Source organism: Dromaius novaehollandiae, unplaced genomic scaffold (genome assembly GCF_036370855.1).
Source record: "Dromaius novaehollandiae isolate bDroNov1 unplaced genomic scaffold, bDroNov1.hap1 HAP1_SCAFFOLD_45, whole genome shotgun sequence".
Taxonomy (NCBI): Eukaryota; Metazoa; Chordata; class Aves; order Casuariiformes; family Dromaiidae; genus Dromaius; species Dromaius novaehollandiae.
Genome location: NW_026991505.1, coordinates 1,160,795 through 1,230,567, shown reverse-complemented (window position 1 = coordinate 1,230,567; position 69,773 = coordinate 1,160,795). Strand labels below are relative to the sequence as shown.

General features: G+C 52.6%; 4 protein-coding genes across 4 annotated transcripts; 2 read left to right on the top strand and 2 right to left on the bottom strand.

Moving 5' to 3' along the window:
* Positions 1-17,657: 17,657 nt before the first annotated feature.
* LOC135327043 (olfactory receptor 12D1-like) lies at positions 17,658-18,626 on the bottom strand. Its single transcript, XM_064504662.1, has one exon. It carries the CDS (start codon positions 18,624-18,626, stop codon positions 17,658-17,660), a length of 969 nt encoding a protein of 322 aa, XP_064360732.1.
* Positions 18,627-27,913: 9,287 nt separating this feature from the next.
* On the bottom strand, positions 27,914-28,846 carry LOC135327042 (olfactory receptor 14J1-like). Its single transcript, XM_064504661.1, has 2 exons — positions 28,625-28,846; positions 27,914-28,468 (listed from the first exon to the last, which is right to left on the bottom strand). Exons 1-2 carry the CDS (start codon positions 28,844-28,846, stop codon positions 27,914-27,916), a joined length of 777 nt encoding a protein of 258 aa, XP_064360731.1.
* A 12,787-nt stretch (positions 28,847-41,633) lies between these two features.
* LOC135327041 (olfactory receptor 14A16-like) lies at positions 41,634-42,569 on the top strand. The gene has a single exon (XM_064504660.1). It carries the CDS (start codon positions 41,634-41,636, stop codon positions 42,567-42,569), a length of 936 nt encoding a protein of 311 aa, XP_064360730.1.
* An 8,421-nt stretch (positions 42,570-50,990) lies between these two features.
* On the top strand, positions 50,991-51,959 carry LOC135327040 (olfactory receptor 12D1-like). Its single transcript, XM_064504659.1, has one exon. The coding sequence runs from the start codon at positions 50,991-50,993 to the stop codon at positions 51,957-51,959; it is 969 nt and encodes a 322-aa protein (XP_064360729.1).
* Positions 51,960-69,773: the final 17,814 nt, after the last annotated feature.

Here is a 69,773-nt window from a genome sequence, read left to right as displayed (position 1 = left end):
AGTCCTTCCCAGTGCCTGGGGACTCCCAGCGTCGTGACGGTGAGCATATAATAGAGACCGGTAATTGGCAGTTACATTCGTATTGTGACTGAACTGTCTAAGTGTACACTTGTATTGTGATTTCAGTACATTGTTGAATCAGTCTGCTACATCAAAACTCTTGTGTAACATCAAATACCTTCAAAATAAACTTTTATATTAAACATTGCACTCTCTGCATGTGCGCAATATCTAAAAGAACCTGGTCAGAGAGTACTGGACTCTGACACAGCCGCCACAGCTAGGACAGCCCAAGGCCCCTTCCAGGATGAGGGGGAAGCGGTGCAGCAACTGCAATTTGCCACCACGGAGGTGAAGGACAGCCAGGGGCCCTCCAACACACACGCGCGGCAGCACGGTACCACCATGGTACCCACCCACAGCCAGCCACGCAGGGCCGGGGACAAGGTCCCTGCCTCCGCTGGGGCCAGCTCCTGAATGTTCGCTCGTTCATGCACTCGCGCAGCCCTCTGCCAGCAGCGACTGGCTCCTTGTCCCAGTTGCTGCCACTCTCACCATGGCACAGGACAGCATGGCACACTTCCCTCCTTTCCCCTCTCGCCACCGATTGATGCCTACGCTGCCCACTGCAGCAACACCTGCACCGTCACTGCCGGCCTCAACACAACACCACAGCTGACGCCAGCTGGTGGGTGGAAGTGGCTCGACACACACTACGGAAGCGGGTGTGCCATGGGGAGGGGGCTCAGTGGGCACCGAAACGACACTGCTCGAGGAAGGGGGAGGGAAAGGGAGCCGGTCAGCCAGGGGAAAATGGAGGGCAGACCCAAATGAGAAGGATGGGGAGCCCTCGCTCCCAACCTGGGACAACCCCTTTCTCACTTTGAGTCCGGCCCAGGTGCCTGGCTTGGCCCAGCCCAGCAGGGAGCAGTGCACCAGCTGCACAGCCTGCCTCAGGGAGGGGGCTCTCTGCAGACCCCTGGCGTTGGAGCCTGGCGTCACTGGGCACTGCCCACTGCCCACGCACCCATGACCCACCAGACCCATGCTTCTGAGCTCTGAGCTTGCCTTTCCAGCCTCCAGCTCCACCGTCCCAGAGATGGTGCCCACACCCACCCATGCACACACAGCCTCCCAGGCGACAGCACGCACTCTCCCATCCCTTCTGCGGGCAGACGCCTTCGTCTCCCTACCTCCTCAAACAACCACCAAAGGTCCAGCAATAGCAACATTCAATGCTTTTAGATGACTGAGGTAACTCGTGCAGTCTCTGTGCCTCTGTGAAGAATTTTGCTGTTGCCTTCTGAGAAGGACTTTCTCAAAAGGCACATGCAGTCCTGCATGCCACATTAAAAGCTAGCCTTACCTAAGCTGGCAGAGGTGAGGAGTACGTCACCAGAGGAGAGGAGAGCCCCCTCTAATGAAGAGCCTCACAATCTGCTTTTGTCACTTCTCAGACAGCCCAAGGTCAGTTAAGAAGCCAAAATTACCTGCAAACCACTTCCCTCTAGCACCAACTGGGAATCCCAGGAATTCCATGTCGTCAGCATTCAGGAGTTCTCTCACCTGCTCCTCCAGGTGCTGCTACTTCTGCACTTTTTTCTGCTGCTGTGTCCCCTAAAGATGACAAAGAACTTTCAAACCAGACTGTTATGTCCACCCCCTTTGCCTGAGATCCATTTAACACAATCAAATCTGGCTTAAAGAGCTTGTTGGTCTTATCCCTCAAATGGCGTTCTACCAACACAACCCAATCTGTCCTCCTTGCCTCTTGTGCCAGCATTTTGTACAAGATGTTATGCCTTTTAATCCAGGCATCCTGGACTGCAGGGCAGTATCCAACAATGTGGGAGCAGGTTTCCCACTCAGCAGGACAGTGCCTGCAACCTCTCGCATCTCCTTCCCCCTGGCCTTCTCTCCACCCAGATGTTCACTTCTGTGGTGAATGCAGCCTGCTGCTCTGGGAGCAAAGGGCAGACTTAGAGCCATCATAGGGTCTACCTCACCGTTCTATTGGGTTTCTTTGGCATAATCGGTTGCATGGGCATTCACATGCCTCATGGCAAGTCAACGTTGAGTGCTGGCTTCCCAGATGCTAGACCATAGGGGCTTTCCCCATATGGCTTGCAGGAATAGCCCATCCCATATACCCAATATACCATATGTAAGGCCCTTCTATAATGGCCAACTGTCAGTGTATATAAGTAGGGGCCCTTCAGTTTTGCTGAGCACTACAGTCTTCCTGAAGGCTGGCCCACTGGCTTGAGAGGCCCAAGCCAGTCTCATACAAAAGCTCTTTGATGGTTGGAATAAAGGCCACGCCTTAACACCAGCTCTCTGCCCCTTTGCATGAGGCTGAGCCAGCAGTGAACCATGCACATTCTTGCTGCTCAGCTCTTAGCTGATTGCACAGCAGTGACTTCTCTACATGGAGATTCTGGGGCCACGGCTGGAGGGCTACACTGCCAACTGTCCTCAGGGGGTAATTTCTCAAAAGCGGCAGCCTCCAAGAGACAACTATGAGCATCAGAGATGCCCAGTTTAGAGGCTTTCATGCCTAGTTGCAGCTAATGCTTCCACTTCCACAAGCTTCCGACCTGTGCAGTACCCTTCCTAGCTACTGGTCCTTCACCTCGGATCCATCCCATTGTGGGCAAAGGAGTCTGTACTACCCCTGGATCTGGGCCTGTGAGAGCTTGTGTTTGCTGAAGAGCCCAGCCTGCAGGTAGGATTTGCTGTTCCAGCACAGTGTATCGTTCAGCTGAACCCCATCCCCTTTTGGACCAGTACCTAATTGCCACAGACCCCGTGAGACGACGTCACCTGCTGTGGTGCCTTCCAGCTCCAAAGGGATTCCTTGTCTTCTGGGCTCAGAAGTGCAGGCGGACTAAAGGCACCTTTAGTTTGAGCAAAGGCTGCCTTGCAGTTAGGCCACCCACCCAAAGGGGGCCATCTTCCTCACTACAGTCTGTATGGGCTGGAATATGTACCCTAGATGAGGGATAAAAGTCCCCCCAGAAACCCCAGGAAGGATTGGGTCTGAGCTAGGGATGTTGGCTCCGCAAAGTGGGTAATGCTCTCCATGGCTTTTTGTGGTGTTTTCCTCTGGGCACCCCACCAGAGTATGCCAGGAAAGATGACTTCATTGCTGGCACCCTGTATCTTCTTTGGGGTCACTACCCACTCTCCATCACTTCATATGTCCAGAATTCGTGCCTTTGCTTCAACAAGGCAAGTTTTGGTGGGACCGCTTAGCAAAATGTCCTCAAGGTAGTGTCCTATTATTACCTATCAGGCAGAGGCACCCAGTCGAGGTCTCTGCTTACCAGCTGGTGGCAGCTGGTGGGGCTATGTTTGTAACTTTGCATCAGTGGCAGCAATGGAGAAAAAGGCATTTGCCAGCTCTAATACCACATGCCAGCGTCCTAGTCTGGTGGCCAATCATTCCATGGTGGATACCATACTGGGCACAGGAAGTACACGTTAAGACTGCGGTAATCCACTGTCATTCCCCAGGAACCAGCCTTCTTTTTCACTGGCCAAACAGGAGCATTGACGGCGCTGGCTGCCGAGCCAATGACGCTGCGCTGGGCTGGTGGCTGCCATTGCGTGCATTCTGCAGGCGCGACAGTAGGTGTCGCTGGTTCCTCTCTTTTCTCCTTCGGCTGCTCGCCGAGCTTCGCGCCCCCGGGCACTTAGTGCGCTGCTGCGGCTTAAGCTGCAGCCATCGCCTGAGCAGCTCTGCTTTTGGGTCTCCCTCCCGCCCGCTCGCAGCAGGTCTGGAAACATAGTGCCGCGACTCACCCTTTCTTTCTGTTTCACGTTTTCCCACCTCTTTCCTGTCTTCCTGTCTCTGCTAACAGAGGACACCTCTGCTACCTGGGAGAGCAGTGCTGCAACTCCCCCCACCATACCTGTTCCCTCTCCAATCATCTGCAGAACCATAACTATAAGATGGGGGCTGGAGGGGAGTAGGGGGATGAGGATCAGTTTGTAGCATCGCAGTTTGAATGGTTTTGCGTTTTGGGCTCTAATCTGTTCCAGTAAATTGGGGGGGGGGGGGGAATAAATTCCAGACAATGTTCCTAATTGCTGCAGCTGGCTTATTTCTGCTGCACTAGGAGTCCTCTGAGTGAGCCCATCACCAATGTCTGCACAGCCAGGCAAGTGAAGCGTGCCACACCCATCAGCCAGTCCATCAGGGAGGGGAACAGGTTTTTGTTTTGCTGCTGCCTGTTACTGAGAGTGCTTCGCAGCATGGACTCTTGGGGGAGAGGCCCCTTCCATCAAGTTCCTCTCTGGTAAAGCAAACCGCATCTGCCCCATCATGCTACAACCTGAACAGCAATTCTAATAACCCTTCTTTGGGCTTTTGCTGATAGTGTCCCTGCATATCCTGCAGCTCGGATGCTTTAAAATCACAAAGACTGATAGTCCCTTGCCTATTGGCTGCATTCAGTCCAGTAAGCCCCTGCTCTACCACCGGCCAGGCAGCTACCGCCTCATGCTCTATGTCTGACTCCAACCCAGGGGGTTCATGAGAGTCCCAGATATTGCCATCCCAAATCTCCAGACCCCAAGCCTCTTTTCACACCAGTGCTGGAACCACCAGGGGATGGACATCTTGCCTCCCCTCTTGTCCTGACCGCAATTTGCAATGTGGGTGATTTGCAATGCAGACAGCCATAACAACGCACATCCATGCCACAGATTTTCCCCTCGATCCACAGTGGTGGTTCCCACCTCTTGGGTCAGTTGGCAAGCCTCCTTAGTGGCTTGGAGATCACTTTCCAGCTGCCCAATTTGTGGGTGCTGCACTAACAATGCCTCATCCAGAGCGCAGTCAGTAAGATCCCCTGCTGCCTTTCCTTCCAGCAGCCCAGCTTTCTCCAGTCCGAGCTTGGAGAACAATTCCTCTAGCCTGTCTGGGGTTACCCCCAGCTCACTTTCAAGCTCCAGCCATGCTGCAAGCAGACCCACCCCACTAGCTTGTGAGCTATGGGTGCCCACTGACCCACAGCAAGCCATCCAGGGATGCGGCTCCCCACCTCCCCCTTGTCCTTTTGTCCCCACAGAGGCATCTCCACACCGGTACCTGCCAACTCGGCCAAAATAGGACCGCAAGGTGGGAAAAAGGAAGGTTGGGTACAGGTGTAGAGAGACACTCAAGGCATGTGAGGGGTTAAACAAAGTAGATTTAAGAAGGACTTACCCCTCCAAACTGCACGCGGAGCCCCAGGAAACACGCTGAGGGGTCACTGCCCAGGAATGGATGGGTCGGATGCCCAGGCTGGAGTCATTCTAGTGTATGCTAGGGGCCCCTTTTATCTCCTAGAGCTCTTTCCTTATCTGTGAAGCAGCTAGACATTGTTGACTAAACAGAATATGCATGTCTGGCCCTAACTGGTTTTGATCAGTGTGCAGAGCAACACTCCTGGGCTCAAATTAAGTGCTTTTTGCAAGCCCAGCCTTAAATAGGTGGGCATTATTCAGGACTAAAAAAAAAAATTAAATAACCCTTCCTCTGGATTTCAACCTGCCTTTTTTTTTTCTTTTTCTGTTGTTTTTTTCCCCCTTTCCACATTGCTTTCAGCCTTCCTTCTCAGCTGTAACAATCTGCAGATCAGTCTTCCTTGTCAAACTAGACATTCCCTCCTTCACAAGCCAGGGAGGCTTTTCACCCCAAAGTGCATGGCTAGGGTAGAGTGAGCTGGCAGTTTTGTGGAAGGCCTGCTCCACAGAAAAGAACACGCAAATGTGATGTTACATTTTGGAAAGGATATGCAAGCAGAGCAGCAGAGTAAGGCCAAAATCAGGTGCTTCTGGAAAGCCCAGCCTTAGATAAGCAGGTTAAAAGTAAGTGGGGGCTGGGTGGGAATGAGAGAGAAAATGAACTCAGTTGTGACAGAGATGGGAGCTTTCACAACTGAACAGAGTGGAACAAACTAAAAAGACTCTCATAAATGGCAGTGTTCTCTTCCAAAACAGCCAATATACAAATACTAGAGATAAAGCAAAGAAGGTAGTAGCAAAACTGATCAAGTAGTCAGAGGAAGCCCCAGGAACCGTGTGCTCTTTAAAAGGAGCCCAGGCTGAGTGTTTCCTTTCCAGAGGCAATTAGTAAAATAGTTGCAGATGATGGAAAAAGTCTCATTCCTGTTGTCACAATCACAAGAGAGGGAAAGGACCAACGTCCCTAGTAGATTCCAATTGGCATAACCTATCAAGATGCAGCCCCTCTGCCTGCAGAGTCCTCAGGGAAGCTTCACTGCTAGCTCTGAGGAACCTGGTGTGTGCTGTGTGGCCAAGGGCAGGAAAGGGAACCTGATAGATTTTATGATTTTTCTGTTGCTGTTTTCGGTATCTCCACAACTGTACTCCTGCAGTGTTTGATCTCCACGCTGCACGACAGGACACAGATTGAAAAGGCCACAGTGCTGGGCAAGGAAGGCCTGGGGAAACTGTCTCTGAAAGCAGCCCTTCTCCTAGGCAGATGTTCAGGTAGTGGCTTTCAAAGCACAGAACCAACCCCCACCCCAGTAAATATTATTATTCCCCCTCTGTGTGTGAGGTGCCAGGAAGAAATGACTAAGCTGGCTCATCAGCAGAAGGAGAAGCAATGGGAGCAATGACCTCAGGGTTAGGACGCTGGACTAGGACTCCTGAAACACAGAAGCCAACTCCTAGTTCCAGTGGCAGCTCCTTGAGAGGTGGTGGAAAACAACAGCAGCAGCAGCAGCAGCAGCAGCAACAAAACCACCCTTCCTCTCTGTCTGGTTTCCTAAATCTTCCTGGTGCCATCATTTCCAAAGAGCAGGCTTTAACCCAGAAGCTCACCTGAGAAGCAACACAGAGGCCTATGCTGGAGGAAAGGCAACTTGCAACACCATGCACAGCCCAGTGCCAGGTGTTCTGAGCCTTCAAAGCTGCAGTCTTGCCTCCAATTTTTTGTAGAAGCAAAAGTCAGCCCTCACCCCCAGCCCCCACATTTCCCCAGGCAAGTGGCATGTAGGCTTCCCTCTCCCCTTGGGCATTGCAGGGGGGGGGGGTCTTGCAGCAAAGCAGGTAGATGACGAGGGACGCATCAGCACAAGCAGGTGGATAAGCCAGAGCTAACACAGAGCAGCACATGGGATAGGAAGGGCATCAGTTAACTCCCCCAACACCAGGTCTCTGCTGAAGTTACTCAGGCAAGCCCCCAGAAACGACTGCAGGCTGTCTGACAATTTAAGCAGCCCATCTCAGTTCCACTTGGGCCAAGTTTTCAAGTCCTCGGTGACCTTACAAGATCTGACAATGTTTAAAGCTGAAGCTGGGATTCTACAGCAGTCCTCAGCTTGATCCCAGGGCAGGTCATTGTCTTTGTGGTTTCTCCAAAGCCCTTCCTTTGCTGACTAGCTGATTGATTCATCTCATCTGCAGCACACACACATCAAGGACTCCTTTGTACCTCTAGGCAGATGGACCCACATGGCCAGAGCTCCCTGCTCTCCACAGATGGGAAAGCAGCACCATGCCCCTGCAATTTCCCTGCAAAACAGAGCTTGGATCTCTAGTCCTCCAGAAGAATCACAAGTTCAGCAGCTCCTTGGGGCAAAATTATAGGCCTCTAGAGCCAGAGCCTGGAGGCCTTGGGAACCATGGGATGAGAGCAGCCCTTTGGGCTAGCAAGTGCAGCCATGCTCAGAGGAGCTTCCAGGAGAAGAGCCCAGAAGGCAGGTTTCCCGGGCCCTGGGGAATTGATCTTGCTACCTAAGGTCACAAACACTTCACCTGGAACTTGTCCACCAGCTCTGACATTTACACTCTTCCTCTGGCATGCAGGTTCCCTGGCAGCACATGGGATCACGCAACATGTCCCTCGGGGAAAGGGCCAAAGAGTGTCTCTAGGCAGCATCATTTTTCAAAGAGAATTTGGGGAGGACTGTGGTTCTTGCACACTTTCAAGTAACAGAACATCTGCCCTGCCACAAACACACAGCAACATAGCCATCCCCTCACAAACTCACACAGAGTTTTCCTTCCTGCAGAGGGGCATTATGATGCCCGGCTCTGAACCTTTCCCCTGTCCCTTGGCTCACAAAACATCAGCCCCTCGGACCAGATGTTCTCCTGGCAGAAATGCTGCCTGCAAGTGCTCCTCTGAAGCTGCATTGGCAGGGCCCAGCAAGGCTACAGAGTTTAAAACCTTGCATGTTGTGCTTAACAGGAGCAAGGACTCCTGGGGCTGCAGGATAATCTAGGGGCACAGCGCTGCTTCCACCACCAGCAGCGTGCCAGGGCCCTGAGGGGCAAACCTGTTACTGGTGGCCTGTGGGTTTGCTGCATTGTCCTCACCAGAGTTCACCTCCCTCAGGACTCACAGCAGCCCCCACTGCATTGCCTGGCAAGCTCCTCTGCTTCCCACATGTTTGAGCAGAGTAAGGGCAAAGGAGAAAAAAACAAGCCCACAGACTTGTTTTGTCTAAGGACAGTTGTTTAATTAATATTTTGCACTCAACTCTAATTATAGTTCACACAATCATTGCCTATAGATGTAATGGTGAGCTTTATATGTTCTCTATAGGCAAAACTGAACTCAGGCTGTTGAACTAGGACTGTAAATCTTTCTTTTCATAACTTTAGAAGCATTTCAGATACTGAAAAGAAAATCCTTAACTGTTTTGCTTCTCTGTTCATTGGAATTGTCTTCTCACAACAGCATGATAGCTTTTCTAGTTGATGCTTAGCTATTATCTGGAAATGCAAAATACTTTTTTTCCTCCTCCCAGCTTTAGACTGCCTCCTCAGTTCTTGCCAGCAAATTCTGGGAGACAAAAAAATTCCAAGAATTTAAAACAGAGAATGAAAAGGGAGCAGAAAAGTCTTTAGTGACTTGCCTCCTCTAAAAACAAGCATATGCAGGGTAGCAAAGAAGAACAAAGAGGCAACATCTAAACTGTATTAGTCCAGTCTCAGATTCGGGACTGAAGTTTGCTCTTGTTTGGCTGCCCTGCTCTGTTGTTATCTCTGTTAACATGTCTGCAGTGTGGGAAGTGTCCTGCCAAGACACCATAGTCCCTTGTGGAGATTTCATACAGCTGAGCTCTCTCTTTTACATAGTTTACTGTCTTGTGGAATTGTGTAGGGACACAACACTTGCACCTGCTTTGATTTTTCTCACACTGCTCTCACACTCTTACTGCTGTCTGAGATTGAAAGTGTTTTGGTTAGGAGGGAAGGGTTGCTGTTTTGAGGATGGGGGCACTTCTCCATGCTTTTGCCCTATGGATCTCTCTCTCTCTTTCTCTCTTTTTTTTTTTAATTACAGAGTCTGTCTATTGTATGGTCCATCGGGGTGGTTGCTCGAGCACTTGCTAACAAATGTGGCCAGGGTGACAGGAGAAGAGCCTTCGTTAAGAGAAAAGGTGCTGATTGCCTAAGTGAATGGTGAGAGAATCTGACTGACAGCTTCGTTTCCCATTTGAGCAGGTAAGGTGGACATAAGGTGAGGTGCCTGGGTGCATCTTGGTAGCCCGGCACTGGACTTCTTATACTGGTGGCAGCCAAAACTGGATGCAGTACTCCAGGTATTCTCTAATGCATGCCTAGTAAAGGCGAAGCATCTCTTCCCTTGCTCTACCAGCTCCATTGCTGTTGATGCAGCCCTGTGTGCTGCTAGCCTCCATCCCTGCTAGGTCACGCTGCTAGTACATGCTCCCGCCTGTCTACCAGGCCCCCAGGGTCTGGTCAGCAGAGCTGTCACCCAGGCAGTCAGTCCCCAGGCTGCACTGCCACAGGGCTTAGGCCATACCAGGCGCAGGACTTTGCATCTGTCCCTTGCTCCATTTCAGGAGGTTCATGGCTACAAGGATGCTGCGGAAGACCATGTCGGAAGTGCTGCTAAAGGCGGGAGATGATAGCTACCGGAAGCTACTGCTTCTAGCTATGACTGCTGAGGTTTGATGCTTCCCTGTAGATCAGAGACTTGAGACCTAACTGATGCAAACCAGCATCACTACTATCTGTAGGCATTTACACATCTACTGCCAGAAGAGCCACCATCCTCCATTCTGAACCCCTTTTTTTGCATTATGCTCCATTCTTTCTGAGTTTGGGACCAACTTTTCAGCGCCTTTGCACCTCCTTTTGTCCACCCCAATTCCACCCTGCAAAGCCTGGCAGGGTGCCCCAGAGGAGGTGGGTCCCTGCAGTGCCTCTGTGATATGAACTGGAGTCACAGTGGGACACCCTGTGTCCTAACAACAGCTCCCCTCTCCCCACAGCATGTCCCCATGGAGCCCCAGCACACAGGCCTGGAGGGTGCTGGGAGCAGGTCACCTGGTGCCTGTCATCCCGGGCTGCTGGGCTCCAAGCACGCCCCCAGCACAGCTCTCACAACAGCAGGACTGCTCCAGATCTCTCCCTGATTATAGCCACTGCCTTGCGTGACCTGACACAAGGAATGATATGGCTGGGTATATTCTGCATGCCCTGATGTCAAACTGGGAATCATGCCACGAAACTGTAGGGTTGTTATTTCCTGGAGCCCTACCTGTATACCTGCACTTTTTGGTCTGGTGTGGTGTTCAGGTGATTCTCAGGAGAAGGCAGCAAAAGAGCTGCTGCAGCTGTTGACAGATCAAGGAGGATTTGGAATGAGAATCAAGGAGTGAGGGACTGCAGATGATTCTGAGAGAAGAGAAAGTAAGGCAGGGATATTTAGAAACTGTCTTTTCAGACTGCAGGGGCCAGAGAAGACAGTGATCACTAATGCAAATCCTGAGAGCGTATGAAAGAGATGCCACGTGTGCCTGTGAACACAAAGGTCCCCCTTAGATCTGAGCACATCTGGGAATGTTGCAGGGCCTGGAGTGGGAAAGGCAGACAGTTTGGTGGCAGTGGTTGGAGAGGATTTTTCTGGTCCAAAGGGGAGGGCAGAAAGGTACAGCTAAGGAAATGCCACAGTGTCACCACAGTGCCATTTGACTTCTGTACATCTTTTCCTTTCTTTTCTTTTCTTCTTTTTTTTTCTTTCTTTTTCTTTTTTTTTTTTTTGGTACCTGGATTCAACAAGAGATGAGCTCCCAACACGGAGACATACCAGTAAATGCATTCAAGCTTGAGGTGGCCATTTCTGCCTTAGACAGAAAAGAGTGTAGGTAAGCTGTATGCAAGATGCTTGACAGAGTCAGGCATTATTCATGCACAGTATTGGGGGGGTTTCAAGTCTGACCTCAGTTAATCAAGGCTCCTAAGACTTAGCTTATGTCCAGCTATCAGCTTCCGAGTTGTTCTAGTTTCTCAGTAGAGTCAGAGGAGAACAGTCATGTTTCTGAAGAAACACCACCCAAGGATATATTTATACTCTCTGTATCAAATGAACATAAGTTTTTTTAAGAGGAGACAGGGCCATAAGTCCTCCTGGTGCATTTGTGCATGTTCCATCCATAGCTAATTTTACTCTGCAGTAACATTGCATCTTGAATTACCCATCTACCAGCTAAGCCTTTTTCTCTAGGCAAAAGAAACCTTGTGGCCATTTCCTCTTCCCTCTTTTTCTGAAACATTGTAGAAACAAATATGGATGGAGGAAAAAAAATAGCATATCATGTAAAAAAAAGTCAAGATCTTATTTCCCAAAGTGCAGAATGTAAAGCCCGAGGCACTTGTAATGCAGGTGTTATGTGGAACTAGCTCTTGCTCCTGTCCTCTCTCTCCAGGTCAGCAGATATGACTGCTCTCATTTCCAAAGTGTCAGCCTCTTGGGGGTCTCAAGGAAGAGATGTCCGGAAGGATGGGGTGAGTCGAAGGGCATCTGGGGCTGCTGCTCTGCGTATCGATTTCTGAGACATTGTGTGGGCAGGGGCAGACCAAAGACCAGACCATATTGCTTTCCTGGGGCTTCTTACCCCATGTTTGGGGAACTTGCTCATGCCATGGGCACGTGACATTTGGGCACCACAACAGCTCAGGTAAGCTGAAAGCCTGTATTTCACAGAGCTGCATGAGAGTAACACCAAATAATCCCTGCACCAAATAATCCCTACACAGCAATGGTGATAGCGCCAGGCATGTTTGCTGCAGGCTGTGAAACACGTCCCTAACAGCTGCTCTGTGCAGTGCTGAGGCTGTCACACAGAGCCAATCAGGCAGAAGTGCTGTGGCTCAGCTGCCCGTGAAGCCTCAGCGAAGCACGCAGGAGCTGGAGGCAGGCGTGGGAGGACAGGAAGGGCTGCCAGGTGGCAGCCAGGAGAGAGGACCTGTTTTGGGCAGGTAAGGGGCCTTCCTGCACTCTTGCTGCAGCTGGGACAGGGTCCGGGAGAGCCCGGGTGGGAGGCCCCCACCCCATGCCTAAGCACTACCCTGAAGCCCTACCCTTCTGCCTTGCCTCCTTGCCCTTCTCCATTGGCCAAGGCCACACCCAAAGTGCTCTGCTGAAGCCTCAGTCTCTGCCCCCCTCCCCAAACTCGGACCCTGTGCCTGAAGCTGATCCCTAACCCTCATTGCTTGCCTTGAGGTGCGGGACTGGGCTGGAGCCCTCACCCTCACTCCAACCCACAGCCCTCTGCCAAAACTCTAGCCCCTACCCCAATCCCTGAGCACCAGCCCCAAGCCCAACCCTGAGCCAGCACCCAAAAGCTTTCCCTCATCCCACCAGGCATAAGGCCCAAAGCCTGCATGCATGCCTGAAGCCTCAGCCTGAAGCTGCTCCCTGGCAGCCCCTAAGCAGCCAGCCTTCTTGTAAGCTGAGCTGGCAGGGGTGTGTGGCCTGGGCGGCAGAGGAAGGTTTTGGAGGGCTGGAAGCAGAGGCAGGTTGGAGGGGCAGTGCTTGGGTGCTGATGAGGAGGTGCTCTGTGTTGCCTCAGCGCAGCATGCAGGAGCTGGAGGCAGGCGCAGGAGGACAGGAAGGGCTGCCAGGTGGCAGCCAGGAGAGAGGCCATGTTGTGGGGAGGTAAGGGGCCTTGAGGTAGTGGTTCTGCAGCTGGGACAGCACCTGGCAGAGCCCCTCCGGGAGGCCCCCACCCCATGCCTAAGCACTGACCTGAAGCCCTACCCTTGCACCTTGCTGCCTTGGTGTCCTAAATTCGCCAAGGCCAAACCCCAAGGGCTACAGTGAAGCCTCCGTCTCTGCCCGCTTCCCCAAACTCGGACCCTGTGCCTGAAGCTAATCCCAAGGCCTCATCGTTCGCCTTGGGCTGCTGCACCGGGCTGCAGCCCTCACCCCCACTCCAACCCACAGCCCTCTGCCAAAGCTCTAGCCCCTACCGCAAACCCTGAGCACCAAGGCCAAGCCCTACACTGAGCCAGCAGCCAAAAGCTTTGCCTGACCCCGCTCAGCACAAAGCCCAAAGCCTGCACGCATGCCTGAAGCCTAAGGCCAAACTTGCTCTGGCGCAGCCCCTAAGCACCCAGCCTTCTTGTAAGCCGAGCTGGAAGGGGTTGGGGGCCTGGGAGGCAGAAGAAGAGCAGGGCAGGTGGGGTGTTGGAGTGCAGGGGCGTGGAGCTGAGGGGAGAGGGCAGAGGCAGGCAAGAGGGAGGTGGTGGTGAAGGTGTGAGGGCTGCGCTGTAGATTGTGAGGTCACTTGTGCTGCAGCAATGTGATTGGTGAGGAGCAGGAGGCGCGCACTGTGAGGAGCTCACGGGAAATCCAGGGCATGCCAGGAGGTCTGGAGGTGGTTGGGAGGAACATTCCTTCTTTTTTTACCAGGAGGTCTCTCTTTTTTCGACGCTTGACTGTCCAAGGCAAGAATACAACCTATGAGGACATCAAGGCCCCATTTTCTCAGACACAGCTGGCCTCCCTGATAGCATCTACACAATGTAAAGCCATTTCCTCCGTGCGGTGCCTGTGCACTTGGCTCTTCTTCCAAAATTGGAGTCATGAAAGTGGCGATGGAATGGTATCACAAAAGGGCCCGTTGCTTTGCTTTCATTCTCCACGGGCTCAGGTTGATGTGTTCAGTGTCCCATTGTAAGCTGTTAGGGAACCAGGTTTAGATTCAGGGTTCGCTTTTGGGGCCCTGTGTCAGTGGAGATGGTTAAGGATCCCAGAGTAACCTTCCTGAGGCTGTGACACATCTGTTTGGGCAGGTGATGGCTGAGCATCTTCCTGGAGAGGCAATAAGCTGCCAGCGGAGCTCAGAGCATTTTTGGGAACATCATACAGTGGGGGTGGGCAGTGAGTGGAGCCGTACAACACAAGAGACCATCCAAGGTGGAGTCACCGAGCGGTAAAGAGCAAAATCAGGAAATGCATAGGTAAAGGAGGGCTCCGCAATCCCAGGAGAGGCCGTGGAGACCCAGCAGGCTCAGGGAAGAGAGACTGGAGAGCCATCCTTGTACTCTCTTTGGCATGCCATAGGCTGGCTCCAGTGCAGCCTCATAACATATCTTGTGCCCTCGGAAATGCTGCCTGGGCCCTCCGAGCACCCTCTACAGCCACATAAAATGGGAGGCGGGGACTGCCAGTGGCATGAGAACCATCCTCTTGGGTCTGCTTCCTGCTCTCACGAGAATGGGCACAGTGGAGTCGCCTCACGGCCCTGTGGCACCACCATTGGCTCTCTGCTGAGCAGCAGTGCCTGCACGGAGCCCTGCAGGGAGCACAGGGGAGGGGGACCTGGAGCAGCCGGCCAGGCCAGCGTGGACACCCTCATCTGGGGAAGGGCTTTCTGGGGAGCAGGGACGTGCCTGGAGGGGAGCAAGGGGGTGGTTCCCAGGAAAGGTGAGAAGTGTCATGGCTTCTTTATAAAAACTGCTAAGGATATGCATATGATCAACAGTTGTCATCTGTGCACATTGTGTGGTTCAAATCTCAATACGATACAACCTGGCAACTCTGAGAAATATCAGAGTCTTTGGAACAACCCTTGGGTTGGACTATCAAGACCAGAGTTGCAGGAGAAACTTCAGTCCTGGACATTGTTCACATATTCAGAGGATAAATTGTCAGAGGGCCAGCTTACCCAAATAAATGGACAAATACTTGATTGGGCAATCTTTCTCATGATCATGTCATCACCACCAGCTAACTCTAGGTTGGCTGGATCTTTTTAACCTGGAAAAGGGACCTAGCTAGGTGTTTACATAAGGTGCCTATCTAGGTGTTTAATAAATAGCCACCTGCCACATCATCTAACTCGTGGTGCTCATGAATGGATCAACAAGAGTCTCCCTGTCCCTATCTACCATCCAATGAAACCACAGCCAAGGGAATGGGCTTAGTGCAATCAGTGGGGAAAGAAGACCCTATTGAGATTGACTCTGGTCTGGCACTGAGAAGAGACATAAGGGGTTTGAATGGACCTCTCTGAAAGGACGTGAGAGGAGAAGAAGTGGGACACTACTCTGGTGGTTTTTCGCACTCACTTGGCTAGGTAGGGTTGATCAGGTGCTGCACATGGCTAGACAAACGTGCTGCCCTGTTTGCACTCAGCCAGTCCATTTTAAACTCTTTTCTCTCATGCTTCTTTCTCCCCAGTCCCCTTTAGGCAATAACCCCTCCAGTCCACAAGGTTGTCAAGCAGAGCCACTCGAGTGGCCTCATCTGGGAGCGTACACCCCCTCCAAGGCCCCAGGGACATAATCGCTGCCCCAGGAATGTCCAAGTCTGGGTGCTCCTTTGCACTGATTAGGCTCCTGGCATTCCTCTGCCATCACTGATCACCTGTTCTTTGTATTAATGGTGACTAGCCTTCCAACACATAAACTCACAGTTTAGTCCAGTGTTTGGCCCATATGTTCTGCAAGTGTTAACAAGCCACAGAAACGATATGCAGAGGAGTTACTGTGCAGCTCTGGGCACAGTGTAATCTGCTTCTCCATAAAATGCATTCTTAGGAAAAACAGGCACTGGCTAAGGTTGAACAATAAGAAAACAGTAGCAACTGGGAGAAAACTGGAAGCTGCTTCTTGTTGACCTTGCCCCACCCCTTGCAACTGACTTCCTAAGAAAAAATGGGATCTCATTTTGCTCCTGTTGTAGATGACTGCATTAATCAATGCAGACACCGCACAGTAAAAAACAAACAAACAAACAAAGAGCTACTATGAAGTTAGTGGCTAGGTATAGGTAGAGGTATATATAGGTATAGGTAGAGGTGCATATAGTAGTGTAAACAAGGAAGGAGGCAGCAGCAAGGCACAAAAATATAAATCACACCACCCTCCTATAGAAGGTAGTGTTAGAAGCACAGTGAAGATCTTAACATAGAGCATTATTATGCATATAAAAGAGTCCATGTCTAAAAACAAACCCAAGAAGCCTGTTTTCACAGAAGGATGAACTGGAGCAAGACAGTAAGGGGATTGCACAGGTGATCTGGCTCAAGTCATTGCCTCTGCTGAAGGATACAGCACGCATGCAGAATGGTGGGTTGCAAGGGAGCACTCACATTGTCTTTGGCCAGTTAGAAACAGATATTAACTCTTAAAGACCTAAAAACACTTACAAGATCTCAGACTCAAAGAGTGGTCCTATGGGAACAGGAGATCAGGACCCTTGGGACACTGTCTCTGACAGTATCCGGTCTGGAGCATTGTTTAGGAGAGGAAGAATCTCTTTTGACATCTTCAAGCACATGGCATGAAAATTTTGCATTGAGGGATTACTTGAGGCCCTAATAGAAATATTTACTATCATCATCATCATCATCATTGTATAATACTGTTAAAAATGATAATAACAACAATACTAGAAGCAGCCTTTTTAAGGCTTATGGTAGGAGTCTCAACATGGAATGTGTTGAGCAAGTAGATATTGTGTGAAACACACCTGGCATGTTGGTGAAGTTTATGAATATGTGGAAAAAAACCTGTAGGACAGGTAAGAATCAAAAGACCTCTCCAGCTGTTACTCTTAATCCCCATCACCCAAGCTCACCTTACCTTTAAGCCCTAAGGATCAGTTCTGGAAGCTTTCTTCAACTGGAATCCACCATTCCCACTCATTTTGAGATTAAGGGTGAGATTCAATCTGAGATTAGGACACCTACGTTTGGGGTTCCAAATGTACCTTCCTCCCTGTGAGACAAGTGCCTGAACAGCAGTTTTAACCACTGTGAATCGAGGCAATGGAGGTGGAATTCAGTTGCCCAAACATAGGTGTCTAGCACCATCTCAGATGCCCTAAGATAGCTGACAGCCATACAGGGCTGGTAGATCTGGCGCAGGACCTGTGCCTTTCTGGAGCAGCTGAGAGACACCAGCTGAGATACACAGAGTATTTCAAGTGGCATGACATACATGTCTGCACATGGCCAACTGGATCCAACAAAAACAACTGAATCCTCCTTGTCTGTTGGCTTTAGGAAAAGATGAATCATGTCCTGACTTCTCTTGACAGCTCTGACTTGGGGTGGGATTCAGCTACCAAAAGAAAGAAAGAAAGAAAGAAGATCAAGTGATGTTTGAGGGTAAATCACTGTAAAAAAGGTGTTTTTATTGAAGTATCACTCTCTGGAGCTGCTTCTCTTCTCCACTTGGATGAAGGGGAATGGCTGTTCCACCAACATGCACTCTTCATGCACTGATATTGCCCAAGACAGGAGACACAGGGCCATATGCAATATGTAGGATTTTTCTGAAGGGACCCAGGCTGTTGGCAGTGAAAAGCAGATTTCTGCACAAGACATTCTTGAGCCAAAAGCTCCTCTGATTGCATTGTCCATTGCCTACTACCCCACGCAAGCTGCAAGGCAGAACATTTTCTGCACTAGTAACTGTCTGGAGAAAAGTCTTCTCTTTAGGGCACGTTTCACCTCCGCATTCCTCAGGGTGTAGATCAAAGGGTTGAGGACAGAGGTGACAACATTATACATAAGGGTGGCTATCATGTCCCGCCTGGGTGAACTCCCTGAGGAAGGTGGCACATAGTTAAAAACAGCAGGGACATAGAATAAGGCCACTACTGTGAGATGGGAGATGCAAGTGGAGAAGGATTTCCTCCTCCCCTCCCTCGACTGGACTTTCAGTCGGAGGAAGGAAAAGATGTACAGGTAAGAAAAGAGTGTGAAGACCAAAAGGCCTATTGCCATATTCCCCGTGATGATGCTGAGAAGGTGCAGGTTGAGCTGGTTGCTATTGCAGGCTAGTGTCACCAGGGGCTTGATTTCACAGAAGAAGTGGTGGATGTGGCTGGGGCCACAGAAATGGAGCTGGGAGGTCATGACTGTGTGCATCAGAGCATGAAGGAAGCCTGTAACCCAAGCGGCTGCAGCCAGCAGCAGGCAGGCCCGTGGGCTCATGATCAGGCTGTAGCGCAGTGGGTGGCAGATGGCCACAAAGCGGTCATAGGCCATGACAGCCAGCAGCAAAGCTTCGCTGCTGCCCAGGAAGTGGAAGAAGTGGAGCTGGCTTAGGCAGCCAGTGTAAGAAATACCCTGGTGCCCCCAGAGGAACCCAGCCAGCATCTTGGGGATGGTAACGGTGGAGTAGAAAATATCCAGGCAGGAGAGGTTGCAGAGGAAATAGTACATGGGGATGTGTAGCCGAGGTTCACATATCACCACAGTCACAATTGCCACATTCCCCAGCAGGCTGCACAGGTAGAGCAGGGAGAAGAGCATGAACAGGAACTGCTGCAGCCCTTGAGGGCTGGACAGGCCAAGCAGGATGAACTTGCTCACCTTTGTATGGTTATCCATCCCTGCAGGGAAAGAGAGAAGAACTCAGCAGTAGCTTGCTGTCTTTCTGTCCTGAGCTGCTATTTCCATTCCCCAGAGTCCTCTTCCATAAGGTGCAGCAGCAGCTGATGCTGCCTCATGAATGGAAGAGATCAGACACTGAGTCCGGAAAGGGACACAAAAGAATTCCTTGATTTTCCACCCCAGCTGTTTCAACAAATACTAGAAACTGTTGTAACCTAGATGGCCAGTACTGATGCCAGAGCTGCTACCTGTGTACCAGCTCACTGAAAGGAATGGTGTGTTTGAGGACAGCGAGAAAAGAAAATGGGAGGAAGGAAGGAAGGGAGTGAGGTAGGAAGGGAGAGAAGGAGGGAGGGAGGCAAGAGAAGTTGGTTACCTAGTTTTTAAGTGAAGATCATTCTGAAACCCTGTTTTCCTTTTTTAATTCAAAAAAGTTTTTCTAATAAGTTTTCTTCATTCCAAATCCTAGCTGAATATACGGTATCTTTCCAAAGCTGAAGTGTTATAGTAGTATAGTTGATGACATATAGTACACCACTTTCAAAGAGGATGAATTTGGACTGTTCAGTGGTGTCAGAAAACCTTTATATAGTCCTCCCTGTCACGGAAACAATCACATTTCTTTCCAACAAAGGAAAATTTCCATCTCTCTGATAACTCCTCTTGGGATCAAGCCTCTGAACCTTATGGGACTTCAGTGCAGAAAACATCAAGGCATAGCGTTTCAGGCACACAGAAAACTAATGATGTTGTGGGGAGTTGAACTGATTACTGATTATTTGTACAGCCAGCTCTCACAAGCAGGAGGAAGCTGTAGAATCAAAAGCCATTTCTGGAAATATGCAAGGTTATAGCACATCATTCTCAGGAAGACTAACAGCTTTAATGGGGAATTTGCCAAGGAGTTTGACACATGGTTTTGTAATTCCCAAGGATAATACATGGAATAAGTATCATGGCTTCCTTTGACCTGCTACAACTGCACAGCTGGACTCTGCCTCTGGCTTAACATCTTTTGCTCCCTTTATAGTCCATGAAGATCTTAAAATGCTTCTTCTTTTCTTTTCACTTCTAAAGATGGAGATAACAAACTATGGTGATTTTTTTAAGGCCTCAAATACCTGTTTCACTGTCCCCTCTGCAAGCTGTGTTTGCCATGAGCAATGGCATCTGAAACCTCCATAGAAGTGCCCAGGTGCCTGATTGAGAGCACACAGAGGCAGGGGCTGGTGGGGCAGCAGAAGACCCTGCAGGTGCTGTCATAGTTTGCACAGCCCGTGGTGGTGGTGGTGGCCATCACAGGGCTGTACTGCGCTGGCAAGTCCCACCTCATGAACAGGCTGGGTTGTGAGAGGATGGATGAGAGAGGTGGGGAGCCACACAGGTCCCGGCCCTGGGCGGCAAAGATGCCTCCATTTTCCTGCTCTGTAGCTGACACTGCTGAGCCCCTTGCATCCCCTCCACAGGTTTCTCCCTGGCCTTCCCCATGCAGGCCCATACCAAAGGTATCTGGCTGTGGTGTGCGCCTCAGCCCTGTCAGCCTGGACACACGCTGGTGCTCCTGGACACTGAAGGGCGGGGTGATGCGGAGAAGGTGTGGGAGAAGCAGAGGCTTCCTTTTGTGCCTACAGAGAACTTTGTGGAAGCTCTCAAGGGCCCAGGCATGTGGCAGGACTCAAGGTGTTCTCATTGCCTGCACTGGTGTGCCAGGAAGAGACAGAGGCTGTGGGGAAGGAGGCCAGTGTAGCCCTAACTGGATAAAGTCTTCTGGCTGAGGAAGTCCTGTCTGGCATCCTTCACCTCTGCCTTCACCTGTCAGAGCCCTCATTCTGCCTGGGATGCTGGCTGTCTGCAGGGGACTGGAGCCAGTCTGTGGCTGGGCCCATGACAGTTTGTGGGACACCGCCTCTTCACAGCCACTCTCCCTCTCTTTCTGGATCTTTGATTACTCAGCAGCCATCAGGCTGGTGGGCCTTTTGAGATCCGGTGGCTGGCCGGGAGCTCCAGGCTTTTGAACTGGAGCTGTCTCTGTGGTGCTGACAGCCAGAGGAGCTAGGAGAAGGCTCGTGAGGTTGACAAGCTGCCAAATTCCTCAGCACTTGCTGGTAAACTTCAGCAGACCAGGAATGGGGAGCTCAGGGAGTCCTTTAATAATCAGAAGCCTGTGGGACTCTCAGAGTTAAGAGTTGAAGACAAAGCGGCTATAGGAAGACATGGTGATGTCGCGTGTGGGGGTCTCTCCAAAAAGCTGACCCTGCCATGGCCCATGGTTAGGCATTCAGGGCCTGGGGATTTGGGGCTTTGCTCACTCTTAGGGGGCCTTGCACAGAGTTTCTTGGTATGAGCCAAGGCTGTTTGTTCCTGGGAAACACCAAGAATGACGCATGGATCTTTGTGCTAGCTGTACTGCTGTCCCGCACTCTGGTCTATAACAGCAAGGGCACCATCGACCAGCAAGACATGGACCGGCTGCAGTGTCCTCAGTGGGGCAGCAGCACCAGGGATGCCCCATCTCCCTCAGCAGTAGCTAAGGGGTTCACACATCTCAGCTCCTCAAACGGCTGCTTTTTATGGGGAGATCAGAGCCTGCTAGTGATGCCCAGTGACCAGGCTCTGGATCCTCAGGGATCCTGTGCTCCAGATCTCAGGGCTGAGGGTTTGAGCCCTACTCCTGCTGGTGACTCCAGGCTGCTCTCTGTCCATGCAGAATCTCCCCTTTTCCCCATCAAATGCTGATGGCTGGGGAGGGTGGGGTTAGAGTTAGGGTTAGCCCCTCCCTGCATGAGGATCCAGGGTCTCTGTTTCCTTAGCCAGCTCCCCAGCTATGTGACAAAGCTGACGGAGAATGTAAAGGTGAAAGCAACACCTCGGGAGAGTGGAGATGAACTGGAGGATTCAGATAAAGTTTCCTAGTTCTTCCTGACCTTTGTCTGGGCCGTGCAGGACTTCACATTGCACCTGAAGGTGGATGGGGAGGAAATCTCTGAGGACGCGTACCTGGAGAATGTGCTGAAGTTAAAGCCTGGTAGGGGAATGGTGCTGTTGCCAGTGCTTTACTTCAGGAAGGGCAGGATGTGTCCAGCTCTGGACAGCTGCATTTCAGCATAAGGCAACAAAAGCCCAAGCCCTGTGAGCTTGCTCCCTGGCCTACCTCCACAGGTAGCAGCCGGGAAACCCAGCTCTATAACCATTCCCGGGAATGCCTCCACCAGATCTCCCCAGACTGGAAGTGCTTTGGTTTTGACTAGCCGGCCAGCAAGAGGGACCTGCCACCCTTGGAAGAGCTTCATAACAGTGAGATCGAGCCTGAATTCCAGGAGCAACTGGTGAAATTCTGCAGCCACATCTGGGAGAAGTCTGCACCCAAGACCATCCATGGTGGCAGCACAGTAGTAATGGGGAACTGTGAATGCCAGGGTCCAGAAGGTCAGGGCTGGCTAGTGGCTCTTGGGACTGTGTCTGGGGAAGGCTCAAATGCACAGCCAAATGATGCAGGTGGGAAATGGAAGAGCTTTTCCACTGGCTGCTGTACTTGCCTCTTGATTGAGAGCCACATCTCTCCCGTTTCCCCTCCCTGTACCCATTCTTGCTGCTCTGCCCCTTTGCTGCTGTTGCAGACTGAGCATTGTGGCTTCACCACTCCCAGCTGCTCAGAGCTGAGGATGGTCCTCAGGGCACCTTCACTCCTCAGGAAAGGCAGTCCCTGAGGGTTGTCACAGGGACCAGCATGTGGTTGAGTCCCACCTCTCAGAGACGAGAGAGTGACAGAGAGCTCCTCATCTACCAGTGGCAAACTTGTAGAAAGGTCTCATCCCCATGGGAGTGTGCTACCATGCCCTGGGACCTCTTCCCCATCCTAGAGGATCTGGGTCAGGAGGGATATCTGGAGGTCTATATCCACACCCTCTGCTCTGAGCATGGCTAACTTCCCAGTTAGATTGTGTTGGTCAGTACTTTGTCCAGACAAGTTCTGAAAATCTCTGGGCCCCTGCACCACTACTTATGCTGACACTACTGCTCCACTCTGATGCTGACAGTTTTTTCCCTAATACCCAGCTGAAATGCCCCTTGCTGCTGCTTGTGCCCTTGTGCCTATTGCACCTTCTCCTTCTGTTCCCCCAGCCTGCTCTGAGCACCTGCTTTGGACTGAGCAGAGACAGGCACTGCTTATTCCGACCTGGGGTCAGAGGAGGGCACATGGAGACTCACCTTTACCCAGGCCAGAGGGACTGTGGCAGTGCCCGTGGGCTGACAACAGAGCAGAGCAGGACTGAGGGGAAGTGAGGAGGTCTCCAACAGCTCCTCCCACAAACCCCAGGTAGGGAATCACTCACTGGAAAGCAGTCCTGAAAGAAGACTATGAAGTAGAAGGGAATGCTCTGGTGAGCTGCCGCTCTTGCGCACCTGGACTCTGCATTTCATCTATGGGCACTCTAAAGAGCGGTGCCTGTGGTTTCAGCTCCAGGCACATCCTAGACTCCCCGTGACCAACAGCGAGTCCCTGCCACAACTGTTGGGGGCTGCTCTGGCTTCAGAGGGGCTGCTGGGGGAGCACTGGGGCTGGCGCTGCTCACCCTGCACCTCCCATCCCAGGGTGCCTCTTGTGCTCCTGGGAGCTGTTGCAATGATCAGGAGGGAGAGCCTGTTCCATACCAGTGCAGGGCACCAGGGTAGTGTTTCTTATGATCCCAGCAAGAAAGGCACTCAGACTCTATAAGGTATTGCTTAAAATACCATTTATTGGAGATAACACAAGAAGGAAAAAAGAGGAAAGACAATATTACGTTCCCTTAGATGCTGAGAACCCCAAGCTGTGCAGCACTGGACAGACCTCCAATCAGGGCATGGCATGGCACAGCACACGGTGCAGATCCCATCCATGGAGAGGTTCACCAGCACCTTGCTCTTTAGGGCTCTTACAGGATTTCCTCAGAAGAAAACAATCCTATTCATCATTTATAGTGTCAAAAGGAGGTTTGCATGAGAACTTGCTCCTTCTCTTGAGATAAAGACAAGGGCACACAGGTGGTGGAATTGCCAAGAGCAAATGGGAGCTGTCTACAGGCAGGTGTTACAATACGACAAGAAAGTTTGTCCTGCAGCCAAGGGATATGTGCAGCACAGCACAGGCTTGAAGGCCAAGCTGTACGTGCAGCAAGGTGCAGCACAGCACGGCACATGCCTGTGCCTGCTCAGGTTACCTGTTATGTGGATCACCAACTCCTCGATGTACAATAGTCTTCCAGTTAGGATCACTAGCGAGCCCTGTCTTGCTTGGGTCCAGGGGCAGCTTGGGGGCCTCAGCAGCGTGGGAGGGAGAGGCGGGAGATACCTGAGTGCAATGGAGGTGCTGCTCTGGGGTCTGGGACCTGGCAGAGAGGGCTCTGCCCTGGATACTGCCTGTGGAGCCTCTTCCCAAGAGAGGAATGGTCTCAGCTGTCCCCAGGGCATGGGTGAGTGACAGGAGAGAACCCGAGGAGGCCAGGCCTGGGACAGGGATGGGAAATGGCTCTGTTGGAGGTCTCCCACAGAGGGGATGAGCTGGGCCTACAGTGCCAGGGGCCATCATGATGTGGCACAGCCCCAGGGCATGCTCTGCCGGCTGCCAGAGTGGGGCTGGGCTGTGATACCAGTGCCAGGAGGCCTTCCCCAATGGGCTCCCAAGCTGCCAGCTGGCTCCCAGCCCTTGCCTTAACGCTGCTCACCCGAATGAGCTTCCCAGGGCCTGCAGGGCCTGCAGAGCTGGTTCCTGCTCTGTGCAGCACAGCTGCCTCTTGGCAATGGAGCAGTGAGGAGTGTCCTGGCTCCAGCCTGCACCCAGCCCTGCTGCCCTGCACGTGGTCCCACAGACCTGCCCTGCAGGCACTTCACAGGGCAGGGTACCTTCAGGGGTGGGGAAACATCCCCCTGGCACAGTCCCAATGATGTGCCCCATCCCCCTGCAGCCCTCCTGCTTTGGCAGCCTCCCACCAGTGCCCAGTCCCTGCCTAGCCCTGGCTGTGCCCCACACAGGGGTCAGCAGACCGCTGTCCTCCAAGGGTCTTTGGGAGTCTGGGCCAGGAGAGAGGCTGCTCAGGGCTGGCTCTTCCCCCTCGATACAGATGTTGACATCAGGCCTGGAATGAACAATCAGAGCTGGAATTTACCACTGCAAGGGGACAGGTCTTTACCTTTTCCAGCTACGCATCAAATGTTCTCTCCTTTCGAGAGGCTCCATCCACTGCACGCCCCCAGCACGTGGTGCCCCTGGAGATCCCATGTGCTCTCCAAGCTGCCTCCAGATTCCCTGCCAGAAGGATGGTGTCTGCCACTGGTCCTGTCTCATGTATGACAGCCCCGGGCAGGTGAGTGGGAGCCCATTCACCATGTCCACTGCCACCACAGTGAGCCATGAATCTGGCCCTCCGTGCCTAACAGTCTTTACTGGTAAGACTGGTCCTCAGGAATCCCAGGACCTAGAGTCCGGGGCGGGGCGGGCGAATCTGGAGAAAGGAAGACTTTCTCTTGGTAGAGGAGGATTGGGTTAGGGATCACTTCAGCAAACAACTTACACAAGTCCATGGGCCCTGATGGGATGCATCCACAAGTCCTGAGGGAGCTGGCGGACGTCATTGCTGGGCCACTCTCAATTATCTTTGACAGATCATGGCAACCAGGAGAGGTGCTTGAGGACGGGAAGAAAGCAGATGTCACTCCAGTGTTCAAAAACGGCAAGAGAGAGGACCCAGGGAACTGCAGGCCAGTCAGCGTCACCTCAATCCCTGGGAAGGTGATGGAGCAGCTCGTCCTGGGAGCCATTTCCAAGTATATGAAGGATAAGAAGGTGATCAGCAGTAGTCAGCCTGCACTCACCAAGGGGAAATTATGCTTAACCAACCTGAAAGCCCTCTGTGATGGAAAGACTGGCTGGGTGGAGGAGGGGAGAGCAGTGGATGTTGTGTATGTCCAGTTTGTTCAAATCTTCTCTAATCTGAGCCTCCTCTACCAAGGGTAAATCTTCACCTCTCATATTCCCATGAGTCTCAGGGGCCTGAGATTCCTGAAGCCATGTCTCATCAGGAAAGACTGAGACAAAGCAGGCACTATAAACCTTTGCCTTTTCCATGTCCTTTGTTACCATGTCCCCTGCCCTATTCTGTGCTGCAACCACATATTCCCTAGTCTTCTTTTTGCTGATGATATACCTGCAAAAGACCTTCTTGTTGCCTTTCATGTCCCCCACCAGAGACAGCTGCAGGTGGGTTTTGGCTTCCTGCATGCTTGGACAGCAGCTCTATATTCCTGCCTGGTCAACTGTCCCTGTTTCTGCCTCTTGTATGCTTCCTTTTCATGCTTGAGTTCAGTCAGGAGTTCCATGTTCATCCATGCAGGCCTCCTGACACCTTTGCTTTGTTTCTTGATTATCAGGATGGACCATTCTTGAGCTTGGAGGAGGTAATCCTTGAAAATCAGCCAGCTCTCTTGGACCTCCCCCTTCTCTCCAGGACTGTATCTCATGGGATTCTTCCAAGCAGGTCCCTGAAGAGGCTGAAGTCTGCTCTCCTGAAGCCCAGGGTTGTGATCCTGCTTTTTGCCCTCCTCCCTCCTCTCAGGATCCTGAACTCCACCATCTCATGGTCACTGCAGCCAAGGCTGCCCCCAGTCTTGAAAACCCCAACCAGTTCTTCCTTGTCAGTGAGTATCAGGTCCAGCAAAGTGCCTGCCCTCATTGACTCCGTGATCACCCGTGTCACAGTGTTATCATCACTGCACTCCAGAAACCTCCCGGATTGCTCCTGCCCTGCCTTGTCCTTGTGTCCTTGTGTGCACACACTTGGGGTGGGCCCCCTCCTGCCCTGTTTTGTTGATTATGAGGTCTCTTTTATCACCTACTAAAGCACTCAGCAGCACTTTGAAACCTCAGGCCCTACCCCTCCACCCACCATAAATGTCTTCCCTCCTCTGCACTCCTTGGAACAATGTGCACAGCTGGACAAACTGGGTTTTCTTGGGTGATCACGACAGCCACTTCCCAAACTACTTCCAGCAAATCCCTCCCATGCCCTTGGGCACTGCCAGCCACTCCAGCACAGCACAGCCTCCATCACAGTGTGGCAAAGCCATCCCGACCATGGCCCTTTTCTGAATCATTTTCTCAGGACAGCAAGTACAGAGTCATGGAGCCCAACCTAGACTTCTTGTGCACCGAGGAAATGATGCCCTGGTGTGGCATGCCTCTGCATGGAGGATGGCAGAAGGCAATAGTGCATTGCACTGGGTGTATGCAGGCAGCATCAAGCTATGACATGGCTCCTAAGACACTTTTCCTTAGGACTGAGCTCTGACGCAGGGGCTCAGATGCCCTATGGAAGCCCGCCTTTGGGGGGAAGATGGCAGCGGGAGACTGGCGTCAGCGGGAGGACCACTAGCCATTCTTCAGCCACATCTGAAAGTCTCCTGGTTGTGCCCCACAAGGTCTGCAGAGGAAGCAGGCAGAGGGCACAGACCACGCTCTTGTGCACTTTTTATGTCTCAGCTCCTTCGCCACAAAGTCTGGCTCTGCAACCCAAGCACACTGGTGTGTTTGCCCACCCTGCCTCTTCACACAAGTTATCTGAAGACTGGTATTTCCCACCCCCAGGCACTCTCCAGCCCACTTCAGGCCCCTCCCCAGCTCTTCCCACCTCCCATTGCCTCTCCCTAGCCCATCCCAGCAGAGCAGGACAGTCTGGGAATCACCTCACAGCAGTGTCCACCACAGGATGCTGCAGGTATCTGCCTACTTGACACCAAGCCTGAGCCCCTCGAATGGGCACAGCAGCTCCTGGGGTGGCAGAGAGTGGGTGTCAGCCTCCCCACCAGCCCTAAAACCTCCAGTGGCACTAGGAAATGGAAGCCAGTCACTCTCTTGCCCCCCTGCTCTTGTCTCTAGGATGACAGCTGCCACCTCAGCTGCCTCCTAACCAGCCCCACTCCCCAGACCAGCACAAGTGTCCTGGTGCTGGGGCTCCTCCAGCAACTCCTGCTGCTCTCCAACCTCCCTTCCTAGTGTAAGACGAGCCCAGCCTTCAGGCGCTGCACTGGGAAGATCCCTTTTTATTACAGAGATGCTGTCACAGCAGCCAGCTCCGACCCAGGCACAGAAGGCCTCTGGTCAGGCAGACCAGGTTCATGCCTCTGGAGAAGTGTGATAAATACAAATATCTGTGTACAGAAATGATTTTCACAGATATAATAAACAAGCAAAGAAAGCATAAGCCAGCCTGAGAGAAACTGGGAATCGTTCATGAAGAGAGAAGGGCAGCCTATGACTGGTAAAATACTACATGTTGAATCAATTTCCTCAGTGCCTCTTTGATCTCTTTGTTCCTCATGCTGTAGATGAGCAGCTTCAGTGTTGGAGGCACCACTGAGCACAGAACAGCCACCACCAGCTCCAGAGCTGGGGAGGAGATGGAGGGGGGCTTCAGGTAGGCAAACATTGCAGTGATGACGAACAGGGAGACCACGGCCAGGTGCGGGAGGCACATGGAAAAGGCTTTGTGCCGGCCCTGCTCAGAGGGGATCCTCAGCACGACCCTGGAGATCTGCACGTAGGACAGCGCAATGAACACAAAGCACTCACAAGCTACACAAAAACTAACCGCAGTAACCCCAGCTTTCCTGAAGTAGGAGTCAGAGCAGGAGAGCCTGAGGAGCTGGGGAATTTCACAGAAAAACTGCTCCACAGCATTGCCTTGGCAGAGTGGAATTGAAAATGTGTTCGCAGTGTGCAGCACTGCATTGAGAAAACCACTGGCCCAGGCAGCTGCTGCCATTTGGACACAAGCTCTGCTGCCCATGAGTGTCCCATAGTGCAGGGGTTTGCAGATGGCAATATAGCGGTCATAGGCCATGACAGTGAGGAGATAATATTCTGATGAAATGGAGAAAAGAAACAGAAAGACCTGGGCAGCACATCCTGAGTAGGAAATGGCCCTTGTGTTCCACAGGGAATTGGCCATGGATTTGGGGACAGTGGTGGAGATGGGGCCAAAATCCAGGATGGAGAGTTTGAGGAGGAAGTACATGGGGGTGTGGAGGCGGTGGTCACTGGCTACAGCTGTGATGATGAGGACATCACCCAGGACAGCAGCCAGGTAGATGCCCAGGAAGAGTGAGAAGTGCAAGAGCTGCAGCTCCCGTTTGTCCGCAAATGCCAGGAGGAGGAACTCGGTGAGGAAGCTGCTGTTGGACATTTCCTCCCTCGGGGCAGTGGGGACTGCAGCTCAGAAAAGCTCTGATGAGAATGATGATAACTGCAAAAGAGATGTTGGTGCTTGCGGGTGGCGGGGGGCAGAGGGAATGAAGGGGCTTTTGGAGGCTCCTCACAGACCTCTTGATCTTTTGGAGTAACATTTTAGGAGTCTCATTCCCACATCTAAACCCCCAAACCTGTTTCCATTTCCTCCCGGCCAGTGGTGGAAACTAACATCACAGACTCCGAAAAGCTGCTTCCCTTTCACGTACCCAGTGACTCATCCTTCCTCTTGAAAAGTCCCCATCTGGGAAGGTCCTCATGGTGAGGCAGAGCTGTGAGCAGCCCCGACCTATGCAGTACCCTCTCTACAGCAGAATGAACCTGCCCTGCTGGCTGTCGCTCCTTCCACCCAGAGCTTCTCCCTGCTGCACCGTGGGGAGTTCCCCGGGCAGGCCGAGCGCTGAACCTTGCACACAGTACCCTGGGGCACAGGGACACTGCTCTGCCTTGCAGATATGTGTGCACACCCACACTTCATACCCCTGACGCCATCCCTGGGAGAAGGTGACAGTGAGGCCTTGTCCCTCTGATGGTGTGGCAAATACTCCCTGCCCTGGAGCACATCCTCCTCTTCCACATCAGAGAAACCATGAGAGCCGTCCTGACAGATACTATAAGCTGTGGGATGTGCCAGGTTTAGGTCTAGGTCTAGGTCTAGGAACCACAGCTGCGTTGCTGGTGGCCAGAGACTTACTGTGTTAAGGGCTGTGAACGTTTCTTCCCCAAAGAGCTCTCAGCTGTCCTCCCACTCCAGACTGCCATGAACTTCTCTCTGCCATGCCTTGTCGCATCTAGGCACTTTCAGGCAGTGCCCTGAGCCCTGCTGCTCTTTGCAGAGGAGCTGCTCCTGGACTGAGCAGCTCTCTGCAGAGTCTGCCAGGTTGCCACGAGCTCTCTCAGTCCCAGGAGCCTGGCCCAGCTCAGGAGCAGAGGCACAGCCAAAGGCAGGACTTTCTCTGCCCTACAGGCTTCCTCGAGATGTCCCTCTGGGCTCCAGGGCTGACAGCTCCTGAGAGGCAGCAGAGTCCCTCCTGGGGAATGTACTTTGAAGCAGGCTAAAGCAATCACCTATCTTCCCCCTCTAAACTGTAGAGAGAGCAGTGGAGTCCAGCAGTGTGATGTCTCCTATCAGAGCATCGTTGTCTAAGAGAGGTGAAACTGTCCTCCTCTGGAAATCCCTATTCCTCCCCAGTTACTAGGCAGGACATGTGGAAAGTGATAGGGAGGGGGTTGTTTTCCCATGTAGGGCAGTGATTCAGATGAGTCAATGCAGGTGCCTCTTCTTTGCTTAGAGGCTTTGGGGCAATTCCTCTCCCTCCTGTGCATGCCGCAGACCCAGAGGAGGTGGGATTCCTCTTCCCTCAATTCATGTGTGCACAAAATTTGTGTCTGCACGGGAGCTCCTTGAATTCTAATCCATGGAGGTAGAGGGCAGGAGTCAGTTGCTCACACACAAACAGCTGGTGACATCCGAGGTGCCAGAGGTGATCCAAAACATGTTCAAATGTCTTCAAGCTCCTATGGAGCAATTCTCAAAGACCCACATCCTTCCGGAGCATCAGCTATGGCCTGGGGCGGGCTGGAGGGGAACTATCCTTGGCAACCTGAAAGGACACCAGAGGCGTATGTTTAGGGCATCTGAGCCTGCCTTAATCAACCACATCCTGGCAGCCTGCAGACCTGTTCAGCTGACCAGAGGAGCTCGCCATAAGGAGAGTGAGGTTTCTCTCCAGGCTCCGTCAACCGTGGTTATTAGAGCCCAAGTTACTACAAAGCTAAGATGAGTGCCCATCTCTGCACTGCAGAGTCCTAAGTTAACTCACAGCTCTCATCGGAATGAATAAAAAAGGCCTCTAGTGCTGTGTCAGGGGGCTGGGGTGCCAACACAACCACTGGAAAATACAGCGCAGGACCTACAGGGAAGCCATGCCCTTCTGGATGGGTGCTGGACAGACTCCCCAGGGCATCTCAGAGGGGTGAGATGCCTGTATGCCAGCAACTGAATGACAACATTGTGGTATGGAGGCAAGGCCCATCCCACCTACGTCCAAGGGTGCTGCAGGAATGGGAGACACTCCCCACCAGGGTTTCTACTCGTGCGCCCATGTTCTCAAACTGATGGTTCTCCTCTCCCTGAACCTCTGCTCACCCACGTGATGACAGAAACAGGGAACATGCTAACAATGATCACAGCGTAGCTGGATCGCAGGCTGCCCACCTCCAGGGATGTCCTCAGCAGGATCTACTCCTTCCTGGAGATCAGCTTCATTTCTGTCACAGGCCCAGTGGTGCTGCAGAGACAGCTCAGGCAGAAAACTCCTCTCCTGTCATGGTTGCACAACCAAGCCCTGTCTGCCTGGCTTTGGGGACTGCAGGGTTTTCTCTCCTGGTGGGAACCTCATTTCATCGTGGCATGGTGATCTGCCGTTAAGTCCAGCATGTCTCTGCTCTGAAAAGGGGCCTTACCATACATGGGGTCCTTGGCTTTCGGCAACAGGATCACCGTGGCAATTCTGTGCTCGGCCCTAGCGCCACAGCTGAGGTCCTGCAGCCCAAATGTACGCAACCGCACTCTGCCTGGGGCAGAGGCAGGAGGAGCTGCAGCTCTGAGACCAGCTGCCATTGTGAGTCACCTGGATCTGTACTTGCAAACTCAGAAGAAGTGGTTGGAGATGTGATACTCAGCGGCAGCCTTGGCTGCAGTCACCATGAAAATAGTACAGTCTCAGATCCTGAGGGGAATTTAGTGTGGAGAGTAGCAGGGTACAGACCCTGGACATCAGACAGGCAGACTTTGACTTATTCAGGACACAGGAAGGGGGGATCCTGTGGGAAGCAGCTCTGACCAGCAAAGGAGCTCAGGCAAGCTGGCAGAGATGGCTTGGCAACACAGGGACCTCAAGGCTGAGCTCCAATGCAAACGAGCAGCACACAGGAGGTGGAAGCAGGGACAGGTTACAATGGAAGAAATTTAGAGATGCTGTCTGGGCATGGCATTAGGAGAACCAAACCTCCCCTAGAGCTGACAGTTGCAAGGGACATCACAGGCACCAAGATGAGCTGGTGCTGCTTCATTAACAGCAGAAGAATAAACAAGGAAAATGTGGGCCCACTTCTAAATGGGGCAGAGAATTTAGTAAGAGTAGATGCAGACAGGTCTGAGCTACTGAATGTCTTCTTTGCCTCACTTTCTGCTAGCAGAGCTTCCCAGGCCTTTGTGCCTAGAGGCAGGACTCATGGAAAAAAATACCATCCATTAGTGGATGAGGACCAAGTCAGGGGTTACTTGAGCGAATTCGGTCCTGAAGAGCCCATGGGACCCGAGGGGCTGCATCCAAGGATGCTGAGAGAACAAGCCAAAGTCATAGCGAGGCCGCTCTGTATCATCTTTGAAAGGTCATGGAGATCCTGAGACTGAGGAAAGGCAAATGTTTTATGCATCTTCAGAAAGGCCCAAAGGACAAGCCAGGGCTTAGCTCCCCTGTTTAACCTCACTTTCATGAGGACATCCTGTGTAGGCAGCCTCAATGTAATCAACATGATGAATACAAGGCATGGTTCCCCATCCTAAAGTACACATCTAAAATGGGCCCAACGAAGGGTGGTCTCACCAGAACCCACCTCTTCAGGCCTCAGATGGCATGGACACCACTGATTTGCCTCTCTAGAGAGTGGATGAGGCTGGATCCACTTCCACAGTGAGAAGTCTTGCCCTGAAGCCACAGGCCTGGGGATATCTCAGAGGGTTCTTCTTGGCAGTCCACTGGGTGCCTGCTTTGGTATATTTGGTGCTTTTCCATGGCTATTGCTCCACACACACACACACAGAGGAGTCATAAAAATGCAAGTGTTTCCTAAGAGATGGTCATAAAGGCCCCTATTAGAGCCAATAGCAAATTGTCCCATCCTAAGATCTCTGGAGGAAGCCAGAAAGGTTGTAAAAAGCACCAGGAAAACCCAGGAAGCCCAAGGCTTCTTCCAAAAGGCCACTGGGTCACAGCTGAGAGGCAGCGCTGGCCGGTGGGATAGAGGGTTGAGGAGAAGGCAGTGAGAAAGGCAGTGGTGGATAAGGGCTTCAGTAAATCCTCACACACATGTTTGAGCCCAGACAATTAAAGAAGGTTATGTCTGTGGGCAGAGGGGGAGGAGCTGAGTGCTAGGAACATGGCAGGGCTGAAGGCCTCTCACCCTATCAGGGATGACAGAGACATTTCCATCTTGCGTGCATGCCTTAGCCTGCGAGATGGGGAATGCATGCTGCTGGAGAGTGGGTGGACAGAGCTCAATCATGCCCACAGAGCTGACCCTTCTCTGGAGGATGTGTGAATCTCCTGGAGTGAGGTCCCACTATGGCAGGCGGAGCAGGAACATTACCAGGACACATATGCGTGCAGGGAAAGAGCTGTGTGCAGGTCGGAGTGTGGCTGATGCAGGCAGGATGGAGAACACAGAGAGCATGCAATGGTCACCTTTAAAGGAAATGCAGTTGTGATTTTAGGAGAACACAAGAACAAGGATGTGCAAGTCACTGCACAGGATACAAGCACATTTGGGGCTGGGATATTGCAGGTGAGTGAGGAGCTCTAGCAGGGCTTTGAAAGAAGCCAGGTGGCTTGCTGGGCAACTTGGGCATCAGCAAATTCTCAGGAGCCCAAAGCTTTGTTTTTCAAGCAACACCCAGTGAGGATGGAGAGACATCGGTGGAACTAGGGAGAGTGAAACAGGTCAAAGGTGGGGAAACAGAGTGTGTAGGGAGGGAGAAGGTGGCTAAGGTCTGCGGGGAAACAGGAGCAGGCATGGGACAGTGGAGGATGTCTGTGATGGGGATGGCCAAGGTTGGTGGCAAGGCTGAAAGTCCCTGGCAGAACTGAGGTCTTTGTCACCTTGGCTATAGCTGCCTTCTCCACCAGCGAGGCCTGCGAGAAGACACTGTTTCCTTACAGCACCAGGGCCTCGTTGCCTGCTCACCCCTCAGGGAGACCAGGAGGTGTTGTACCATTGTCCCACACTCGGCATTGCCCCTCCTCCTCGCCCCAGGAAGAGCCCTGAGCAACGTGTGAGGGAAAGGATCACCCTTCTGCAGGGCTGGACGTTTGTGCTTGACCATTTTGCTTGATAAAACACATCAAGGGCTTACTTGGAATTGAGGCCTCCTGTACACTTCCTTTGACTAACTGCTGCCTCTGATTTTCTATGCTAACCAGCCTCCAGGGAAGGGCACCTCGTCTTGTACTTCCCGTTAACAGCTTTGCAGGTAATGGCCCCCAGTGGGACCCATTAACGCTCTAAGAAACCGTTGAGTTTGCTTCTGACTTTAACTTCTTGAGAGGTTTGTTCAATCTCCTTTCAGTGTCTGCACGAATGCACCAGAGGGCTCATTAAACACAAAAAGGATCCTAAGGAGCAGTGTTTCTTCCTGTAACTGTCTTCAGTTTTCAAGTGTCATGTGGCTAATTGGAGAGATTTCAGGAATGTAGCTGAAAAAGGAAGGTTGCAATGAGCACCTAATAGAAAAGAATCCTTAGGGGGTGGGGGGTTCCTTTTTCAATTTTCTTCATTTTTCAGCTTCATGAATAAGTTTTACCAACTTTCTGTAACTGATGCTGATTCAGATTGTCTCCTAATGAAGTTCAGACATGCAGGAAAAGGAGGATACTTGTGGTCAGACACTGCACTGTCTTCTCCCCCATGCCCTCAGCCCCACCATTTCTCTTCTCAGCCACCTGGGACTCACATAACTCCTCCTCATATCTAACCTTTTTCTACTGAAGTCTGTAGGCAAATGTTACAGCTCGTATGAATCAATTCCCACCTGCTTTATTTAGAGAACTACCTGCAAACAGACACAGAAAGATTTTTCTTGGCTGCGAAAAAAGAGAAAACATGGTATAGTTTAGATTAAAAAAAAATGCATTTCTCAACGGTACATTAAGACCAGGTTGTCTCCACTGAAGGCCACTTTCCACAGGGAATAACCTTACTGGAAGTGTTTCAGATAAAGAGATAGAAAAGGATAGCTATGAACACAGTTACGGAGTTCACTAATGAGACAATCAGACAAACTACTGAAAGAGAAGGCAAGCTTAAAAATCCCTGAAGTTCAAAGCAGCAGCTGGGTAGCCGATAGGTATCTGAAAGAACAAAGAATAACGGGAGGAGGAAAACTGGATGGACAATGCATAATGGGTGTAGTCAGGTAGTCTTCTGAACAGATGACTTCAGAAATGGTCCATTTAATAAGGATGTGCAGAAATACAGGAAAGATTACTGAGATTAAATGCACAGTATAGTAGACAGAGCAGTAGGAACACAAGTACTGGGGAAGATCAACATTTTTTCTCCTGAGGTAATACGCTTCCTGGAAATTTCCAGTTTGGCACTATAGGAAAACATTGACATTGTATTAAAATTATTCAGTGATTTCAGCTGCTAAAATGTGCCTTTTTTTTTTTCTTTTTTTTAATGTTGAAGAATATTCTTCAACTTTCCAGGCAGAGCTCAGTTTCCTAAACACAAGCATCTAGTGCCACTTTTAGAGGTCCCAGTGTTCCTGAAGTGTTTCCCTGGGACTGGCAGCTATCACACAGGACCTGGGGGAGACCAGAGCCCCTCTGGAGCTGAAGATGGAGGCTGGGCAGAGGGCACCAGGGTGTCTACAGTGGCGCCAAGTAGTCTGTGTTTCTGTAACTGAATCCCACCCCAATTTTGAAAATCGTTTTCCTTTACAAACAACAACCCCCCAAAGTCCAACAGATTAAAACAAAACAAAAGGAGGACGATAAGAACACACACACACACAAAATGGAAAGTATAATAAAACATCTTTTTTGCATCATATTCTTTTTCTTAATTTCTTTGCTGTTTCATTTTTTAGTGCCATTTTCTATACATTTGGCCTACATCATTAGAAACCTATTTTTGCCTCATGCACAGAGCCCGGCTGCTGGCTGGGAAGATCCAGGTGGGGATCAAACAATCAGAACAATATTAATACCAAAGTCCTCAGAGCCAGGGAAACATCTGGATGTTAACAAATGGTGACCCATTGCCATCAGGTTGATTATCTTGAGGCTGTTTTCAAGAATCCTGACAGCCCAGATGATGAGAGTACGTCTGATTAACAGCCACCAGAGGGGCTTTATATCAGCCTCAGGCTGTTTGGAAGATCTGAAAGTGCTCCAGATACTGATAAAGTATGCAAAAAGAGAATATAAAGCCCTGGGGGTGGTCTTTGTGGATCTGACAAAGGCCATCGATTCAGTTCACCATATTTTCACGCCCTGAAACAAAGAGGCATTGATGGTTATGTAACAGGTATCATAGCTGATAGGTATGATAACACCACAACTCGGCTGGAGGAGAGGGGAAAGCAGTCAGAGGCGATAGAGATCCTCACTGGAGTGAAGCAAGGAGAGCCAGTGTCCTCGATGCTGTTCAATTTATCAATAGCCCCGCTGTTATGTAGGTTGGAGAAGATCAGGAATGGATCTAAGCATGGCAGAAAAAGGGTTAAATCATTGGTGTTTGCAGATGATCTAGTCCTGTTGACTCGTGAGATGGGATGCAGGGAAATATCACAGTGGTTGAAGGGTTCTGCCAACTGGCAGGGCTGAGGTTGCAGGCTGAGAAATGCCATGGGTTCCTTATAAGGCCCACAGAAGACTCTGATACCATCAGTGAGTGTGATCTGTGGAAGGTGAACGGCTCTAAATTAAACAGGATGGAGCCGGGCAGCTCCGAGAGATATTTGGGCCTGGGGCTGGACCCATGGGTTGGTCTTTCCAAGCCAGAGCTGCAAGAGAAGCTTGATACCTGGGTGAAGAACATCGGGGCCGACGATGTTTAAGCATCTGTGGACTGCCGCAGAAGGCTGAGTGGATAAAATATGATCAGTAACAGATAGATTAGCTATTACTGTGATTCTGGCCACATTGGAAGAGGGGGAGGCAGCATGCGAATGGGAGACACCTGCTCCAAAGGTCATCTTCCCTAGCCCAAATAGGTGAAGAAAGCACAAATCTGAAAATTGGATAAATCTGCAAAGTCAGGGCCACGGTATCAAGAATTCTGTGAACAATAACATCAATAATGATTGGTTGGTGCATTATAGGTTTATTCCCCACAGGAAAATTCTGACACCATTACAAGTCCGGGACAATGTCTACCCAGCTAGGGAGTGCTTGGTTAGAGGTTTAGGGGAAGGGTCCAGGAAAGGATGCAGGGAATGTCCTGTTGAATGGGAATGTTTCACTGGGAAATGAAACATGGGAATCCCATGTTATTGGTCATTGTCCTGCAGTCCAAGAGTCCCGGGTCAAGAGCCATAGCATCTTGTACAGGATGACGTCTAATGAGCTTAGGAGGATGGACTGGGTGGTGTTTCTGGAACCCAATCTGAGGGATAAGAACAATGAGCTCTTTAAGCCAGACTTGGTAAAAGGGTCTTGGGCATTGGCAGTGGATGTAACAGTCCGTTTTGAAAGTATTTTGTCATCTTTAGGAGATGCAGCGATGGAAAAAGTGTGGAAATAACAGCGCTTAGAGGAGCAGGTGATGGAACTCACCAAAGCCATCTATGTTGAGTCCCTGGGATTCCCAACTGGTGGTCAAGGAAAGTGGTATAAATGTAATTTGGGGCTCTTATGTGATCTTGGGCTCTCCAATAGCCAACAAAAGAGGATTGTGAGGCTCTTCAGCAGGAACACGCTCCTTTCCTCAGCAGATGTTATCCACAGTTTTGCCAGCCTAGGTCAGGCTGGCAAACAGAATTGGGCAAATATCGTAGAAGTGACATTCTTTAGAAGTCCTTCTCTCCAAAGGCAACAGTAAAGTTCTTCGCACGGATGATATGAGTCAGCTCAGTCATCTGGAATCAAGAATTTTGCTTTTCCCTTGACCCTGGTGGTGGATCGAGGCGGTAGTGGGGCAGAAAATGTCATCTCAAATGACGCGTTCACCAAAGTTGTCTTGGGTGAACGAGCCGCCTTTAAGCCCAGCTCGGAAAAAGTGCTGCATTGTTTGTGATTCTGTGCTGCAGCACACGGGCTGCCCTGGGGCCACCAACCTCGGAGCTCCCATTCGCTGGTCTGGTGCGCCCTTCCCCATGTGGCAGGTCAGGGAGGAGGGGGGAGATGTTGGTGGAACAGGTGATGCACGTGGCATCCCCTTCCTTGAGCGCCCAGAAGAAAGCTCACAAGTCCCAGCACTCCGGCCAGCCCCACACGAGCACCTCAGAGCACCAGTCAGCCAGTGGTCAGGGATTGTTTCTCAGCCCCCCGTGACACACAGGCCCCAAAGTGAAGGAATGATTGGTCAACCAGCTTCAAGCTAGGCTTGGAAGATATCTTGAAGGCTCTGGGATTTGAGGGAGGCAGCTTGGTCCTAAGGCTGTAGGCGTTCCTCTTAGAGCTTAGACTTTAGGCAGTAGGTGAAGCTTTCTGCTTTGCAGTTATGACTCAGGTTGGCCTCTCACCTCACCCCTCATCTGCACAAGCTTGACCTCCAAGGTTGGGGGTGGATTTGACTTCTCCTTGGGTGCCATCATCTGAGCATGCCCTTACTGCTTCTGGAGCTGGCTTCAAAAGATGCAGTTACGCTGTGGGTTTTTAGTAATGTAGTCTTCACTTCTGCTGTCTCATGAAACACGTCCTTGGCCTTGTTCATCGCAGAGATGTGACTGCTAGGTGCTGCTGGGAGAGGAGATCATTCCTTCTGAGCTGGCTGGTCACTGAGCTCCTTGGCCCCAGCAGCAGGGCACTGCTGTTGTGTCTGTCCTGACTCAGGAGCAAGCCCTGCTGGCAGAAAGGCTCCGGATGAGGAGTAGGGCAGAGCCGATGCTGGGTTGCAGCCTGCGCTAAGAAGGGGTCACTGGGATCCTCTGTCCTGACCTGCTGATTAGGGAGAGCAGTGAACCCCTGGCCAGGCTCTGACATTCCCCGGCAACCGGAGATGAGGTGACTCTCCTGGTTCTCCCACTGTGAATGTGACATGGTGCTGGAGGAATATTTTTAGGCCATATGACATTGAGTCGCTGCATTTGACTTAAATGAGGTGTCTGAAAAATAGGGACATACATGTGTCAAAAGGAGATCTAGCAAGTAAAGTCGAGGGAGCCTGCAGAGAGAGACAGCTCTTGTTTTGGTCAGCTGCATAGTCCAACACTGGACTTAAAGAGCAGTGACAAGTTTAGTTGTCCTAAATGTGGGCATCTACTGTCATATCAGGCAGCCAAGGATATTCCTTCCTCTCCTGGCCTCCAGCTGATGCTGCAAAATGATGCAAGTCTCATAACTGCTTCATCAGAGCTTGCGAACACTTGCTTGTGTCTTGGACCACCCCTCAAGTGCCTCCAGGTGTTTCTGCCAGCGCTTCTGCCTTCCATCTCCACCAATTATACTGGGAGCTTGGACAAGGGGCTTGGGTGTAGACACCTATTTTGTGCTCAGCAGAACCAGAGGCAAGAGGGATCCCCCCCTGCTCTGTGCTCGTGGTGCGTATGGGATGGTGTGGAATCCCCATCCAGCCTTTGGGCAGCTAACCTGAGATTACGTTGCTCGGTTGACTCAGCTGAATCGGTAATCAAAGGATGGGTGAATGAATTCCCTTCTTGTCGCTGTCAAGGATTCCTGTCTAGTTGTGTGACGGGAATAGAGAATTCCAGAGGAGGAGGGCTCCACTTCTCTTAGGCATCTCTCTCTTCCGACAGGAAAAATTGCACTGCTGGATTTAGTCTCTCTCCATAGTTTAGAGAGGGAAGATAGGTGATTGCTTTAGCCTACTTCAAAGCACATTCCCCAGGAGGGACCCTGCTGCCTCTCAGGAGCTGTCAGCCCTGGAGCCAACAGGCACATCTTGAGGAAGCCCATGGGGTGGAGAAAGTCCTGCCTTTGGCTGTGCCTCTGCTCCGGAGCTGGGCCAGGCTCCTGGGACTGCAAGAGCTCATGGCAACCTGGCAGACTCTGCAGAGAGCTGCTCAGTCCAGGAGCAGCTCCTCTGCAAAGAGCAGCAGGGCTCAGGGCACTGCCTGAAAGTGCCTAGATGCGACAAGGCATGGCGGAGAGAAGTTCATGGCAGTCGGGAGTGGGAGGACAGCTGAGAGCTCGCTGGAGGGGAAGTCTTCACTGCCCTTGGCACAGTAGGTATCTGGCTGCCTGGCCATGCAGCTGTGGTTCCTACGGGGGTCTTCTAAGCTGGCACATCCCATGGCTGAGCCGATCTGTCAGGACGGCTCTCACAGCTCCTCGGGGTGGGGCAGGAGAAGGAGGTGCTCCACTGCAGGGATTCCTTGCCCCACCGTCAGAAGGACAAGGCGTCACTGCTTTCTTCTCCTAGGCACAGCTTTAGGGATGTGAAGCCGGAGCATGCACACGTGTCTCCACAGGTCACACTTCAGAGCAGTGTCCCTGCACTCCAGGGATGCTGCGTGTCCTGAGCAGTGACGCTGCTGCCCGTGAGGGTCAGCACTCAGCCCACCCGGGGAACTCCCTGTGACACTGTGCGGAGAAGCTCTGGGTAGAAGGAGCAACCCCTGGCAGGGCAGGTTCATTCTCCCATCGGGAGGGTGCATGTGAGCCTGGGCTGTTCACAGCTTGTTCTCACCCCCAGGACATCTCCTGAGGGGATCTTCCGAGAGGAAGGTCAAAGCAGGAGCTACCTCAAAGCTCCACCAGAGTTCTGCAGCACTGCGCACGCAGAGGGTGGCACGGGGTCTGTGAGCCCTGGAGGGGACAAGGCACAGGAACAGCTCCAGGCAGCAGAGCCATGGCCAGAGTCAGAGGAGACTGGTGACACTGCAAGGGGGACGTGGAGCAACTCCCCTTTGGCCCCCTCAGTGCAGGCACCTTCCTCTGAGCAATCCCCCGTGTCTCCTCTCCCACCCAGCAGAATGCAAGTGTTGACGTTTGGGTGTCAGCACCCACATCACAGAGTCCTCGGTCTGATCATCTGTGTCAGGAGCCATGTCACGCCTTCTCCCTCACACCTCCATGTCTAGGCTGAGAAAGAGAGAAGTTTGGAGAGCTGCACTTTGAACCTGGACCTTTGTGCTCTCATCACAGCCCAGTTTCTTTTTCAGAGTAACCTCGGAGGGCAGTTGTCCTCCAGCTGAGAGAGGTGCAAGCACAGGACAGCTGGGAATGAATCTGCTAGACAGATCAGCGGTCCTGACTCTGCGCTAAACCACGGGGAGTGCTTTTTCCTCTCTGGTCTCAGTAGTCTTCATCTCTCCAACAACAGAAATGAGGATTTCTACAACTTCAGAGAAAGCTCCCCACGTGTGGTGGGAGCATCGAAAAAAACCTTGCCAAAATGACTATAAAATCAACCTTAAGCATTGCTGCAGCAGCCCACAGTCTCAGGAACTCTGTGTGAAGATATTACAAAGCTCTTCCCCGTTAAAGGGGACCTTCATCCGACATAAAATGAACATCAGAGCTCTATTGCTGTGTGCTCATTGCCGTGGAGCAGGACTGACTCCTTTGGAGCCCGTGGGCAGAGGTCCCTGCTCCTCACAGCAAACTCAACCAGCACAAAACGGAGCTAAAGCAAGGGGGCTGAGGGAAGGTCCTCCCAAAACTGGGAAAGGAAATGCACATGTTTATTGGGGGGTGAGGGGGTGCAAAGTGGGGAGCCTATGAGAAATGGCATGGGCTTGGCTCAGAGGAGTCTTTCCTAACTCTTCGTTGTCTTCTCCTCCTTGGACAGTCCCCACTGCCCAGAGGGAGGAAATGTCCAACAGCAGCTTCCTCACCGAGTTCCTCCTCCTGGCATTTGCGGACAAACGGGAGCTGCAGCTCTTGCACTTCTCACTCTTCATGGGCTTCTACCTGGCTGCCGTCCTGGGCAACTTCCTCATCATCTCTGCCATAGCCAGTGACCACCGCCTCCACACCCCCATGTACTTCTTCCTGCTCAATCTCTCCATCCTGGACTTTGGCTCCATCTCCACCACTGTCCCCAGATCCATGGCCAATTCCCTGTGGAACACAAGGGCCATTTCCTACTCAGGATGTGCTGCCCAGGTCTTTCTGTTTCTTTTCTCCATTTCATCAGAATATTATCTCCTCACTGTCATGGCCTATGACCGCTGTATTGCCATCTGCAGACCCCTGCACTATGGGACACTCATGGGCAGCAGGGCTTGTGTCCAAATGGCAGGAGCTGCCTGGGCCAGTGGTTTTCTCAATGCAGTGCTGCACACTGCGAACACATTTTCAATTCCACTCTGCCAAGGCAATGCTGTGGAGCAGTTTTTCTGTGAAATTCCCCAGCTCCTCAGGCTCTCCTGCTCTGACTCCTACTTCAGGAAAGCTGGGGTTACTGCGGTTAGTTTTTGTGTAGCTTGTGAGTGTTTTGTGTTCACTGTGCTGTCCTGCGTGCAGATCTTCAGGGTCGTGCTGAGGATCCCCTCCGAGCAGGGCCAGCACAAAGCCTTTTCCATGTGCCTCCCGCACCTGGCCGTGGTCTCCCTGTTCGTCATCACTGCAATGTTTGCCTACCTGAAGCCCCCCTCCATGTCCTCCCCAGCTCTGGAGCTGGTGGTGGCTGTTCTGTGCTCAGTGGTGCCTCCAACACTGAACCTGCTCATCTACAGCATGAGGAACAAAGAGATCAAAGAGGCACTGAGGAAATTGATTCAACGTGTAGTATTTTACCAGTCATAGGCTGCCCTTCTCTCTTCATGAACGATTCCCAGTTTCTCTCAGGCTGGCTTATGCTTTTCTTTGCTTGTTTATTATATCTGTGCAAATCATTTCTGTACACAGATATTTGTATTTATCACACTTCTCCAGAGGCATGAACCTGGTCTGCCTGACCAGAGGCCTTCTGTGCCTGGGTCGGAGCTGGCTGCTGTGACAGCATCTCTGTAATAAAAGGGATCTTCCCAGTGCAGTGCCTGAAGGCTGGGCTCGTCTTACACTAGGAAGGGAGGTTGGAGAGCAGCAGGAGTTGCTGGAGGAGCCCCAGCACCAGGACACTTGTGCTGGCCTGGGGAGTGGGGCTGGTTGGGAGGCAGCTGAGGTGGCGGTTGTCATCCTAGAGACAAGAGCAGGGGGGCAAGAGAGTGACTGGCTTCCATTTCCTAGTGCCATTGGAGGTCTTAGGGCTGGTGGGGAGGCTGACACCCACTCTCTGCCACCCCAGGAGCTGCTGTGCCCATTCGAGGGGCTCAGGCTTGGTGTCAAGTATGCAGATACCTGCAGCACCCTGTGGTGGACACTGCTGTGGGGTGATTCCCAGACTGTCCTGCTCTGCTGCGATGGGCTGGGAGAGGCAATGGGAGGTGGGGAGAGCTGGGGAGGGGCCTGAAGTGGGCTGGAAAGTGCCTGGGGGTGGGAAATACCAGTCTTCAGATAACTTGTGTGAAGAGGCAGGGTGGGCGAACACACCAGTGTGCTTGGGTCGCAGAGCCAGACTTCATGGCGAAGGAGCTGAGACATAAAAAGTGCACAAGAGTGTGGTCTGTGCCCTCTGCCTGCTTCCTCTGCAGACCTTGTGGGGCACAACCAGAAGAGACTTTCAGATGTGGCTGAAGAATGGCTAGTGGTCCTCCCTCTGACGCCAGTCTCCCACTGCCATCTTCCCCCCAAAGGTGGGCTTCCATAGGGCATCTGAGCCCCTGCGTCAGAACTCAGTCCTAAGGAAAAGTGTCTTAGGAGCCATGTCATAGCTTGATGCTGCCTGGATACACCCAGTGCAATGCACTATTGCCTTCTGCCATCCTCCATGCAGATGCATGCCACACCAGGGCATCATTTCCTCGGTGCACAAGAAGTCTAGGTTGGGCTCCATGACTCTGTATTTGCTGTCCTGAGACAATGATTCAGAAAAGGGCCCCATGGTCGGGATGGCTTTGCCACACTGTGATGGAGGCTGTGCTGTGCTGGAGTGTTTGGCAGTGCCCAAGGGCATGGGAGGTATATCATCAGCAAAAAGAAGACTAGGGAATATGTGGTTGCAGCACAGAATAGGGCAGGGGACATGGTAACAAAGGACATGGAAAAGGCAAAGGTTTACAGTGCCTGCTTTGTCTCAGCCTTTCCTGATGAGACATGGCTTCAGGAATCTCAGGCCCCTGAGACCCATGGGAATATGAGAGGTGAAGATGTACCCTTGGTGGAGGAGGCTCAGATTAGGGAAGATTTGAACAAACTGGACATACACAACATCCACTGCTCTCCCCTCCTCCACCCAGCCAGTCTTTCCATCACAGAGGGCTATCAGGTTGGTTAAGCATAATTTCCCCTTGGTGAGTGCAGGCTGACTACTCCTGATCACCTTCTTATCCTTCATATACTTGGAAATGGCTCCCAGGACGAGCTGCTCCATCACCTTCCCAGGGATTGAGGTGACGCTGACTGGCCTGCAGTTCCCTGGGTCCTCTCTCTTGCCCTTTTGGAACACTGGAGTGACATCTGCTTTCTTCCCGTCCTCAAGCACCTCTCCTGGTTGCCATGATCTGTCAAAGATAATTGAGAGTGGCCCAGCAATGACGTCCGCCAGCTCCCTCAGGACTTGTGGATGCATCCCATCAGGGCCCATGGACTTGTGTAAGTCGTTTGCTGAAGTGATCCCTAACCCAATCCTCCTCTACCAAGAGAAAGTCTTCCTTTCTCCAGATTCCCCCGCCCCGCCCCGGACTCTAGGTCCTGGGATTCCCGAGGACCAGTCTTACCAGTAAAGACTGTTAGGCACGGAGGGCCAGATTCATGGCTCACTGTGGTGGCAGTGGACATGGTGAATGGGCTCCCACTCACCTGCCCGGGGCTGTCATACATGAGACAGGACCAGTGGCAGACACCATCCTTCTGGCAGGGAATCTGGAGGCAGCTCGGAGAGCACATGGGATCTCCAGGGACACCACGTGCTGGGGGCGTGCAGTGGATGGAGCCTCTCGAAAGGAGAGAACATTTGATGCGTAGCTGGAAAAGGTAAAGACCTGTCCCCTTGCAGTGGTAAATTCCAGCTCTGATTGTTCATTCCAGGCCTGATGTCAGCATCTGTATCGAGGGGGAAGAGCCAGCCCTGAGCAGCCTCTCTCCTGGCCCAGACCCCCAAAGACCCTTGGAGGACAGCGGTCTGCTGACCCCTGTGTGGGGCACAGCCAGGGCTAGGCAGGGACTGGGCACTGGTGGGAGGCTGCCAAAGCAGGAGGGCTGAGGGGGGATGGGGCACATCATTGGGACTGTGCCAGGGAGATGTTTCCCCACCCCCGAAGGTACCCTGCCCTGTGAAGTGCCTGCAGGGCAGGTCTGTGGGACCACGTGCAGGGCAGCAGGGCTGGGTGCAGACTGGAGCCAGGACACTCCTCACTGCTCCATTGCCAAGAGGCAGCTGTGCTGCACAGAGCAGGAACCAGCTCTGCAGGCCCTGCAGGCCCTGGGAAGCTCATTCGGGTGAGCAGCGTTAAGGCAAGGGCTGGGAGCCAGCTGGCAGCTTGGGAGCCCATTGGGGAAGGCCTCCTGGCACTGGTATCACAGCCCAGCCCCACTCTGGCAGCCGGCAGAGCATGCCCTGGGGCTGTGCCACATCATGATGGCCCCTGGCACTGTAGGCCCAGCTCATCCCCTCTGTGGGAGACCTCCAACAGAGCCATTTCCCATCCCTGTCCCAGGCCTGGCCTCCTCGGGTTCTCTCCTGTCACTCACCCATGCCTTGGGTACAGCTGAGACCATTTCCCTCTTGGGAAGAGGCTCCACAGGCAGTATCCAGGGCAGAGCCCTCTCTGCCAGGTCCCAGACCCCAGAGCAGCACCTCCATTGCACTCAGGTATCTCCCGCCTCTCCCTCCCACACTGCTGAGGCCCCCAAGCTGCCCCTGGACCCAAGCAAGACAGGGCTCGCTAGTGATCCTAACTGGAAGACTATTGTACATCGAGGAGTTGGTGATCCACATAACGGGTAACCTGAGCAGGCACAGGCATGTGCCGTGCTGTGCTGCACCTTGCTGCACGTACAGCTTGGCCTTCAAGCCTGTGCTGTGCTGCACGTGTCCCTTGGCTGCAGGACAACCTTTCTTGTCGTATTGTAACACCTGCCTGTAGATAGCTCCCATTTGCTATTGGCAATTCCACCACCTGTGTGCCCTTGTCTTTATCTCAAGAGAAGGAGCAAGTTCTCATGCAAACCTCCTTTTGACACTATAAATGATGAATAGGATTGTTTTCTTCTGAGGAAATCCTGTAAGAGCCCTAAAGAGCAAGATGTTGGTGAACCTCTCCATGGATGGGATCTGCACCGTGTGCTGTGCCATGCCACCCTGATTGGAGGTCTGTCCAATGCTGCACAGCTTGGGGTTCTCAGCATCTAAGAGGACCTAATATTATCTTTCCTCTTTTTCCTTCTTGTGTTAGCTCCAATAAATGGTATTTTAAGCAATACCTTACAGAGTCTGAGTGCCTTTCTTGCTGGGATCATAAGAAACACTACCCTGGTGCCTTGCACTGGTATGGAACAGGCTCTTCCTCCTGATCATTGCAACAGCTGCCAGGAGCCCAAGAGGCACCCTGGGATGGGAGGTGCAGGGTGAGCAGCGCCAGCCCCAGTGCTCCCCCAGCAGCCCCTCTGAAGCCAGAGCAGCCCCCAACAGTTGTGGCAGGGACTCGCTGTTGGTCACGGGGAGTTTAGGATGTGCCTGGAGCTGAAACCACAGGCATCGCTCTTTAGAGTGCCCATAGATGAAATGCAGAGTCCAGGTGCGCAAGAGTGGCAGCTCACCAGAGCATTCCCTTCTACTTCATAGTCTTCTTTCAGGACTGCTTTCCAGTGAGTGATTCCCTACCTGGGGTTTGTGGGAGGAGCTGTTGGAGACCTCCTCACTTCCCCTCAGTCCTGTTCTGCTCTGTTGTCAGCCCATGGGCACTGCCACAGTCCCTCTGGGCTGGGTAAAGGTGAGTCTCCATGTGCCCTCCTCTGAGCCCAGGTAGGAATAAGCAGTGCCTGTCTCTGCTTAGTCCAAAGCAGGTGCTCAGAGCAGGCCGGGGGAACAGGAGGAGAAGGTGCAATAGGGACAAGGGCACAAGCAGCAGCAAGGGACATTTCAGCTGGGTGTTAGGGAAAAAACTGTCAGCATCAGAGTGGAGCAGTAGTGGTGCAGGGGCCCAGAGATTTTCAGAACTTGTCTGGACAAAGTACTGACCAACACAATCTAACTGGGAAGTTAGCCATGCTCAGAGCAGAGGGTGTGGATATAGACCTCCAGATATCCCTCCTGACCCAGATCCTCTAGGATGGGGAAGAGGTCCCAGGGCATGGTAGCACATTCCCATGGGGATGAGACCCTTCTAGAAGTTTGCCACTGGTAGATGAGGTGCTCTCTGTCACTCTCTCGTCTCTGAGAGGTGGGACTCAACCACATGCTGGTCCCTGTGACAACCCTCAGGGAGTGCCTTTCCTGAGGAGTGAAGGTGCCCTGAGGACCATCCTCAGCTCTGAGCAGCTGGGAGTGGTGAAGCCACGATGCTCAGTCTGCAACAGCAGCAAAGGGGCAGAGCAGCAAGAATGGGTACAGGGAGGGGAAATGGGAGAGATGTGGCTCTCAATCAAGAGGCAAGTACAGCAGCCAGTGGAAGAGCGCTTCCATTTCCCACCTGCATCATTTGGCTGTGCATTTGAGCCTTCCCCAGACACAGTCCCAAGAGCCACTAGCCAGCCCTGACCTTCTGGACCCTGGCATTCACAGTTCCCCATTACTACTGTGCTGCCACCATGGATGGTCTTGGGTGCAGACTTCTCCCAGATGTGGCTGCAGAATTTCACCAGTTGCTCCTGGAATTCAGGCTCGATCTCACTGTTATGGAGCTCTTGCAAGGGTGGCAGGTCCCTCTTGCTGGCCGGCTGGTCAAAACCAAAGCACTTCCAGTCTGGGGAGATCTGGTGGAGGCATTCCCGGGAATGGTTATAGAGATGGGTTTCCCGGCTGCTACCTGCGGAGGTAGGCCAGGGAGCAAGCTCACAGGGCTTGGGCTTTTGTTGCCTTATGCTGAAATGCAGCTGTCCAGAGCTGGACACATCCTGCCCTTCCTGAAGTAAAGCACTGGCAACAGCACCATTCCCCTACCAGGCTTTAACTTCAGCACATTCTCCAGGTACGCGTCCTCAGAGATTTCCTCCCCATCCACCTTCAGGTGCAATGTGAAGTCTCGCACGGCCCAGACAAAGGTCAGGAAGAACTAGGAAACTTTATCTGAATCCTCCAGTTCATCTCCACTCTCCCGAGGTGTTGCTTTCACCTTTACATTCTCCATCAGCTTCATCACATAGCTGGGGAGCTGGCTAAGGAAACAGAGACCCTGGATCCTCATGCAGGGAGGGGCTAACCCTAACTCTAACCCCACCCTCCCCAGCCATCAGCATTTGATGGGGAAAAGGGGAGATTCTGCATGGACAGAGCGCAGCCTGGAGTCACCAGCAGGAGTAGGGCTCAAAGCCTCAGCCCTGAGATCCAGAGCACAGGATCCCTGAGGACCCAGAGCCTGGTCACTGGGCATCACCAGGAGGCTGATCTCCCCATAAAAAGCAGCCGTTTGAGGAGCTGAGATGTGTGGACCCCTTAGCTACTGCTGAGGGAGATGGGGCATCCCTGGTGCTGCTGCCCCACTGAGGACACTGCAGCTGGTCCATGTCTTGCTGGTCGATGGTGCCCTTGCTGTTATAGACCAGAGTGCAGGACAGCAGTACAGCTAGCACGAAGATCCATGCGTCATTCTTGGTGTTTCCCAGGAACAAACAGCCTTGGCTCATACCAAGAAACTCTGTGCAAGGCCCCCTAAGAGTGAGCAAAGCCCCAAATCCCCAGGCCCTGAATGCCTAACCATGGGCCATGGCAGGGTCAGCTTTTTGGAGAGACCCACACACGTGACATCACCATGTCTTCCTGTAGCTGCCTTGTCTTCAGCTCTTAACTCTCCGAGTCCCACAGGCTTCTGATTATTAAAGGACTCCCTGAGCTCCCCATTCCTGGTCTGCTGAAGTTTACCAGCAAGTGCTGAGGAATTTGGCAGCTTGTCAACCTCACGAGCCTTCTCCTAGCTCCTCTGGCTGTCAGCACCACAGAGACAGCTCCAGTTCAAAAGCCTGGAGCTCCCTGCCAGCTACCGGATCTCAAAAGGCCCACCAGCCTGATGGCTGCTGAGTAATCAAAGATCCAGAAAGAGAGGGAGAGTGGCTGTGAAGAGGCGGTGTCCCACAAACTGTCATGGGCCCAGCCACAGACTGGCTCCAGTCCCCTGCAGACAGCCAGCATCCCAGGCAGAATGAGGGCTCTGACAGGTGAAGGCAGAGGTGAAGGATGCCAGACAGGAGGACATCATTAGCCAGAAGACTTTATCCAGTCAGCTCTGCACTGGCCTCCTTCCCCACAGCCTGTGTCTCTTCCTGGCACACCAGTGCAGGCAATGAGAACACCTTGAGTCCTGCCACATGCCTGGGCCCTTGAGAGCTTCCACAAAGTTCTCTGTAGGCACAAAAGGAAGCCTCTGCTTCTCCCACACCTTCTCCGCATCACCCCACCCTTCAGTGTCCAGGAGCACCAGCGTGTGTCCAGGCTGACAGGGCTGAGGCACACACCACAGCCAGATACCTTTGGTATGGGCCTGCATGGGGAAGGCCAGGGAGAAACCTGTGGAGGGGATGCAAGGGGCTCAGCAGTGTCAGCTACAGAGCAGGAAAATGGAGGCATCTTTGCTGCCCAGGGCCGGGACCTGTGTGGCTCCCCACCTCTCTCATCCATCCTCTCACAACCCAGCCTGTTCATGAGGTGGGACTTGCCAGCGCAGTACAGCCCTGTGATGGCCACCACCACCACCACGGGCTGTGCAAACTATGACAGCACCTGCAGGGTCTTCTGCTGCCCCACCAGCCCCTGCCTCTGTGTGCTCTCAATCAGGCACCTGGGCACTTCTATGGAGGTTTCAGATGCCATTGCTCATGGCAAACACAGCTTGCAGAGGGGACAGTGAAACAGGTATTTGAGGCCTTCAGAAAATCACCATAGTTTGTTATCTCCATCTTTAGAAGTGAAAAGAAAAGAAAAAGCATTTTAAGCTCCTCATGGACTATAAAGGGAGCAAAAGATGTTAAGTCAGAGGCAGAGTCCAGCTGTGCAGTTGCAGCAGGTCAAAGGAAGCCATGATACTTATTCCATGTATTATCCTTGGGAATTACAAAACCATGTGTCAAACTCCTTGGCAAATTCCCCATTAAAACTGTTAGTCTTCCTGAGAATGATGTGCTATAACCTTGCATATTTCCAGAAATGGCTTTTGATTCTACAGCTTCCTCCTGCTTGTGAGAGCTGGCTGTACAAATAACCAGTAATCAGTTCAACTCCCCACAACATCATTAGTTTTCTGTGTGCCTGAAACGCTATGCCTTGATGTTTTCTGCACTGAAGTCCCATAAGGTTCAGAGGCTTGATCCCAAGAGGAGTTATCAGAGAGATGGAAATTTTCCTTTGTTGGAAAGAAATGTGATTGTTTCCGTGACAGGGAGGACTATATAAAGGTTTCCTGACACCACCGAACAGTCCAAATTAGTCCTCTTTGAAAGTGGTGTACTATATGTGATCTACTCTAATACTTCTATAATACTTCAGCTTTGGAAAGATACAGTATATTCAGCTAGGATTTGGAATGAAGAAAACTTATTAGAAAACCCTTTTTTGAATTAAAAAAAGGAAAACAGGATTTCAGAATGATCTTCACTTAAAAACTAGGTAGCCAACTTCCCTTCCCTCCCTCTTTCTCTCCCTCCCTCCCTTCCTTCCTCCCTCCCTCCCATTTTCTTTTCTCGCTGTCCTCAAACACGCCATTCCTTTCAGTGAGCTGGTACACAGGTGGCAGCTCCAGCATCAGTACTGGCCATCTAGGTTACAACGGTTTCTAGTGTTTGTTGAAACAGCTGGGGTGGAAAATCAAGGGATTCTTTTGTGTCCCTTTCCGGACTCAGTGTCTGATCTCTTCCATTCATGAGGCAGCATCAGCTGCTGCTGCACCTTATGGAAGAGGACTCTGGGGAATGGAAATAGCAGCTCAGGACAGAAAGACAGCAAGCTACTGCTGAGTTCTTCTCTCTTTCCCTGCAGGGATGGATAACCAGACAGAGGTGAGCAAGTTCATCCTGCTTGGCCTGTCCAGCCCTCAAGGGCTGCAGCAGTTCCTGTTCATGCTCTTCTCCCTGCTCTACCTGTCCAGCCTGCTGGGGAATGTGGCAATTGTGACTGTGGTGATATGTGAACCTCGGCTACGCATCCCCATGTACTATTTCCTCTGCAACCTCTCCTGCCTGGATATTTTCTACTCCACAGTTACCATCCCCAAGATGCTGGCTGGGTTCCTCTGGGGGCACCAGGGTATTTCTTACACTGGCTGCCTAAGCCAGCTCCACTTCTTCCACTTCCTGGGCAGCAGCGAAGCTTTGCTGCTGGCTGTCATGGCCTATGACCGCTTTGTGGCCATCTGCCACCCGCTGCGCTACACCCTGATCATGAGCCCACGGGCCTGCCTGCTGCTGGCTGCAGCCGCTTGGGTTACAGGCTTCCTTCATGCTCTGATGCACACAGTCATGACCTCCCGGCTCCATTTCTGTGGCCCCAGCCACATCCACCACTTCTTCTGTGACATCAAGCCCCTGGTGAGACTAGCCTGCAATAGCAACCAGCTCAACCTGCACCTGCTCAGCATCATCACAGGGAGTATTGCAATAGGCCCCTTTGTCTTCACACTCTTTTCTTACCTGTACATCTTTTCCTTCCTCCGACTGAAAGTCCAGTCAAGGGAGGGGAGGAGGAAATCCTTCTCCACTTGCATCTCCCATCTCACAGTAGTGGCCTTATTCTATGTCCCTGTTATTTTTAACTATGTGCCACCTTCCTCAGGGAGTTCACCCAGGCGGGACATGATAGCCACCCTTATGTATAATGTTGTCAGCTCCGTCCTCAACCCTTTGATCTACACCCTGAGGAATGCGGAGGTGAAACATGCCCTAAAGAGAAGACTTTTCTCCAGACAGTTACTAGTGCAGAAAATGTTCTGCCTTGCAGCTTGTGTGGGGTAGTAGGCAATGGACAATGCAATCAGAGGAGCTTTTGGCTCAAGAATGTCTTGTGCAGAAATCTGCTTTTCACTGCCAACAGCCTGGGTCCCTTCAGAAAAATCCTACTTACTGCATATGGCCCTATGTCTCCTCTCTTGGGCAATATCAGTGCATAAAGAGTGCATGTTGGTGGAACAGCCACTCCCATTCCTCCAAGTGGAGAAGAGAAGCGGCTCCAGAGAGTGATACTTCAATAAAAACACCTTTTTTAGAGTGATTTACCCTCAAACGTCACTTGATTCTTTTTCTCTTTCTTTCGGCAGCTGAATCCCACCCCCAGTCAGAGCTGTCAAGAGAAGTCAGGACATGATTCATCTTAGCCTAAAGCCAATAGACAAGGAGGGATTCAGTTGATTTTGTTGGATCCAGTTGGCCATGTGCAGACATGTATGTCATGCCACTTGAAATACTCTGTGTACCTCAGCTGGTGTCTCTCTGCTGCTCCAGAAAGGCACAGGTCCTGCGCCAGATCTACCAGCCCTGTATGGCTGTCAGCTATCTTAGGGCATCTGAGATGGTACTAGACACCTATGTTGGGCGACTGAATCCCACCCCCATTGCCTCGATTCACAGTGGTTAAAACTGCTGTTCAGGCACTTGTCTCACAGGGAGGAAGGTACATTTGGAACCCCAAATGTAGGTGTCCTAATCTCAAATTGAATCTCACCCTTAATCTCAAAATGAGTGGGAATGGTGGATTCCAGTTGAAGAAAGCTTCCAGAACCGATCCTTAGGGCTTAAAGGTAAGGTGAGCTTGGGTGATGGGGATTAAGAGTAACAGCTGGAGAGATCTTTTGATTCTTACCTGTCCTACAGGTTTTTTTCCACATATTCATAAACTTCACTAACATGCCAGGTATGGTTCACACAATACCTACTTGCTCAACACATTCCATGTTGAGACTCCTACCATAAGCCTTAAAAAGGCTGCCTCTAGTATTGTTGTTATTATCATTTTTAACAGTGTTATAGGATGATGATGATGATGATGATGATGATGGTAAATATTTCTATTAGGGCCTCAAGTAATCCCTCAATGCAAAATTTTCATGCCATGCACTTGAAGGTGTCAAAAGAGATTCTTCCTCTCCTAAACAATGCTCCAGACCGGATACTGTCAGAGACAGTGTCCCAAGGGTCCTGATCTGTTCCCATAGGACCACTCTTTGAGTCTGAGATCTTGTAAGTGTTTTTAGGTCTTTAAGAGTTAATATTTGTTTCTAACTGGCCAAAGACAATGTGAGTGCTCCCTTGCAACCCACCTTTCTGCATGCATGCTGTATCCTTCAGCAGAGGCAATGACTTGAGCCAGATCACCTGTGAAATCCCCTTACTGTCTTGCTCCAGTACATCCTTCTGTGAAAACAGGCTTCTTGGGTTTGTTTTTAGACATGGACTCTTTTATATGCATAATAATGCTCTATGTTAAGCTCGTCACTGTGGGTCTAAGACTACCTTCTGTAGGAGGGTGGTGTGATTTATATTTTTGTGCCTTGCTGCTGCCTCCTTCCTTGTTTACACTACTATATGCACCTCTACCTATATATACTTATACCTATACCTAGCCACTAACTTCATAGTAGCTCTTTGTTTGTTTGTTTGTTTTTTACTGCGCGGTGTCTGCATTGATTAATGCAGTCATCTACAACAGGAGCAAAATGAGATCCCATGCTTTCTTAGGAAGCCGGTTGCAAGGGGTGGGGCAAGGTCAACAAGAAGCAGCTTCCAGTTTTCTCCCAGTTGCCACTGTTTTCTTATTGTTCAACCTTAGCCAGTGCCTGTTTTTCCTAAGAATGCATTTTATGGAGAAGCAGATTACACTGTGCCCAGAGCTGCACAGTAACTCCTCTGCATATCGTTCCTGTGGCTTGTTAACACTTGCAGAACATATGGGCCAAACACTGGACTAAACTGTGAGTTTATGTGTTGGAAGGCTAGTCACCACAAATACAAAGAACAGATGATCAGTGATGGCAGAGGAATGCCAGGAGCCTAATCAGTGCAAAGGAGCACCCAGATTTGGCTATTCCTAGGGCAGTGATTATGTCCCTGGGGCCTTGGAGGGGGTGTACGCTCCCAGATGAGGCCACTCGAGTGGCTCTGCTTGACAACCTTGTGGACTGGAGGGGTTATTGCCTAAAGGGGACTGGGGAGAAAGAAGCATGAGAGAAAAGAGTTTAAAATGGACTGGCCGAGTGCAAACAGGGCAGCACGTTTGCCTAGCCATGTGCAGCACCTGATCAACCCTACCTAGCTAAGTGAGTGAAAAAACCATCAGAGTAGTGTCCCACCTCTTCTCCTCTCATGTCCTTTCAGAGAGGTCCATTCAGACCTCTTATGTCTCTTCTCAGCACCAGACCAGAGTCAATCTCAATAGGGTCTTCTTTCCCCACTGCTTGCACCAAGCCCATTCCCTTGGCTGTGGTTTCGCTGGATGGTAGATAGGGACAGGGAGACTCTTGTTGATCCATTCATGAGTGGCACTAATTGGGTGATGTGGCTATTTATTAAACATGTATGAACACCTTATGTAAACACCTAGCTAGGTCCCTTTTCCAGGTTAAAGTGATCCAGCCAACCTAGAGTTAGCTGGTGGTGATGACATGATCGTGAGAAAGATTGCCCAGTCAAGTAGTTGTCCATTTATTTGGGTAAGCTGGCCCTCTGACAATTTATCCTCTGAATATGTGAACAATGTCCAGGACTGAAGTTTCTCCTGCAACTCTGGTCTTGATAGTCCAACCCAAGGGTTGTTCCAAAGACTCTGATATTTCTCAGAGTTGCCAGGTTGTATCGTATTGAGATTTGAACCACACAATGTCCACAGATGACAACTGCTGATCATATGCATATCCTTAGCAGTTTTTATAAAGAAGCCATGACACTTCTCACCTTTCCTGGGAACCACCCCCTTGCTCCCCTCCAGGCACGTCCCTGCTCCCCAGAAAGCCCTTCCCCAGATGAGGGTGTCCACGCTGGCCTGGCCGGCTGCTCCAGGTCCCCCTCCCCTGTGCTCCCTGCAGGGCTCCGTGCAGGCACTGCTGCTCAGCAGAGAGCCAATGGTGGTGCCACAGGGCCGTGAGGCGACTCCACTGTGCCCATTCTCGTGAGAGCAGGAAGCAGACCCAAGAGGATGGTTCTCATGCCACTGGCAGTCCCCGCCTCCCATTTTATGTGGCTGTGGAGGGTGCTCGGAGGGCCCAGGCAGCATTTCCGAGGGCACAAGATATGTTATGAGGCTGCACTGGAGCCAGCCTATGGCATGCCAAAGAGAGTACAAGGATGGCTCTCCAGTCTCTCTTCCCTGAGCCTGCTGGGTCTCCACGGCCTCTCCTGGGATTGCGGAGCCCTCCTTTACCTATGCATTTCCTGATTTTGCTCTTTACCGCTCGGTGACTCCACCTTGGATGGTCTCTTGTGTTGTACGGCTCCACTCACTGCCCACCCCCACTGTATGATGTTCCCAAAAACGCTCTGAGCTCCGCTGGCAGCTTATTGCCTCTCCAGGAAGATGCTCAGCCATCACCCGCCCAAACAAATGTGTCACAGCCTCAGGAAGGTTACTCTGGGATCCTTAACCATCTCCACTGACACAGGGCCCCAAAAGCGAACCCTGAATCTAAACCTGGTTCCCTAACAGCTTACAATGGGACATTGAACACATCAACCTGAGCCCGTGGAGAATGAAACCAAAGCAAGGAGCCCTTTAGGGATACCATTCCATCACCACTTTCATGACCCCAATTTTGGAAGAAGAGCCAAGTGTACAGGAAATGGCTTTACATTGGGTAGGTGCTACTAGGGAGGACAGCTGTGTCTGAGAAAACGGAGCCTTCCTGTCCTCACAGGTTGCATTCTTGCCTTGGGCAGTCAAGTGCTGAAACAGAAGAGACCTCCTGGGAAAAAAAGAAGCACTGTTCCTCCAACCCGCCTCTGCCTCTGCCACCCCAGCCACCTGTGGCCCTCCTGCCATGCCCTTCATTTTCCCAGGAGCACCTGACAATGCCCGCCTCCTGCTCCTCCCCAATCACATTGCTGCAGCACAAGTGACCTCACAATCTACAGCGCAGCCCTCACACCTTCACCGCCACCTGCCTCTTGCCTGCCTCTGCCCTCTCCCCTCAGCTCCACGCCCCTGCACTCCAACACCCCACCTGCCCTGCTCTTCTTCTGCCTCCCAGGCCCCCAAGCCCTTCCAGCTGGGCTTACAAGAAGGCTGGGTGCTTAGGGGCTGCGCCAGAGCAAGTTTGGCCTTAGGCTTCAGGCATGCGTGCAGGCTTTGGGCTTTGTGCTGAGTGGGGTCAGGCAAAGCTTTTGGCTGCTGGCTCAGTGTAGGGCTTGGCCTTGGTGCTCAGGGTTTGCGGTAGGGGCTAGAGCTTTGGCAGAGGGCTGTGGGTTGGAGTGGGGGTGATGGCTCCAGCCCAGTCCAGGACTTGAAGGAATGTGATAAGGGCTTGGGATGAGCTTCAGGCAAAGGGGCAGAGTTTGGGAAAGGGGACAGAGACTGTGGCTTCAGTGTAGACTTTTGGGTTTGGCCTTGGCAAATTGAGAAGGGCAAGGAGGCAAGGCAGAAGGGCAGGGCCTCACCACTAAGCTGAAGCCCTACCCTTCCGCCTTCCCTCCTTCCCCTCCTCTAGTTGCTAAGGCCAAACCCAAATGGCTATGCTGCAGCCTGAATCCTTACCCCCTATCCTGGTGTTTCGTCTTGGAGTGCAAGCGCATGGAGCTGAGAGCAGAGGGCAGAGGCAGGCGAGGGGGAGCTGCAAGTGCAGGGGTGAGGGCTGGGCTGTTGGTTGTGAGGTCCCTTGTGGTGCAGGAAGGCGATTGGTGGGGAGCAGCAGGCTGGCATTGTGAGGTGGTGCCGGGAAGGGCGGGGTCATGGCAGGAGGGCAGAGAGGTTGGGGAACATCAGAGGCAGGGGCAGGTTTTGGGGGAGAGCGCTTGGGTGCTGATGAGGAGGTGCTGTGTGTGCGCTTAGGTGAGCAGGCAGAAGCTGGAAGCCGGTGTGGACGTACATGAAGGGCCCGGAGCTCTTGGCCAAGAGACAGCAGCTGTGTTGGGGAGGTCAGGAGGCTTCAGGTACTGGGGATGCCACTGGCACAGGGCCCGCGAGAGCTGCTCTGCCAGGGCCAGACCTGAAGCCTCACCACTAAGCTGAAGCCCTACCCTTCCGCCTTCCCTCCTTCCCCTCCTCTAGTCGCTACGTGTAGGGGCAGACAGCGAGGGATCAGGGAAGATAGAGTTAAGGAGCCAAAGGCCATGGGCTGAATAGATAGCAGTATGGGAACATAGGGAGTAACCGCACAGAATGAGGGAGTGATGATGGGAACATGACCTTCGGGCAGGTATAACGTGGCGCTTGCAAAGAGAATAGAAAGTACCGTAAATCACTGTGGGAAAGTATCTATCCAGGGTAGAGCTTATATATAGGGCTGGCTTGCTTGAATAAAGTTGATTCTGATCCAGCACATCGGAGTCCGTGAATCAGAGCACCACAAATGGCTCCCGAAAAGGGACCGAAGACTGACTTTGTCCAGGGCTGTAGAGGCAGCGGTTAGCTGAACTGGTTGCGGAACCCGGCTGAACAAAGCTGCTGAAAGGAAGCAGAAGGGGAGCTGCTGAAAGGAAGCGGCATTGCGTGCAACAGGTTACCTACCGCTGGATGGAGGTAAACGGCCAGGAACACGTGGGAGCCACGGGAAATGGAATCTACCCGCAAGATAGGTCCGTGCTAAATGTAATGCAAAAGACTTTGAAACAGCACGGCAGAGAGATGCCCCCCCAAGATCTCAAAATGCTATTAGCGTGGGCACACTTGAACTGTCCCGAGGTGAATTCCAGTACGATTTATAGCCTCAGTACGTGGGACTCAATCGGAGTTAAGCTGTGGGATGCAGCAACAAGAACCGATAAGACGGTGGCAGGACTTTTAGCCCCGTGGCGTACCATGCTTGAGACCCTGAAAGAGCATAGCAAGAAGAAAACACAGGGACCGGAGGCACCCGCAGCCCCCACAGCACCTCCATCAAGCGACACGGTGGTGGGGGTGGTGGGTGGACGGGACTCCCCAGGAAACAACCCAGACAATCCATTTGACCCAGGGCCATGTCTAGAGTCACTGTGACTGGTGTGAGTGTGAACAGTACTGAGTGTGAGAGTGCGTATAGCCTGGGAACCGACCGGGGCACCCGTTGGCTGATGAAGGTGCCCGCTGCGAAGGGACAGCAGTCCTAGCGGTTAAAGACTCGGGTGGTGTGAGTGCAGTTCCCAGAGAGTGAGAGAAAGAGAGTGTGTGATCCCACCAGCCACAGGGGCTGGTGTTACTGGTAAGGAAGTGCGCTGCCTGACTTGCTTGAGACGCACTTTTCAGAAACTCAATACGGGAAATAATTTTGGCATAGAAAAGGGGACGCCCTTAGCCGAAATTCTGGAAAACCGGAGTAAGATTGATGGGACCCTAGGCAACCACTGTCGGGGCCTCTCATCGCCAAACGATCATCTGGCGCCATCGGGTCAGTTCGCCTGGGATCTTTGGCACCGAGAGGCACTGAGAAGGTGAGTCTTAAATTCCCGCCTAAATTCTAAATTCTGGTCTGGTAACAGTGCACTGTAAGGGGTACGCAGGCTGGCCACCGTAAGGCGTACCAGGGGACGGGTGCGAGTCCCATCCCCAGGGTTTGAGTGGGTTTTAAGTCCCAGCTTGGTCCGGCCAGAAAGGGGAGTGCGCAGCCTGATCAGCATAAGGTGCACTGCAAGACTTTAAAACCCTCACGCAAATACTGCTAACAGCCACTCAAGTCATGATATGGACTAGGCAGTGGCAACGACTCACAGAGACTTTGGGACTTGGACTGTAAATTATTGAACTGCAGCTGTCTAGAGGTAGCTGCTTAGCACAACTTCTATAAAACTTGCTTAGCATGTGTAGCTGAAATTGCTGGAGCCTTAGGCTGCACTCCTAGTTCAGTGAGAAAGGAGCCCGGAGCTGGTGGAGGCTGGAAAGATAAGGGAGTTACAAGCAGTTTGCATTCCTGCACTTCACACTCCGAAAGGGAGGATGTCAAGGCTTTGAAATAAAGCCTGCTTGGGCGCCAGGACCCTGGGAAGCAAAGCCTCCTCTCACTGCCGGAACAGTGTTAATTAGGGGGGTCTGGACTATCTGCCCCATCATCTGGAGAAAATGCGAGGCGACGGCGGCTTTGGTTCTACAGGGCCAGCCCAGGTCCTGTGGTCCCAGAGGGTCTCTGCGAGACGCCCCTGTTATCATTGTACCCTCTGAAATTGCCTCTTTGGATTTTGATTCTTTTGGATCGAGGACAGAGAAGACTTCTAGTCTTGAGGGCTGATCACTGGCAGCAAGAGACTGACCCCTAATGTGACTTCGACTAAGCAAATGAGATTGTGTTCTTCCCTCAGGGAAACTTCCAGATACCTTGGAATAGGCATAGAAATTGCCAGGTCCCCACTGGCAAGTTGAGCTACCTGTGACAGCTTTTTGGTGGGCCCAGGGCTGTGACAACATATTAGAGGGTGAGCTCTGGGGGAAATACTGAGATGGCAAACATCCCCTCCCAGAACCACGTATGCAGGGATTGACACGCAGCTATCTGCACACACCAGGCCATGGGAGTGCATTGGTGCCATGGCAAAGGGCCATGAGATTGAGGACAAGCATTTGCCAAGGTGCCCCAGGGCTCTGTCGCTCTGTGCCCCGTGAGATGTGATCCCAAGGATGGGGGTATGAGAAGGGCAGGGGTCCTGCCGGACTGCTCCCCAAAGTGGAAACCACCTCCCATGGCAGGAACTGACCAAGGTGGTCCTTGTTGAACAGGGTCTGGAAGAAGAATGTGGCCTGCAGAAAGGGAAGGAAGTGCAGTCATTTCCTGCAGGAAGGAAGAGAGTGAAAACAGATAATGAAGGAAACGTGCCTCAGGGATTCCAAATCTCATCTCCAAACACCACCAGGCTATGGGCCCAATCGCCTGCTCCCACTCATCATAGCAGGTGCTCAGGCCTGGGATGAGGGGACAGGCATTTAGGCACTCAAGTTCCTCTCACCACTCCCCCACCCCAAAGAAAAGAACTAGCGTGCTTTCCCTAACAAGACAAAAAAACTGAACCATCCCCCAAAAGCTTTCCATAAGCCCACTAAGCAAAGCCCAAACTCTCCACCGATGCCTGAAGCCTCAGCCTGCAGCTGCTCCCTGGCAGCCCCTAACTGTCCGGTCACCTTGAAAGCTGAGCTGGAAGGGGTGTGCGGCCTAGGAGGCAGAGGAAGGGCAGGGCATGTGTTGTGTTGCGTGTTGGAGTGAAGGGGCATGGAGCAGAGAGGAGAGGGCAGAGGCAGGCAAGAGGGAGGTGTAAGTGAAGGTGTGAAGGCTGGGCCATAGGTTGTGAGGTTACTTCTGCAGCAAGAAGCTGCTCAGAAGCAGCAGGCTGGCATGGAGAGGTGCTCAAGTGAATGGAGTGGGGCAGCCCATGGGAGAAGAGAACTTGTGGGAGGGTGGAGGCAGAAGCTGGTCGGATGGACTGTGCTTGATGTTGACAGGGAAGGTACCTTCTGTTTCAGCATAGGACCGCCCGAGTTAAAGGCAACATGTTGAAGAAATTCTCAATACTTCTGGGTTAGGTCAGAACAAAAGATTTATTTCTATAGCACTGGAGGGAGCAACATATGGCAGCAGCTCTGCACCTCCCACCCATAACAAGGCCTTTTATGTACTCTCTCACACGTTCCAGATGCTCCTAACCAATCAAAGAGCATAATCAGAAACCTTTCCTTTTATGGCATGCTTCAGCTCCATGTGCTGGGTGCCTCAAGGCTGGTTGCATCTGCTTTTTACCAGGGACACTGCTTACAGCTTGTTCATGAGGGAAAGTGCTAGAATAGCAAAGAAACAGTAATAACGGGCATCAGCATCGACCACGAGGGCTGTAATCAGCAATCCACCACCATCTTTGCGTCGCTGGAGCCCAGAGGGTAACAGAGAAGAGGTACTCCACCGTCACACCTCGGCCAATGAATACTTCGGTGGATTATACCACCAGGAGCATGGAAAACAACATGTTGTATGCTGCCCTATCAGTTCATGTTGCAGCACTTGGTCTTTTAGCTATCACTATAACTGTTCTTTTACTATGGCTTTGTTTGCCTTGCTATTGTTATTGTAGACGATCACCTTCCTCCACTAATCCCCCAGCGCCATAGGCAAATCCTCAAACATGGCCTGGGACACCTTTTGGTTTGGTTGGTTTTAGAGATGTTATTGTTAAAAGTAGATATGTTAAGATATTGTTCTTTAGATATGTTATTGTTAAAAGAAGTTATTGTTAAAAATTGCTTAGTTTTAGACATGATTATTGTTAAAAGTAGGTATTGTTAAAAATTGTTCATAACTCCCATGCGCGCTTCTACCTTTTCTGTACTTCCTTCTGATCTCTACCTCATATCACCACCGTGGATGAAGGCTATGAAACCATAACCCCGAACGAGCCATCTGTTCTCGACAGAAACAGGACTGAGCTGCTGTGACCCCCGAAATGGTCTCCCTGTGACCACCCAGGACACACCGAACCAGACCACGATCGGGCGAAGACTTTGGGACTTGGATTTGCTTTGATTGGGCTCCGAACTTTTCCAAGACACCCAGGGTGAAGAGGACCAAAGGGATGCTGCTGGATCCACAGGTGGCACAGGACTTGTTTATGTCAAACTTGAGTGTCCCCAACGGATACTACCTGTTGTAGTCTTTATTATTAAAAAAGCAACAGCTAAGAATGTCATTTTTAACCTGTGTTCGAAAGATATATCTTGGTTTCATATGCTTATATGCGCTATGGCAAATCTACTGCCAGAATCAGGGTTTCACGCCATTCGAACCAGGATTTTCTTCTGCCTCAGTATCAAACAAGTCAGCGTTGTGGTGTTGCCAAGACGTAATAAATTGACCAGAAGGCTTTTCTTTGGATAGGGGACCTCATTTGATAGCAGAAATAGTAGAGGAAAGCTCAAAAATCCTACCAATTAAATGGGATTTACATACCCCCTGGAGGCCACAATCCAGTGGAAAAGGGGAAAGAATGAATCAAACAATTAAGAGACAGAGAGGGAAATTGTGTCAAGAGACTCAGATGAAATGGACTGATGTTTTACTTCTGGCATTATTAAGAATCCGAATAACCCCAAGGGTTAGGGAGAAAGTCCATTTGAGATTCTGTATGGTAAACCTTATACTGTAAATTCTTCATGCAGATGACATGGGCTTGCTCAGTCTTCTGTACTGCTGAATTTTGCTTTTGCCCGGCTCCCTTGTGGTCGAGCTGTGTACGTTGGGATGTGACATCAAGTCTCCAAATGTTCCACTAAATTTGACCTGGGTGGACAGGCTGCCTTTCAAGCCCAACCTGGGAAAGGTGCCATAGAAATTCTAGGGTTCATTAAATAGCCAAATGCCTTGTCACCTAATTAGTGCTGCACATGAATGGATGAACGAGATTCCCACTGTCCCTACCTACTATCCAACGAAACCACAGCCAAGGGAACAGGCTTGGTGGAGTCAGCGGGGAAAGAAGACCCTGTGGAGCTTGACTCCAGTCTGGCACTGTGAAGAGACATGAGAGGTGTAGAGTAAGTGGGAGGACCCATGCGCGTGCGACCCACGCCGCGGCCCGGCTGCGGGTGAAATACCACTATTCTGATCGTTTTTTCACTTACCCGGTGAGGCGGGGGGGCGAGCCCCGAGGGGCTCTCACTCCTGGCGCCAAGCGCCTGGCACGCCTGTCCCCCGCTCCGGGGACAGTGTCAGGTGGGGAGTTTGACTGGGGCGGTACACCTGTCAAACCGTAACGCAGGTGTCCTAAGGCGAGCTCAGGGAGGACAGAAACCTCCCGTGGAGCAGCAGGGCAAAAGCTCGCTTGGTCTTGATTTTCAGTACGAATACAGACCGTGAAAGCGGCGCCTCACGATCCTTCTGACTTTTTGGGTTTTAAGCAGGAGGTGTCAGAAAAGTTACCACAGGGATAACTGGCTTTGGTGCCCAAGCGTTCATAGCGACGTCGCTTTTTGATCCTTCGATGTCTGCTCTTCCTATCATTGTGAAGCAGAATTCACCAAGCGTTGGATTGTTCACCCACTGATAGGGAACGTGAGCTGGGTTTAGACCGTCGTGAGACAGGTTAGTTTTACCCTACTGATGCTGTGTTGTTGCAGTAGTAATCCTGCTCAGTACGTGAGGAACCGCAGGTTCAGACATTTGGTGTATGTGCTTGGCTGCGGAGCCACTGGAGCGAGGCTACCATCTGTGGGATTATGACTGAACGCCTCTAAGTCAGAATCCCCCCTAAACGTAGCGATACCGCAGCGCCGAGGCGCCTCGGTGGGCTCGCGATAGCCGGCCGCCCGCTCCGCCGGCCCCTCCGTGCGAGCGGGGGGGCGGGCCCGGTGCGGAGTGCCGCTCGCGGTCGGGAGCGGAGTGCGGACAGATGTGGCGCCGCCTCTCACCCGTTGCGAACCGCATGTTCGTGGGGAACCCGGTGCTAAATCATTCGTAGACGACCTGATTCTGGGTCAGGGTTTCGTAGGTAGCAGAGCAGCTCCCTCGCTGCGATCTATTGAGAGTCAGCCCTTGACACAAGCTTCTGTGGCTCGGTCAGCCGGGATTGGGGGGGCAGCCACCGGCGCGTGCCGTCGGGGAACGGGCAGCCTCTGCCCCCCCCCCCTCCCCCCGCGCCCTTCCTTCCACTCTCCTCCAGGGCCAGACCACAGCCCCCTCTCCCCCAGGGCCGCCGGTGGTGGTGACGGCGGCAGGGGCTTGGGGAGGCGGGGGGCGGGAGCAGGAGACCCCTCTTCGCGCGGGTGGAGGGGTCCGGCTCCCGTCTATTTTTTTTTTCCCACCCCTGCTCGGCAGCGGGTTGACCTGGTGACCCGCGGCCGCGCGCCGCAAAGGCGCGGGGAGGAGGAGCAGGAGGCGGCGGCAGCGGCCCGGCCTAGCGGCGATACTGCCCACGCGGCAGGGCGCGGGGTAGACGTGGTGTCGCTCTCCCGTCCCCATCCTCGTTCCCAGGCCGGGAGATGCTCGCTCTCGCCTGCGCCGGCGTGGGCGGACGCGGTGCCGCTCGACCCCGCGGCGCTCCCGGCGGCCCTTTCCCCGGGGAAGGCGTCTGCCCGGCCACGCGGTCCCGGGGTAGACCTGGTGTCCCTCTGCCGAATTGGGGTCGGGGGGGCGGAGTGGGACAACACACGCGCGCGCACAGAGAGGAGGACGGAAAGGTGGACGCGTCGCCTTTGTACCGCGGCGGGCGGCCTGGCGGCCGTTTCCCCGGGGAAGACCTGGTGTCGCCCCGCCCCGGCGGTTTGGGGGGGGCAGGTAGACCTGGTGCCCCTCTCCCGGGGCCTGGCCCCGCACGCCCCGCCCCACCCTGCGCGCGCACCCCCACCCCACCCCGGAACTCCATTTCGCCGGCCTGCTGCGGCCTTCCCTGCCCGTGTGCCGGGACGCGGGAGGGACACACGGGCTGGGGGACGGCGGAGGGAGATGTCGGCGGAGAAGGGCGATGCGCGTGGGCGTGGAATCTCCTGCCCTGAGCACCTGGATGGAGCTCGAGAGTCGCTGGGCGGCCGGGGGGGAAGGAGGCAAAGATTCTCCCTTGGCTCCCAGCGGCGCGCGGGCCCCGAAGCTTTGGAAGGGAACGGCCCCGGCCGGGGAGCGAAGGGAACGCGAGGGAGCAAGCAGGCAATGAGGAGTGCGAGGGGGACGTGGTGGCAGCGGCCGGCCAACAAGACAGACAGACAGACAGACAGGAAGACAGACAGACAGATCTAGATTTGTAAGTGAGCACCTTCCCCTGCCGTAGGACTGCACACCGCTTTCTATGCCAAGTAGCAAATGAGCAGGGCTCCCGAGGAGGTCGGGGTGCGGGGTGTCGGCAAGCAGAACCCCTTCCCCACAAACAAACAAGTAAAGCATACAAGCGTTGGGGGGGGGGGGGACACGCGGCAGGCTGGCCTGGTAGCGGCCGGCCCAGCGGGTCCACCTTGGCTGGCCCATGCACCCGGGCCTGGGAGGCTGCCTTTGCAGTGGCCAGAGGATCTACCGGCTCTGGGAGTCTCGGAGGGACGAGCCACTTGACCCGGCTCCAGTGGCTCTTCCCCGCCTTCAATTCCTCCAGGGCCAGACCCCCTCTCCCCATGCTGCCAGTGGTGGTGACAGCGGGGGTGGCTGGGGGGACAGGAACAGGAGACCCCTCCTCACATGAGCAGGGGGTCTGGGTCCCATCTTATTTCCCCCTTCCCCCAGCTCGGGTTCACCTGGTGGCCTGCAAAGGCAGCAGTGGCGTGAGCAGTGGCCAAAGTCTGCATGCCAGCAGGAGATGGCAGGGGTAGGTCCACGTGTCGGCCTCCAGTGTATCTTTGCCCATGGGGTGGACGTGGTGCTGCTCACCCGCTCCGGTCCCAGCAGCCGTTCTTCCAGGAAAGGCGTCCGCCCGAGTGCTGGCCCCGGGCAGACCTGTTGTCGCTGTCCCAGGGTGGGCGGCCTGGTGGTTGCATCCGAATGGGAAATTCCCTGTCCCAGAGTGATCTCTCCTGTTCCTAGCAAGCGGAGAAGGAGAGTGAGAAAACTGGGCCAGTCGGAGCTCTCAAGGCTGTGGAACTAAGAACTTTGAAAATGCACGGGGGCTGGGGGCAGGGGTGCCAAAGGGGTGCAGGCACTGTGCTGCAGAGTGGGAAGCCTGTTCCCATATCTCTGGATACTGCCTTGCAGTCCAGGATGCCTGGATCTGAAGGCATAGCGTCTTGTGTGGCATGCTGGCAGAAGAAGCTAAAAGACTGGGGTGGGCAGTGTTTCTAGAGCCCAGCCTCAAGGGTAGTCACAATGAGCTGTTCAAGTGGGATTTTTTTTTTCTTTTTTTTTTAAAGTTAAGGGTTCTCTCATAACTGCTCACTATGAAAGTCTGTTGTTGTCTCTAGGTGACACAGCAGTGGAAAAAGTGCAGAAATATCAGCACCTGGGGGGACAAGGAAGGAGTATGTCAAGAGCAGAAGAACTGGAGTCCCCGGGGTTTCCCAGCAGGCGCTCGTGGGAGGTGGTAGAAAGGCAATGATGTGTTCCTTACCAACCTTGGACTCTCCGGCAGCCACGTGAAGCCTCTTCAGTCGGAGGGCTCTCCTCTCCTCCCCTCTCTGCTGTTGACATGCTATGCATTTTTGCCAGCAAAGGTAAGACAGTTTTAATTTAAATTGGCAAGCACTGTATGTGACCTTGTTGTTCAAAGTCCTTCTTGGAAGGCAACAGTGAAATTCTTCCCACAGACGACAGGAGTCTGCTCAGTCTTCTGTACTACTGAGTTTTGCTATTGCCCAGCTCCCTTGTGGTCGAGGCTGAACATGGGTGGGACAGGAGACCAAGTTCCCAAAAGACGCTTCACCAAATGTGACATGGGCAGGTGGGCTGCTTACCAAGCCCACTCAGTTCATTAAATAGCCAAATGCCTCGTCATCTAATTAGGGACATGCATGAATGCATCAAGGGACTGGGCTTGGCAGAATCAGCAGGGAAAGAAGAGCCTGTTGAGCCTCAGTGCAGGCAGCCATGCCCTTCTCACAGGCTAGGGGAGGCTGTGCTGGGACGATGCTGTGCCAGCACCATGGGGTGCCAAGAGCAGGTCACTTGCTGTGGCACAGCAAATCCTGCCAATTTGGCAGAAGAAGATGTGTTGCTTCTGCAAGAAGCTCCTCCTCTGCTGTGGCAGTGAGGAAGTGTCTCCAAGGAAAAGGCGCAGAGAGTTCACACACAAGGGCTGCATCCAAATTTTGGTTGCATGCTGGGAAAGTGGCTGGCACATTGCAGAGGCTAACAGCATCCCCAGGTACTCCTGGTGGCCTTCTGTGGTGCAGAAGGCCCTTTTGCATTCCTCCTCCTTATGGGTTTAGAGGCAAGTCTTTTCCCTCTTGCAGGTTCAGCTTTATGCACTGGCAAGTCCCCTGGGAGATTCAGGGAGCTCTGTGAAGAGAGACAGGGGGTGCCAGTTCTTTACTCTCACGTCATTCAGCCCCCTGTAATCCACACAGGGACATCCTTCCTTCTCCCCTGCCTCCACATTAAGAAAAAAAAAAAAAAAAGTGAGAGAGAAGAAAAAAGTATAGCCCCTCCCTTGCCCCCACCCCCACCCAGGGGGGAAGGGGTTAGGACAGGTGAACCTGTGCTCCAGATGGTTCCCCTCAAGGGCTGTTATCTCAGGGCATGATGAGGTAGAGATGCCCCCAAAGGACAATTCCTTCCCTGGCATGAAGTCATAGAGGCAACAGGGTGGTAGGGTTTCTGCATCTTTCTTTCTGAAGAGATCCACACAGTCACTGTACTCACCTAGGAGCATTGCCAGGGAGGTCCCAGAGAGGTATGGTCTTGACACCTGGGGGACCTTGCTCTAGCAAGGCAAGCTCAGCCCCAGCTGCCCACTGACAAGGCACAAAGAGGTCCTCAGGGTCTGGAGAATAAGGTTCCTGTGCTCCATACAGGGGGACACCCCTTCTTGGGCCATTCTGAAGAGCCAGGAGGTGACTGCTGTGCAGCTGGTGTGTGTTGGGAAGGGCTCTGAGGAAGCAGAGAGCACTAGGGTCAGCATACTGATGAGCCCCCATAGCCTTGCTCAGTGCTCAGGAAAGGGTTCAGGGAGCTGGGGATCAAGGCATGCTGTGGGCACAGGGGAAGGCAACAGAGCTTTCAGGGCTGTGAGGTGCCTCTGCATGCTGAGCCCAGCTTCCTGGAGGACTCCCAAGTCCCTGGGGAAGGCACTCTGCAGGACTGCTCTGGGGACTGGCCCCAAAGTAACTCCCCAAGGCCAGGCCTCCTGGTGCTCAGCTGAGGGCTTGAGGGGGCCTGAGCTAAGTATTAGGGAGCAGCAGAAGCAGGGCTCCACCCTCAGGGAAGGCAAGCCAGCAGTCAAGGGGGAGGGGCTGGGGCCCACAACCCAGGCCAGACAGTGAGCTCAGCAAGTGGGCAAAGTCCCACAGCAGCAGAGCCAGGTGAGCAGAGCAGGGTGGTGCCAAGAGGTTCTCCTGAGAGCCCAGGGATCCTCAGGCAGGGCAGTATAACAGGCCCCATGCAAAGTCCCTCAGGGAGTGCAAGCAGCACTTGAGCACCAGAGCTGGAGCACACAGCCCTAAGACAGAGCTCAGGCATAGCCTGAAAGCCCCAAGCTGAGCATTGATAGAGCTGCTGGGCAGAGGGAGCAGGTGAAGGCCCCAGGTGAGGTTGGTCAGAGCAATGAAGGCTTCCAATGAAGGCCTCTGAGTGCCCTTGGGGTGCTGGGTGTTTCCAGCTAGTCCTTGGCTAGGGGGAAAGGTCTGGTGGAATGAGCAAGGAAAGAAGAAAGAGCCTGTTGAGCTTGACTCTAGTTTGCACTGCAAAGAGACATAGGAGGTGCAGAGGAAGCAGGAGGCCCTGCTGAGGCCCTGCTGTGGCCTGGGCACCAGTACAATAGCACTGTCCTGATCTTTTTTTCTTTTCCACTGGCCCAGTGAGGTTGGGGGCAAGCCCCCAAGGGGCTCTGCCTTCTGCTGCCAAGTTCCCAGTGTGTGTTGGGCATGACCTGCTCTGAGGACAGCATCAGGTGGGCTGTCTGAAAGGGGTGGTCCAGCTGTCAACCAGTGACCTGGATGTGCTAAGGCAAGCTGAGGGAGGGCAGAAGCTTGCTTGTTCTTGCTCTGCAGTACCAGTTTGGACCATAAAAGTGAGGTCTCCTGATCCTTGTGACTGGGAGTTTTAAGCAGGAAGAGTGCTGGGGGCTTGGGTGGCCTGGCCCTGCATTCCTGCAAGGCCCGTCAGCCTACCATCACCACTGTTGGTAGTGACAGCGATAGGGGCAGGGGGAGCAAGGGGTTCTTCCTCACCTGAGGGCTGTGCAGCTCCTTTTTTTTGTTTTTTTTCCCCCCTTTCATTCCTTTTCTGCCCTGCTTGGGAGCAGGCTGAGCTGGTGGCTCAAAAAGGGGAGAGTGGCTGCCAAAGTCTGCTCAGAAAGGGCACCCCCCTTTGCCCCACCCCCCCTCCCCCATCCTGGGTGATGGTGGCAGCAGCAGGTTGGCAGGTCTGGCTCTGACATGTCTTTCTCCATGAGGCAGGCTGTGAGGTAGATGTGGTTTTGCTCTCTCATCCCAGGAAGACTCATTCTCCCTTGCCATGGAGTAGACCTGCTGTTGCTCTCCCCCCGTGGCCCCCGTGGTTCCCTGGAAGTTGTTTCTCCTGGTGTTGGCTGGCCCTCTGGAGGGCACTCATCCGGGCACAGGGTAAATGTGGGGTCACCCCGCCAGGTAAATCTGGTGTCCCTCTAAGGTCCAGGTAGTGCTGCTGTCCCACCCCAACCTCAGCTACAGCCAGGTGGCCATTTTCTCCAGTGCTGGTGGGCAGGCCAGAGCAGGGCCAACATCGTCTCCATGCCATGCTGCACTGTGCTGTGCTCTGCCCTGGGGCCCCTCAACCTCAGAGCTCCCATTTGCCGGGCTGGTGTGCCCTTCCCTATAGGGCAGGGCAAAGAGACAGGGAGAAGGTGTGGGGTCCCAGTTGCTTGGTTTTTATTTTGCCTTCCCTTAAGCAACACCACCTGCCTCCCGCCACCCTTGACCTTGGCAATAAACAGGCCTCCCAGAGAGCTTGGTCTGCAGGGTGTCTGCAGTGGTGGTGGGATGTGGGCCAGGGCTGGTGGGGGGCAGATGTCAGCTGAAACAGGTGACGTGCACAGAATCTGCTTCCCTGAGCTCCCCGAAAGAGCTTGTGAATCCTG

Coding starts and splice junctions, on each gene's coding strand:
- LOC135327043 (XM_064504662.1), bottom strand. CDS start 18,626: ATGGATAACCATACAAAGGTGAGCAAGTTCATCCTGCTTGGCCTGTCC.
- LOC135327040 (XM_064504659.1), top strand. CDS start 50,991: ATGGATAACCAGACAGAGGTGAGCAAGTTCATCCTGCTTGGCCTGTCC.
- LOC135327042 (XM_064504661.1), bottom strand. CDS start 28,846: ATGTCCAACAGCAGCTTCCTCACCGAGTTCCTCCTCCTGGCATTTGCG. Junction 28,469..28,624: donor TTGGCCCCATCTCCACCACT/GTCCCCAAATCC, acceptor ATCTGCAAACCC/CTGCACTATGGGACACTCAT.
- LOC135327041 (XM_064504660.1), top strand. CDS start 41,634: ATGTCCAACAGCAGCTTCCTCACCGAGTTCCTCCTCCTGGCATTTGCG.